The sequence below is a fragment of the Camelina sativa genome, chromosome 8 (assembly GCF_030686135.1).
Source record: "Camelina sativa cultivar CO46 ecotype springtype chromosome 8, ASM3068613v1".
Classification (NCBI taxonomy): domain Eukaryota; kingdom Viridiplantae; phylum Streptophyta; class Magnoliopsida; order Brassicales; family Brassicaceae; genus Camelina; species Camelina sativa.
The window spans coordinates 19,366,018-19,438,106 of NC_141887.1; the positions used below are offsets into that span (position 1 = coordinate 19,366,018).

Below are 72,089 nucleotides of genomic sequence, written 5' to 3' on the forward strand. Positions count from 1 at the left end.
GAAATAAAACCGAAAAACCCGAAATTATCTCTAAATAACTGAAAAATCCGATTTTTTCATGTTTTTAATCAAATTTCGGTTAATTTCGGTTTTGAAATTTTAAAACCGAATTAACCTGAGAAACCGAAATAACCGAACCGAAATATATTTCGGTTCAATTCGGTAAGATTTACAAAACTCAAAAAAACCGAAAAACCGAAATAACCGAACCGAATTCACCAAAATAACCGAAGTCCCAGGCCTACCAGAAATACTTAGTGAGGCAATCCTTCTTTGGGAGAGACAAGCCAAGAACTCAGCCCTGTTGAGAGAAGCTTTCTAACTCCTTTGTTTTTCTTTTTTTAATTTCTTATATGATATCTATTTTATTCATGATTTTTGTTTCGTTAATCATGTCTGAGTAAATATCTTGTTAGATTCAGGGTTTTCACAGGGTTTTTATGATTTATTAGGATTCTTATTCTTTGGTGATCTTCATCTTTCGTTGTTATTCATATTAATTCTTGATTGATCACCTAGAATTAATAGCCTAGAAAAATAAATTGATATGAGAATATAATTGATTTTCCTGATAAAACCTTGATGAACAAAATTACTTCTTGCAAAGAGATTTGATTTAGTAATATTGTGAACAATCTAAACTTGTTTTCAAAGCTGGTTTTTAACTTGACTTTTACAAAGAGAGTTTGATTTTCAGGTTTTAAAACTTAGATAATATTTACAGTGAAAACTGATTTATTTTACAATTGTGTTTAGAGTTTTAGATCTGATTTAAATTGATTGAATCCTAATTTATTAATTGATTTAATATTTCATAAATTTCTGAGAATTCCCCTAGACCTAGCGTTTTTAATTCCTGAATTTACAACATTTTTCAATTCTGTTTTTGCATTATTTTTAAATTAATATTTGATTTAGCATAATTAAAAGATTAATAAGTCTATTGTATGATCTAGAGTCTCTGTGGATTCGACCCCTAAAGTATTACAACTGCAAGGCTGTTAGTACTATTAGAGTATTACAATTTGAGCATATCACTCATCATCGTCTTCTCCTTCAAAAATAAAAAGGTGGGGTTGTTTGCACTTATGTCCTGGTATGAATTTTTCGTTGCAGCTAAAACACAATCCCTGACTCCTTTTCTTTTTGATTTCGTCCTAACTCATCTTTCTTGGTCCTCGTGGTGTTACTTCAGTTGTATGCGACTCAGTGTCTTTGACCTGGTTTACCTGTCAAAACCGGCTTGTAGAAGGCGACGTCATGCTTCAGAAAGGTGAGTTACTACCAATCTTTCTCTTCTGACGTTGCATCTACTCATCCTTCAGCCGAGCAAGATTGCACACTTACTTCAGCATTTTTGGCCGAAATATCCTCACACTGTCAGCAATGGCAGGATTTATAACTCCCACATATGTTCCAATGAGAGCTTTTTCAGTCCACCCTTCAACCTTGTTTTGAAGTTGTTCAAACTCCCTCTGGTACTCATGTAACATGACTGTTTGTTGAATCTTTGATAGTGCCTCGTCAAAATCATTGCCATCAGTTTGCCAACCTTACCCACAATTCTTCCTCGAATACTGCCCATGTTATGTGTATCCCACCTTGTCTTAATGATTTAGCTGTCGCTTGCCACCATTCATTAGCTTCAACCTCGAAGTGGTAAGCCATGTACTGCACCTTCTGATCTCCTGTGGTATTGTTTTATTCGAAGTACTGCTTGGCTTTACTGATACTAGGATTTTTGAATGTCTATCCTAGCAGGTTCAATTAACCTATGTAGTTGTAGTACTACATAAGTTATCAATCCAAATGGAATGATGCTAGTCACTCAAGATGCAATCAAAATATCACAAGTAAGGCTAATTCTAAGAGAGTGTTTATTTCTAACAATCCTAGAATGATCAAAATGCAAAACGGAAATAAACTAGAGAACTAGAAACGCACATGCATGACAAGAAGCGAACATGAATAAGTAAAAGAAAAAACAAGTCTAAGCATGAATTGGCCAACAAGAACAGAAACGGTATCAGGAAGACAATAACAATCAAAAAGATAGAAGTCCTAAGGATGGGATTAATTGATGTCGGCGGAGTCCCCTAGTCTACAGAGTGTTTAACATGCCACAAACAAACTATCCCTAGACAATGAACATCACAACTTAGCTAATCCAATCTCTTGACATAAGCTACTCAGACTCAAACACTTCCAAACCTAGCTCTCCCTAGAGAAACATGATCAAGCAGGCATGACAAACAAGTTCATTCACGTCAACAAACACCCTAGAAAACTAATCTCTTAGGCTAGGAATGTAAGTCTCTGGCAATAGTTGGTCAGACATTTCATCAAACATCTTTTGGGTGTGGAAATGTCTAAGACCAAGTTCCAATTGATCCGAGAGACACTAGTATTTCTAACTCTAGTCCAGAAGGGAATCATATGAATCTAAGCTTAAACACCCTATATAATAAGATTCTCTACCTAATCTATCCCATCCTCAAGAAACACTACTCAGATCCAGAAATCATCATCACCAAGAATAAAAACCCAGAAAACATTAAATCAAGCATAATCAGACAGATAAAAACGACATGAACAACTTTGTAGAAAAAATCAAATGCAAAAACTAAATAAATTCAAAGATATCTGGATTACAAAATCAGAAAACGTTTTAGGTGGCTACAGATAAACCTTAAGGTAAAAAATGATATGTCTTGGGTAAAAACTTAAAAGAGTATTTATAGCAAAGCATGAAAAGCCCTAAAACATAAAACGAGAATAGAGAGGCGGTTCTGGAATCTTCTAAAAACGTGCGAGACGGGTCATTCTAGTCACATGTCTGGCATGGTCAGTCGAGTGGGGATGACATCCATTCCAGGCGTGGTGGGTCTAATGGGAATGTCGTCCCTCCCCAAAGCATCGGTCGAGTCGCATGTCTGGAGTCGCATGTCTGAAGTCGCATGATGTGCATCTTGGAGTTACATGTCTGGAGTCGCATGACGTGAATCCTGAAGTTGCATGACGCGAGTCCTGGAGTCGTGGGTCTGGAGTCGCATGTCTGGAGTCGCATGACGCGAGTCCTAGAGCATCAGTTGAGTCCAACGATTTGATTCCTTTGTTGAGCGCTTGAGTCGGGTGCACGTCTCAGGCTCTATTCGGTTCCAACAGTCTAGACATCTTCTAAACACTTAAAATACTCCAATATGCAATATGTATGCAAAGATGGTGCAAGAACTACCTAAACATGCAAAGTGTATAAAAGAGACTAGATAATGATGCAAAACAATGAGTTATCCTAGCTAATTGCATGATAAATACATGCTAAGGAGAGACAAAATATAGACATATCAACTCCTCCAAACTTATTCTTTGCTTGCCCTTAAGCAAACAATCAATAACAAAGTATGGAATAGAGGTGTGAAGATGGGGTCTAATAACCTAAAACATGCTGAGTAGAGTAGTTAGAATCAAGGTCCTGGTTTTTAGTTCTATGATACATTGTGAAGGAATTTTATTTAAAAACTTTAGAAAAGTTCATCACAACCTGAAACAATTCCAATCTTTAATCTACACATGCAATCCTATCAATCATTTCCTTTAACATTCATTAACAGAGAACCGTGAATCAAGAAATGCAATGTTATCAAACTCATTTGGCTAGGGTAAAAGGTTAGAGACAAAGATGGTCTCCTACTCAAGTGGTTTTATCAATACATAACAAGGTTCTCTCATAAAAATGAGTTAAGATTAAGAGAAGGCTAAAGGTTGAAACCAACTGATGCATACAAGAGCAGTACCCCATCTACCCAAAGGTCCCCAAGGAAACTCAGCCCTAACATTCTAACCAAGAAGTTGGTCCTATCTCTACCCTTCATCAATATCTCCTTTCAAACCCATTCTCTTATTCTTTGCACTTAGTCTTAGGAGGAGGTCACTTATTATCATTCTAGCGGATTGAAAAATCTTTTTATCACTATGGTTCTCTTTCTTTTCATCTTAGGACTCTAGACATCTTAAGCGTTTTGCTTTCTCTTCTTTGTCAAATCCTTTCATTTTATGCCCAGAACCAATAACTCTTTTTACTTTGCTCAAACCAAATCCTTTACTAGACTTGTAAACTTTGAAAACACATTTTCCTCCTAAAGACTTTTCAGCCTTTTATTTCTCTTTTGCTCTTCACTTTTCTGCACAAATCCAATCCCAATACCCAAAATCGAGTTCTCACCTAGTCTTACTAGTCCGGAAAATGCGAACTAAAACTATACAGGATCCTACTCTTGTCGGCTAGAACCTAACACTTTTTAACAAGCTCAACTCGGAAAAGGCCTGACACTCAAAAATGCAATTGGCTTGAAAGAACGTTTGATTAAGGGTACGGGAAACTGTTCCAAAGATGGGATTCAGATACTTGGATTGACAAGGGTGGTAAAAAGGATAAAGACAATCCAAGTATTTATATGGTATCTATGAGTTCGACTTCAATGCTTAACAAAATAATTGCAAGTCAGGATTAGGTTCACATAGATAGGGAATGATGTCAATTCAAAACATGCTTCAATCAAGACTAGAATGCAATTTTGAGAATTTAAAACTAGGCTCAGTCTTACATTTCAAGTTCAATCAATATGCATCAAAGAACTAATAACAATGGCCTTGATCCTATCCTATTGAATTCAGCATGCTAACAAGGTTACAATCATCATCAACCCCTATGCTAAATGCAACAGCCCTATATGAATAAAACTAGACTCAATCCTAATATGCAAGTGCAAACTACATGAACACTCTATTTTTGTGGAAATTTTCGAAAAAAAAAATTTCTGTCAATTTTTTTTGGCTTTTCTATGAAAATAGATGAATGGCGACTCAAACATGATATGATGCAAAAATTTGAAATAAGAATCATAAAAAATAACATCAGATACATCATCTAAAACCCTCTCCCAAACTTAAATTACACAGTCTCTTGTGTAAGAAAAATTTGCAGAAGGATTTGAGAATCACAATAAAAACAATGCATGAATGAAGTGGTATATACAAAGGAAAGGTAGGAGTACCTCAGTAGTAGAAGAAGGAGTCGGTGCTCGCCAAAGGAGAAGCGTGCTACCGACTTTGTCCCTCACCTTGTTTTGGATCCGCAGGAGTGACCTCAGCTGCTTGGTTGACTTGCTGCTTAACCGATGCGTGTTCTGATAAATGTTTAGCTGCTCGTCGCACAGCATGTAGTCGACTTTGGACTCACCATGGTCCGATACTAACACAACAACCTCTATAGGCTGATAATCACCTTGATGCTCAATCTGCTGCTCAACCGCGTGCATGTCCTGATAATCACCCTGAGCTTCATTTTGCTGCTCAACCTCTTGCTCACCTTGAGCTGCAGACTGATGAATTGAGGAGGCTCTATCCCTGGAACTTCGCAAACCTCTTCTCCTTCTCTCCCTAGACTCATGAGTGTCTTGAAGGAGCGGGTGAAGGCTGACGCTCTCTTGACACGTAGGAGGATTGACGTGCTGGAGAAGGGACCGAAGAGAGTGTTCTGTGGCGTGTTGGCTCAAGGCTCGCGGAGGCGCGCCCCTGCATTGGTCTGGTGTCCTCGTAAAATAGACATAGGAAGTTTGTGAAACTGCTGAACGCATTATCCCTTGCCTTGCCCCATCTCTGAAGTTTGTTTAGGCGTTCATGAGCTGCCTTGACCCCCTTGGCCATTCACGGTTCTGAGTACTCCTCGAAGTGAAATTGCGATGGGCGGTACTCATCTGTGTCTTCCTCCATCGGGTCGGTTCTTGCTTCTGCAACTTCTACATTTTTTCCTCAACCTCAGAATCGTACAGAGTATCTTTGGGAGGAATGGACTCGACACAAGGGAAGAGTAATCTCGAGGGACAATCCTCAGGATGCACAAACTTGTAGACCAGTCGTGTATTCCTCAAACCCCAATCCAGAGTGTTAAGCTGTCGCAAGTTGTTCACGTCTATCCAGCGTTGTGGGTATGATTCTGGATATCTTACGTACGAAGACTAGTGTTATTAATGAACTTGATATCTTACTCTATGTAATTATTGCTCACATCTTGTCAATATTGTTGTATCTTTCTATTGATTGATAGCATGCATAAAGCTGAATTCTCAATAAAGTTGAAATCCCTTTGACATGCAAAATAGTAATTGCACATTTCCTCTAGGAAATTTAGGCTCCGAATGGTGACCGCGTATTTGGTTTTGCAGAAAAAATAATTTAGTACTGCGATACGGTTCAACTGCGGTTCATGGAAGAAAATAGGCTGTGAATGGAAACCCCTTTATTGTGGCTTTTATTTTTTTGGAAATACGCTCCGCTTATTTAAGTCACCATTCATGACCTTAGTGGCGTACGAAGGCTAGTTTTATTAATGAATTTGATATCTTATTCTTTATAATTATTCCTCACCTCTTGTCAATATTGTTGTATCTTTCTATTGATTGATAGCATGCATAAAGCTAAATTCTCAATAAAGCTGAAATCCCTTAGACATGCAAAACAGTTATTGTACATTTTCTCTTAAAAATTTAGGCTCCGAATGGTGACCGCTTATTTGGTTGTGTGGGGCTAATAATTTAGTAGTGCGGTACAGTTCAATGGCGATTCATGGAAGAAATTATATTTGCAAAACAAGTGCGGTTAATACAAAATAATCGGTACGGAATGATAGTTGATTGGTGAAAAAAGTAATTGCGATTCACAATAAAATTACACATATATTTCAATTATATAATAATGATTTCATGTCATTTATTATCTATTTTTGTTAATAAAAAATATTTCAAAAATAATATTTATTTAAATTAAAAGTTCAAGTTTTTATGTACATTTTTTTATGCATAACAAAAAACACTATTTCTTAATATTTTTTTGCTATTTATGACATATATAAATTTATTATTATTTATTTTGTTATTTATAGTTATAATTATTTATTGTATAATTACAAATTTTTTATAAATCAATTAATCATGAAAGCGGATTTTAAGATGTCCGGCACCATTTATGGAGTTATCTACAACATAGTGCATTTTTCATTTTATCAGACATGAAAAAAAAAGTAAACTTGATTGGTGTAGTTATTGTGGATTTCTTTTTTTGGAAATACGCCTCGCTTATTTAGGTCACCATTCATGGCCTTAGTGACGTACGAAGGCTAGTGTTATTAATGAATTTGATATCTTACTCTCTATATTTATTGCTCACATCTCATCAATATTGTTGTATATTTGTATTGATTGGTAGCATGCATAAAGCTGAATTCTTAATAAAGCTGAAATCCCTCTGATATACAAAATAGTTATTACACATTTCCTTTAGGAAATTTAGGCTCCGAATGGTGACCGCGAATTTTCTTGTGCGGGACAAATAATTTAGTAGTGCGGTACGGTTCAACTGCGGTTCATGAAAGAAAATATATTTGCGGAATAAGTGCGGTTAATACAAAATAAGCGGTACGGAATGATATTTGATTGGTGAAAAAAGTAATTGCGTTTCACAATAAAAATACACATATATTTCTATAGTATAATAATGATTTCATAAAAATAAATTAGTAGCTATATAAATAATTAATAAAATTTTAATTTATCATCTAATTTTGTTAATGAAAAAATATTTCATAAAAATATTTATTTAAATTTAAAGTTCAAGTTCAAGTTTTTATATACATATTTTTTATGCATAACTAAAAACACTATTTATTTATTAAATTTTTTTGCTTTATGACATATATGAATTTATTATTATTTATTTTGTTATTTCTAGTTATGATTATTTATTATATAATTATAAATTTTTTATTAAAATATTAATCATGAAAGCAGATTTTAAGGTGTCATGCACCGTTTATGGAGTTATCTACAACATAGTGCGTTTTTCATATTATTAGACATTAAAAAAAAATAAACTTGATTGGTGTAGTTATTGTGGTTTTCTCTTTTTGGAAATACGCCCCGTTTATTTAGGTTACCATTCATGGCCTTAGTGACGTACAAAGACTAGTGTTATTAATGAACTTGATATCTTACTCTCTATAATTATTGCTCACATCTTGTCAATATTGTTGTATATTTTTATTGATTGGTAGCATGCATAAAGCTGAATTCTCAATAAAGTTGAAATCCCTTTTACATGCAAAATAGTTATTGCACATTTCCTTTAGGAAATTTAAGGCTCCGAATGGTGACCGTGTATTTGGTTGTGTGGGACAAATAATTTAGTAGTACGGTATGGTTCAACTGCGGTTCATGGAAGAAAATATATTTGCGGAATAAGTGCGGTTAATACAAAATAAGCGGTACGGAATGATATTTGATTGGTGAAAAAAGTAATTGCGGTTCACAATAAAATTACACATATAATTCTATAGTATAATAATAATTTCATGAATAAATTAGTAACTATATAAATAATTAATATAATTGTAATTTCTTATCTATTTTTGCTAATGAAAAAATATTTCACAAACATATTTATTTAAATTTAAAGTTCAAGTTTTGATGTACATATTTTTATGCATAACTAAAAACACTATTTATTTATTAATATTTTTTTGCTTTATGACATATATGAATTTATTTTTATTTATTTGTTATTTCTAGTTATGATTATTTATTGTATAATTTATAAATTTTTTATTAATCAATCATGAAAGCGGATTTTAAGGTGTCCTGCACCATTTATGGAGTTATCTACAACATAGTGCGTTTTCCATTTTATCAGACATGAAACAAAAAAAAATTGATTGGTGTAGTTATTATGGATTTCTTTTTTTGGAAATATGTCCCGCTTATTTAGTCACTTTTCATGGTCTTAATGGCGTACGAAGGAGTGTTATTAATGAACTTGATATCTTATTCTCTATAATCATTGCTCACATCTTGTCAATATTATTGTATATTTTTATTGATGAGTAGCATGCATAAAGCTGAATTTTCAATAAAGCTGAAATCCTTTTGTCCCGCTTATTTAGGTCACCATTCATGGCCTTAGTGGAAACTACCACATTCTATATAAAACTTTTCTAAAATACCACATTTGAAATATCTTTTTTAACCTACCACAAATCAACTTTTGTCAGATAATAGAAAGACAAAACTGTCCCGGTAGAGAGATAAACTTTCTTGTTTTTAATTTGACGTGGGACCTAGAATGACATGAATTAAAAAAATATAAAAATAAATAAAACCGTTGGACCATCGCCGAAAAACTGCCAGAAAACCGTCGAAGTACCCTGGAAACCGCCAGAATACCGCTGGAAATCGCCAGAAATCGCCGGAACTCCGTCAAAAACCTCCGGAAAACCACCGGAGCACCGCCGAAACACTGCCGGACCACCACCACCGCCATCCACCCCTATCCACCACTACCCTTAAACCATAAAACCCAAAATTGTAATTTACCCTACCCTTGATCCTAATTTTTTCTAATTTTTTCAAATAGATGGTTATATTATTTGTTAGTTTTTTTTTAGTTATTCACCCTTTAATTTATCGGAATCAGCTTTTTTTTTTGCAAACTCTGAATCAGCATATAAACTATTTAATATTATAAATAAAAATTGTAATAAAGTAAGGACACCAAAATTATTAATTATGTTATAAAATATAATTGTGATTAATCCATCACAAGACACATGTCATGACACTTGTTCATGTAATATTACACAACACACCACTTGTCTTTTGTAGTTCACCACTTCATTACCAAATGTGTGACTCATGTCTTTTGGAGTTCACTATAAATAAGCGATTTGCGATCCGTCATAAGTTTGAGGTAACATTTAAGTTATGTTAAATTTGTTTAAATTTGATTTAATTTAATTAGTTTATATGCATATTACTATATGTATTATTTATAGAGTAAAAAAAAAACTATACATTCATTCTTGATCTAATGGTAGGCTATGCCTCCTTGATCATTTAGATCTACATTCTTGATCTAATGGTAGGCTCTGCCTCCTTGATCATATGTTCAGATCTATATATTTTAAATCATATGGAAGGCTTTGCCTACTAAAATGATTGTTTTAATTTATGAATATATTTTATAGCTTATAATTTTGTTTTATAGTTTATATTTATTGCTAAAACAAGATTTTACAAAATTATTTCATAAAATTTTATATTTAACAAATTGTCTTATTATTTATATAGTAATCATGTCAAACTTGGCAAAGCTTGAATTCGCCGCCCTTGATGTCTCTGGAAAAAATTATATGACATGGGCATTAGATGTAAAATTCTATCTAAAAGGGAATGGGCTTCTCAAAACCCTTGATCCGTCAGAAACGGGATTAGAAGAGGAAAAAGCAAGAACCATGATGTTCTTGCGTCACCATCTCCACGATGGTTTAAAAAATGAATACATCACGAGAGAAAATCCTGCAGATCTCTGGATCGCGCTCAAGGATAGTTTTGATCACCAAAAGTATGTTATCTTACCAAAAGCCAAACATGAATGGCTAAACCTGAGGTTTCAGGATTACAAAAGTGTAAGTGAGTACAATTCCGCTTTGTTTGAAATCACTTCAAGGATGGCTCTCTGCGGAGAAGAAGTTTCCGATTATGATATGATCGAGAAAACATTCCAAACTTTCCATCCTTCAAATGTACTCCTGCAACAACAATATCGAGAAAGAGGGTATACTTGATATTCTGAATTGATGCAAGTTCTGCATGTTGTTGAACAAAATAATGAGCTCGTGATGATAAATCTTCAAACCCGTCCAACTGGATCAGCTCCACTTTCAGAAGTGAATGTTGCTACATCCAGCTATAATAATTGGCAAGGACGAGGACGTGGAAGCGGACGCGGTCGAGGCCATGGTAATGGTCGTGGAGAAGGTCGTGGACAAGGAAAAGGAAGAGGTTTCTCTCCTAATGACTTCAATGCAAGAAAAACCAACAAGCATCTTCAAATCAATAATGTTGGTCGCGTTATAAAGAAACAAGGTGAAAGTACTTGTTATAGATGCGGCATGAAAGGACATTGGTATCAGACCTGTCGTATTCCAAATCATTTGGCTGATCTGTACCAAGCATCCCAAAAGGCAAAAGAAAGGGATGTTGAGACCAACCTCATCTATGATGAAGCTGGACCTTCTTTCCATGGCCTAAACGATGAACCCCATCTTGATATAGCAGATTTTCTCGTTGGTAATGAAAACAGAAAATCATGCGAATATGGCCGATATGCCATGATATGCTTTGTCATAGTTTGATATGTACTTAATGTTTATAAAATATCTTTTTGGATAACAGTTTTATTATAATATATAATAAGCTTTTTTGTAAGACTTTCTGTTATTTTATTAATGTTTATTTTATAAATATTTTATTTCAGAAAATGTTAAATTTTGAGATTGAGGATGGAGATATGTGTCTAGCAGACAGTGCTACGATGCACTCAATACTTAAAGAGAAAAAATATTTCTCCTCTCTCAAAATAAAAGTGAGGCTTGATAACGCTGGTGAATTCACTTCACAAGCTTTCAATGACTATTGTATGTCAATAGGAATCGATGTGGAGCATCTGGTTCCTCATGTTCATACACAAAATGGCATGGCTGAATCTTTGATTAAACAACTACAACTTATTGCCAGACCGTTAATATTGAGAACTAAGCTCCCAATTTCTATATGGGGTCATGCTATATTGCATGCTGCGGCATTGGTCCAAATATGACCAAGCGCATATAATAACTATTCCCCTTTACAATTAGCATCTGGCCAAGAGCCAAACATATCCTATCTCCGTATTTTTGGATGTGCGGTTTATGTTCCTATAGCCCCACCGCAAAGAACAAAAATGGGACCACAAAGGAGATTGGGTATATATGTCGGTTATGCATCACCGAGTATAATTCGATATCTTGAACCGCAAACTGGTGATATGTTTACGGCACGTTTTGCCGATTGCCATTTTAATGAAGATGAATTTCCAGCATTAGGGGGAGGAATTAAACAAGTACCAAAAGATATTTCATGGTATACACCATCTTTGATATATCTTGATCCCCCTACAAATCAAGGTGAACTGGAAGTTCAGAAAATTGTACATTTACAAAGTTTGGCAAATCAATTACCAGATGCGTTCATAGATACAAAAAGGGTGAGAAAGTTATATATTCCTGCTGCAAATGCACCATCAAGAGTTGAAATTCCTAGAGAGGAACTTGATGGAAGCAAAGCTAATGAACCTAAGGTTCAATTGAAACGGAGGAGGCCAATGGGCTCTAAAGATTAAAATCCCCAGAAAAAAAAAGAAAATGGGAGATGAAAAGGTTCAAGAAGAACCAAATAAAGAGAAAAGTCATCAGGATTATATAGAAAAATATGAGGTTTCTATTCATTATGCCAAAATGGAATGGTATGGTATAGAGATGAAATCAATGATGATAATGGAATATTCAGTTTTTCTGTATCTAAAGAGATCGATCATGAAAAAGACGATTCAAATCCAAGGTCCGTATCATAATGCCAACATAGGCCTGATTGGGAGAAATGGAAAAAGGTATGCAACTTGAGTTGCTCTCCCTCAATAAAAGAAATGTCTTTGGACCTCTTGTCACTGCATCTAAATATGTAAAACCTTTTGGTTGCAAGTGGGTATTTGTGCGAAAAAGAAATGAGAAAGATGAAATCACAAGATATAAAGCGCGACTTGTTGCACAAGGTTTTTCTCAAAGACCTGGAGTTGATTATGAAGAAACATATTCTCCAGTCATGGATGCAATTACATTCAGGTACTTAATGAGCCTAACGGCTTCTAAGAATTTAGAAATGTACCTTATGGATGTAGTGACAGCATATTTAAATGGATCATTGGATAATGATATATACATGAAAATCCCATAAGGATTTAAGATTCTTGAGGCATTAGACTCTAAGCCTAATGAAATTTGTGCGATCAAATTACAGCGATCACTTTACGGATTAAAACAATCTGGGCGCATATGGTATAATCGCTTAAGCGAATACCTGTTGAAGAAATGGCATGTTAATAATGAAATATGCCTATGCGTTTTTATAAAGAAATCTCACAATTTTCTGGTAACAAAACATCTCAAATGATGCAAATAGGATTTTCAAAGTTTTGAAATCGATTCGACCAAAATTTTCTGGTAACAAAACATCTCTTTATTTAAAATTGTATATGATATATTGAAAACCTTAACATGTTCTAAATAATTTATCACGTTATCAATTGTGAATGTCTCTAACATTCTTCTTAACTCGTTATTGTAATTTTTATCATGTTAACATGTAAAGTAAACTTGATTATATGCCGCATATATTTAATAGTTAACTATATAAATTTACAACCGAAATCACTAAATGCCTCACAGTTATTTTGGTATATATGACATAAATAAATAAGTAAACACAATAAATATAAATTATCACCTAAATCATAAACTTATCGCGCTATCAAATGATTTAACATGATATATTTATAAGCTTAATTACATATATATTGTTATCGTGTTAATCCAATAAACAATTATCTAACAAATTCATAATATGTTTTACTAATGCATTTGGTGAAAAATTTCTTCAAAATTTAATACAAAATTTTTGGATATCAATATGTAATCTTATCTTGATATCATATTTGTAACGCCCCGACCGCCACCTCTCAGTAGGCCCTATGTCCAATCCCAGTCCATGGGCCCACCTTCCTTAATGGGCATTACGTCCTCTCACTAGGCCCATGGGCCCATCTATATCCGACGGTCGGTTTGCTACGTCCGGAAAGCTTTAAAGACTCGTTACCGTTCAAACAAGTCACCACATGATATTTTCCTGTGTTTTGTCCTCACTCGCACAGTTCTGACAGTCACTTCCCGGTAGGTCACCCATTTTAAGACTACTCCAGTATAAGCTTGCTTAACTCTGGAGTTCTCTCAGTACCTTTGAGTGAAAAGATAAGTGCACTTTGGTGACATAGTGTAACGCTCCAACCGCCACCTCACAGTGGGTCTCATGTCCAATCTCAGTCCATGGGACCACTTTCCTTAATGGGCCTCACGTCCTCTCACTAGGGTCTTGAGCCCATCCATATCAGATGGTCGGTTTGCTACGTCCGGGAGGCTTTAAAGACTTGTTACCATCCCTACAAATCACCACATGATCTTTTCCTGTGTTTTGTCCTCACTCCCACAGTTCCGATAGTCACTTCCCGGAAGGTCACCCATCCTGAGACTAGTCCAGCTCAAGCACCCTTAACTTTGGAGTTCTCTCTGGCCCCTTGACCAAAAAGATAAGTGCACTTTGGTGATATAGGTGGTCAAATCAATTCTTTTAAACCTCTTTGCAAGTCTCTGAAACCGGGAGTGTCACACATAGGTGGTTAAATCAATTTTTTAAACCTCTCTGCAAGCCGGGGTGTCACAATTCAACCCCACTAACAAATCTCAACATCCACGTTGCGCACCAAGACTGTCACCCCCGATGGTGTGAGTCCACTCGACTCCACACTCGTCTGGGTTCGGCTCTGATACCACTTGTAACGCCCCGACCACCACCTCTCAGTATGCTCCATGTCTAATCCCAGTCCATGGGCCCACCTTTTTTAATGGGCCCCATGTCCTCTCACTAGGTCCGTGAGCCCATCTATATCCGACAGTCGGTTTGATACGTCCGGGAGGCTTTAAAGACTTGATACCGTCCCTACAAGTCACTACATGATCTTTCCTTGTGTTTTGTCCTCACTCGCACAGTTCCGACAGTCACTTCCCAAAAGGTCACCCATCCTAAGACTACTGCAGCATAAGCACGCTTAACTGTGGAGTTCTCTCAGGACCTTTGACCGAAAAGATAAGTGCACTTTGGTGACATAGGTGGCCAAATCAATTCTTTTAAACCTCTCCGCAAGCCGGGATGTCACAATAACCAACCATGGAGAGAACCTCGGCTCCGCCCTCCTCCATATAGAGACAACATTGCGTCGAAAAAGAAGATGCGGTATTATGTTGTAATCATTTTTTTGGGTCAACATATTAATCTTACATATTCCAAACTGAAAAAGGAGAAAGTAGGAGAAAATTTTGGTTTAAAAAATTAAGAAATAACTATCTTTCCATTAAAAACGTTTTACCAATAGAACAAAGTTGAAAGCAATATTTTTGAATAAATTATTTTGTTAGATGAAAAATATGAGACGATCTATGTTTATATAGAAGTGAGTATTTATAAAATTTAGAATAATTAACTGTATATTTTCTTTAATTCCATTTCTATTTTTTTGTAGAATTAATAACTCAAAATTAAAAATAAATGTTATAATTCCGAATTTATTGAAATATATATATATATATATATATATATATATATATATTTATAATCTCCTTATAATTATTTTTAAAAAATAATAATTTATGTAAATTTTGTAATTTTTTGATAATTCTCCTTTTACATTTTTGTAAATTTTTAATCTCAAACTCCTTCTATTAAATATTAATTTTTACACATGTCAAAATCTCATATTGATATAAAATTGACACATGTCAAAATCTTATTAATGGCTAATTCTCAAAACCCAACTTTATATAATAAGATGATTAAACAAATAAACCTAGTGATTTTATGACTAATTTAGGTTATTCAACATAAATATATATTTTATATAAATATATCACTCTAAAAAAAAAAGATGTATCACAAGTAAACCAATTATCATGGTAAACTCATCCGGAATAAATCTCAATTCTTACTTTTGCTCAATTTTCACTATGATCATAGTTATGATACCTTTGATACATTCAGAAGCTCTTCAAATTCTACAAGCTAAAGATTCATTTCGAAGTCACCTTACGAGAATCACGATTCAAAATGATAATGACTATCTTCTTGGAATCCATTGTAAATTTAGAGATGAGGATATAGGCTTTCACATACTTGGTACAGGTGAATTATTAGCTTGGAAATTTCACGTTAACTATTATTTATCGACGCTTTATTTTTGTGGTTTTAGCCAAAGACAAATAAATAAAGGTGTGTTCACAATTTACAAAGCATCTAGAGATTTTTATAGATGTGCAAACTGTAAGCAGAGAAAGATGGTTTTCATGGATATCATGATATTCTTAAAAAGGGTTCTATAATTTTTAATTGATTAAAATAATATAAAATTGAATTGTTTAAAAAAAAAATGTAACTCATTTGATTAAAATATAAATATAATTAAATATAACCTATCAATATTAATTGTTTTTTCTTTGATAGAAGTTTTGTGAAAACAGTTTCTAACTCCACCAACAATTAGAACTTTGAACCGCAACTTCTAATAACATTAATTAACTGGAAGAAAATAAAAGGGCCAGAAGGATGCATAAAAAGAAATTTATTCCGTGGAAGCGATAACAGATGTCCACACAAAACCCAACTCATTCAATTATCACAATATTCACAATCACAATCATTCATGTAGCATAACAACAACACGTACATCCTAACACTAAACATATTCATTACTGCGTATACAAAAACTCAAGGAATTTACACACATATTTTGTACTTAACTTTTCAGCTTTTTGTAACTAATTTTTCTTATCATATAAAATGCTTCTTTAAAGAGTGAATCAGGAAAGATTACAGCTTAAATAGTATCACCATAAACCAAAACAATAGTAAATCAAGATAGTAAATAACTGAGAGTACATAACCGATATTACATATTTTGATACTCTCCTTCAAGATGGAGAGTACAAATTATGTAATCCCATCTTGGACAATAGATAAGTGAACTTCGGTTTTGGAAGTGGTCTGGTGAGCAGGTCAGCTAACTGATTTTGTGTACCAATCTTGAGAGCTTTCATAAAACCAGAAGCGACTCGTTCACAAACCACATGACAGTCCCGATCAATGTGCTTCGTCCGTTCGTGGAAAACAGAGTTCTGGGCAATGTGTAAGGCAGCTTGATTGTCGCAGTATATGACAATAGTATCAACCAGCGAAACCTGCAAAGCTTCAAGTAAAGAATTGATCCAGAGCAACTCATAAGTAGTATTTGCCATGCTTCGATATTCTGCTTCAGCTGAGCTTCGACTAACAACATCTTGCTTCTTCGATTTCCAGGAGATAAGAGAGTCACCAAGAAAGATGCAGAATCTAGAAATGGACCTACTTGTCTCAGGACAGTTTCCCCAGTCAGCATCAACAAATGCACGAAGGTTGAGAGTGGATGTAGCAGAATACAACAGTCCTTGACCTGGATCATTCTTCAAGTAGCCAAGTATACGGTAAGCGGCATCTAGATGAGGCTTGTGTGGAGCATTGACATACTGACTTAGTTTGTTAACTGCAAAACAAATATCTGGCCAAGTGACTGTCAAATACACCAATTTTCCAATTAACCTCCTGTAATAAGACGGTTCAGGAAGCAGCTCTCCTGTTTCATCACTCAACTTCAGATTCAGTTCCATAGGTGTTGAGAAGGGTTTGCAACCAAGATAACCAAACTCTTCAAGTAACTCCAAAGCATACTTACGTTGACAAATAGAAATGCCTTCTTGTGAGCGAGCTACTTCGAGACCCAAGAAATAACGCATCTGGCCTAAGTCTTTTAGCTTGAATTCCTGAGCAAGAAAAGATTTGAGAGCCAGCACTGCTGAATCTTTGTTACTCACTAACAAGATATTATCCACTTAAACAAGAAGAGCAAGAAAACCATATGAGTTTGATTTTACAAACAATGTTGGATCAAAGGGTGACTGAGTGAAACCATGTTGTAGGAGAACACCCGAGAATTTGTGAAACCATTGGCGAGAAGCCTGTTTTAAACCGTGTAAAGACTTGACAAGCCGACAAACAGGTTTCTCTGGCAAAGTCTCCCCCTGTCGTGGAGTGTATCCCTGTGGCAAGGTCATATAAATTCCTTCCTCCAAATCACCATGGAGAAAAGTATTTGTGACATCCATCTGATTAATGCTCCAATTGTGAATGGCAGCTAAAGCCAATATTAAGCTGACAGTAGTAAGCTTAGCCACAGGACTAAAAGTATCAATATAGTCAACACCTTCTTGTTGTGTATAACCCTTGGCAACCAACCTAGCTTTATAGCGTTCAATGGAGCCATCAGATTTATACTTTATTTTATAAACCCATTTACAACCAATGGCATGTTTGCCATCAGGTAAAGAACGAATCACCCAAGTTGATGTACTCACAAGAGCATCCAACTCCATGTTCATTGCATCAAGCCAATGTTGCAACAACACTGCCTCTTTGAAGGTATTTGGTTCTTTTTCAGCAATTATGGCAAAGCAGAACAGACGATACTCAGGAGAGAGTTTATCGTAGGACAAAGAAGCAGAGAGAGGATGAGCAGTACCATGAGAATAAGAAGAAAAAGAAGGAAAAGAATGTTTTGTGGTAATGTTAGAACAATGGTACTGTGAAAGATAACTAGGAGCATGTGTTTCTCTTCGTGGCCTAAGAGTGTTTTCCATACCATTCCGAGCTTGATTAGAGTTTAAAGTGTTTAATGGAGTAGAGGATCATGATGGTGTGTGGACTGGAACAGTGTTTGACTCAGTGACAGGATTAACTTCAGGCCTAGTAACAGAGAAATCATCATATATATATTAATGCGTTTGATTTTCATGGAATGAATGCAGCACATCATCAAAGAAAGTAAGTCCTGGTGTTGTTGTTTTATCAATAAAGGGAAAATTTGTTTCATGGAAATTAACATTATGAGTAACGGAAACAACATTTGATTCAAGATCCAAGACTTTATATCCTTTAAAACCAGGTTCATAGCCAATAAACGCACATGCTCTAGCTCTATCAGTAAACTTATTCCTATCATGTGAATGTGTAGATTCATAACACAAACAACCAAACACTTTTAGAAAAGAATAATCAGGAAGTTTCTTATACAAGATTTCAAAGGGTATTTGATCATGCAAAACAGGTGTAGGTGTTCTATTTATCAAGAAAGCAGCTGTAGAAACACATTCTGGCTAGTAGGCAAGAGGAATGTTAGATTGAAAATAAAGTGATCTTGCAACATTTAGAAGATGCTGATGTTTTCTTTCAACAACAGAATTCTCTTGAGGAGTATATGCGCATGAATGATAATGAAAGATGCCAAGTTTTGAAAGTAAATCAGTGAATTGAAGTTCAGGAGCATCGTCATATCGAATGCTCTTAACTTGTACTCCAAACTGAGTATTAACTAGGTTTAGAAAGGATGGAAATATTTTTGTAACATCACTTTTAAGTTGAAGAAAATAGACCCAAGTGAACCGAGAGCAATCATCAACAATGGTAAGAAAATAACGAAATCCTTTTGCTGATGTAACATGGAAAGGACCCCAAATATCAATGTGAATCAGAGAGAAAGGTTCCTCAGAATTTTTTTTATTATTTGAATCAAAAGACAACCGTTTTTGTTTTGACAATATGACAAACTTTACAATGAAATTCTGAAAGTTTCTGAGGAATATTTAAATTTGAAGACAAAGTTTGAACTCTTGAAATAGATGGATGACCAATACGCTGATGCCAAAGCTTAGGATAAACAGCAATGAAAGCTACATGATGATTTGTATCAGGAAGGCGCTGATGGTGTAAGAGATAAAGATCATTGTATTGATCCCCTTCACCAATCATCCATTCCTGAGTATGATCCTGAATGAAACAAGAATCATGATAAAAATGCACAGATAATTTTTTGTTTGTTTTCGTTAATGAACTAACACTAATGAGATTTAAATGGAAAGAAGGAACAAAGAAAACAGGATGAAGAATAAGACTACACTAAGTTTTACTATTCCAGAATTGTGAATGGGTATTGTGATATTGTTTGGGAGAGTAATATTAGTGTGATCAACTCGGTAGACATTAGAGAACATCCTAAGGTCACAACAGATATGACAACTAGCTCCAGTATCAAGAATCCAGATAGTACTTGGTAAAGTAAGGCCTGTTTCGAAAGCAGAAATATAGTGAGAAGGTAAAAGTGATTTACCTTGAGCTGAAATAGAACCGTGATGCTGTGAGACATGCGTTGAACGTATGACTTGATACGGAGAACCTTGAAGGTGTCTATTCAATTGAGTAACCAGCTGAGTTATCTGTTCCCCACCATGAGATCTACTGACAGGAGTAAAGGTTCTTCCAGATTGCACCATGTTAACAGAATGATTTATCATTGTAAGTTCCATTATTAAAGCTAGTAGAATGTTGTCCAGCAGGAGTAGAGTTTCCACACGAAGATTGTCCAGAGGATTGGTAAGAAATGCCATTATAAAAGATAGCATGATTTTGTGGAATCTGAACTTATGGACCTTGTTCTGTAGGTTGAGGATAAATCATTTGTTCGGAGGGCTGAGAATACACCATATAAACTCCATTATGTGGTGTGAGATTTCCTTTAGACTTGTCTGCACTGTAGCTAGAGTTTGGAGGTACTTTGTATCCAGGAGGGTATCCATGGAGCTTGTAACAGCATGCTATTGTGTGACCAAGCAACCCACAGTGAGTGCAGAGAGGACGAGGTCTTCCTTGTTGAAATCCTCTCTGTTTCTGATAATTGACGGAAGCTTGATACACAGGGGACTCTGGTACAGGCAGTGGAGAAGTCAAACACCTCTGTTTCTCATCTTGAGAAATGAAGTTAAAGATTTTGGTGAATTCTGGAAGTAGATCCATCATGAGTATTTGACGGCGAGCTTGAGTAAATGACTCATTCAAACGCATCAAGAACCTGACAATGTTACGCCTCTCATATAACTGAATCCATCGATCGTTACATCCACAAGTGCATCCGCCACATCTACAGGTAGGTAACTCTTCAAAATTCTTCAATTCTTCCCATAGAGTGGTAATTTTAGTATAATAAGCACTGAGATCTAAAGATCCTTGATGTAAGCGATCGAGTTGATCTTGAACACTATAGATCTTAGACAAATTGCTTTGCTTAAATCTCCCTTCTAGATTCAACCACAAGAGATGTGCATCATCAAAATAAACTGTTCCAGATCCTATTTCCTTCGAGACTGAGTTCGTAATCCAGTTACATACCATGTCGTTGCAGCGAGTCCAAGATCCAGAATCTGAGCTTGTTGAATTTGGTTTAACGATTGTTCCATCAACGAATCCAAGCTTGTTTTTCGCATTAAGAGCTTTTATGATCGAGCGACGCCAAGTGTGGTAGTTGGATTCTCCAGTAAGCTTGTCGAGGACCAGGTTCACACCGGACGTGAAGAAATAACGGATTCTCGTAAGGATCAGAGCTCCCAGCAGCTGGATTAGTCATCGCGAAGGCGGATCTAAGATTTTGAACGGAGGAAGAGCACGATCGGAATGAAACGCGATCGGAAAAAAAAAAAGAGAAGTTGAGCTATCAAATTGAAGAGAATGAAACAAAGATTCAGAAAAAGAAAAAGAACAAGAGGATCAAATGAAAAATTGATCTTGCGAAAGAAGATGAATGAAGCGAGCTCGAAGAAAAGCTCTGATACCATTTCAGCTTTCTATAACTAACTTTTCTTATCTTATAAAATGCTTCATTAAAGATTTAATCAGGAAATATTACAGCTTAAATAGTATCACCCTAAACCAAAACAATAGTAAACTAAGATAGTAAATAACCGAAAGTATATAACCGACATTACATATTCTGATATAACTCAAACCATCTGGCTTATTATTTTCTAGCTTCTTACTTTTTTATATATAAAATGAGTTAAATGAGACGGATATGCGGCCAAGTTGCCAACCCTAACTCAAACCATCAACAGTCATATGAAAAACTAAGTACATTCCTAATATTGATATTTACAATTTGCATACTATTAAACTACTAATTTTAAATAATTAAAATTTTCACATAAAAAATAATAATTTTACACAGTGCAAACAAAAACTATTTATTTAGTCATTTAATCCGTTACTTTATTACAAAAAGAAAACACTACAAACTGAAATTATATAATAATAAAAAATTTAAAATCTGTAAAATTGCATTAACGTCAGCAAGTGTCTATATGTGAAGTGGGGGGGGGGGGGTGTTGGTGGTGGTGTGTCTTTCCAACTATCTTGCTTTTGTGGCAGACGTAATTTATATTCGTAACCTTGAGAAGAGTTTGGTGGCTCTGGAGATATCCATGGAAGTACTTAAGGCAAAGCGAGAAGATGTGTTAAGAAGGGTGCAGGGAGGAAGGAAAAGGCTTAACGAAGTCAAGGTATGGCTTACGAGTGTTCAGACCTCCAAGAAAACATACCATTGACAAGTATTGTAGGTGAATTCGTTAGGTGTAGGCCAAAACTAGTTGTTTTGGATCTGTCTAAGAATTTGCGTCTTGATTTATAAAGAACATTGATTGCAAGACTACCTGCTTGTCGCCAAAGGTTGAAAAAACTAATGCATCTGTATCTAGCGAGGGTACAACAAGTCTTTGGAGTATGATGGGATATCAAACTACTAATTTTAAATAACTAAAATTTTCACATGAAAAAAAAAGAAAGATTACACATAGAACAAACAAGAAGTAGTCAAGAACAATTTCTTTAATCATTTAATCCGTTACTTTATTTCAAAAAGAAAACACTATTAAGTGAAATTATATAATAAGAAAAAATTGAAAATCTGTAAAATTGCATTAACGTCAGCAAGCATCTATCTGTAACGTCAGCAAGCATCTATTTGTGAAGTGCAAGACTACCTGCTTGTCGCCAAAGGTTGAAAAAACTAATGCATTTGTATTTAGCGAGGGTACAACAAGTCTTCGGAGTATCGATGGGATATCAAATTTATCGCGCTTAAGAACATTAACGTTACAATATTGCAATAAAGATCTTGAAGGAATTGCTTCACTTGAACGCTTAGACGAAGTTAACCATTGAAATCAAGTCAAGATCGGTTTTGGAGAAACTGTTTTTTCTCTGGCATGTTGTGGAAGTGTATTCAAAAGGTAGTTTATCAAAGACATTTGGGACGAATCTATCGATGTATTGACTTTTACGACTAATCTCCGTAGCCCCAGTGGTCCATACTTCCCAAACTTCACAAAAGACAAAGCACGAAAATTGAAAACATTATAGACATTAAGTGCACATTGTTGGCCTAACCGACAAAAGCATACATAAAGAACAAGTCCTTACATACTAAATTAAAGCCGAGACACAGTACTCATGGCTTTGACATGGTGAAAAGAAGCATGAGTGAATCCTAAAGAAATTGAGAAGCCATAGTAGTAGTAACAAATGCGTTAAGTAGAGGACAGGTTGAGGTTATTACTTGAATCTTGCATTTGGCCGGTTAGACCTTCTCTAGGAACGTTTCGTAGTGTACTATGAGTTTATTTTAGGTTCGGCATTGTCTCAAGAAAGTACACGACTTGCTCCATCATTCTGTCCATGTCTCAAAGATCTTTGAAGGCAAGACGACCCTCATCCAGAGTAACGCGTAAATCAAGATCGTTAACCCCCACGTCGCAGCACGTTTAATAACCATTCAGTGACATCATCGCAACGAACAACGCCATGGTCACACATAAGAGAGAACTTGTTAACAGTGGAATCCAAAAACTCTATTCACGAAACCTAAAACCCCAACGAATCATCTGAAACCTTTCTTTCTCTGTAGTCATACGTCGTCGTACAAGTTGTCTGGTTTTTTTTTTTTTTTTCATGTGACAAAAAAACAATTTTTTTTTATTATTTACAAAAAAGGAATGTTATTTTCAAAGTAATAATAATTCAGAAAAACATAATTAAAAAAGAAAAAAGTTAAATATTTAGAATGTATATGTTAATTCAAGGAATTTACTTAATTATATTATTATGCATTTTACTAAAATTCATTATATGTGAAAAAAAGAAGTTCTTGAACGACAAAACAATGCATTTTGGGATGTTTTCTATATTTTTATTTTATTTTCTTAAACATCAAAAGCTAGTTTTCCTATCCATTGATAGCCTTTGATGTTTAAAAAAATAAAATATTATAGAAAATTTTCATTTTTTTTTTTAATTTTCGACAAAGCTATAGAAGTTTACATTTATGATAAATTGGTGTACATTACAAACAAACATTTATGGTAACAAGAATTTTTTAGTTATTGCTATTTTTGTCTTTGCTTTTGTGATATAAATATGTGTACGCACGCCAAAATAAACACACAAACACTCAAAGAGAGATAGACAAAAGACACAAAGGACATCATCACCATGTCAGAGAGACAGATTGTTAAGAAGATTTATGCAAATTTTGAGAACGACGGTGGTGCTGCTGCTGTTATTAGACAAGGCATTACCAAGTGAGTTTGCTTTTTTTATTGTTCATCAATTGTCTAACGTATAATGGCTTCTTCACCTTCAAGTTTCATTTAATTTTCTTGTTGCATGGTTAATTCAGGACAAACCATGAGTTATTGGACCCGTTCGTCTCGCTTTCTGAACTTTCCTGTAACATTCTTTTTACTTCCCCAATGTGTGAATTAAATTTTTGATTTTTTATGTTTACTTATTGTTTGTTCTGATTTGCTCTGTTTCTTGATTCAGTTTCACCTCCTGGTGGATTCAGAGATCATCCTCACAGAGGTCAAATTCACGCCTATTTTTTTCAGTTTTTTCTACGTACATCTGCTTAATTCCTCTAGTCTCTAATTTTTCTGATGTAATTGGATCAACTGTGTACACAGGTTTTGAAAGTGTGACATACATGTTGCAGGTGAGAACATATATCTTCAGCCATGATTTAAGCCAATAATAAAAAGCCTTTTTTACTTTTGCTTACTTGGATATCGATTTAACTTGTACAATATAGGGAGGCCTCATTCACCAAGACTGTAATGGTCATAGAGGTACAATCCAAGAAGGAGATGTTCAGGTGAAACAACAATAAACATAATTAAAAATACTCTTACTACTAAGCTTTCTTGTTGCATCCTTTTGATTTTGGTTATTATATTGCAGTGGACGACAGCAGGAAGAGGAATCATTCATTCTGAAATGCCTCAAGAAGAAGTTAACAGTCTCATTCAACTCTGGATCAACCTCCCTTACAGTCAAAAGATGTACAAAGAAAATTCTTCATGACAAAAGATTCTAGTTATATTCATCTTTTTCAATGTTTTAAGATCTGTTTTGTTTGGTTTATGACAGGATCTGGCCAAAAAACCGAGAAATACCGAATTCATATATTCCGAGAGCATGGGACAATGGAGTAGAGGTCAAAATCATAGCCGGAGAGTCGATGGGAGTCAAGTCTCCTTTCTACACAGAAACACCAATCATGTTCCTTGACGTTACGCTCGACCCAGGAGCTCAAACCCTCCAGACCATTCCAGAGTCATGGACTGCTTTCGCCTACCTTCTAGAAGGCGATGAAGGCGTGTTTAGCTCCTCGGACTCTTCCACAGTAGAAGCACACAATGTTGTGGTATTTGGAAGAGGGGATCAAGTTAGCGTGAAGAATACATCAAGCTCTAGGCCGTTGAGGTTCTTGTTGATTGCAGGGGAACCCATCGGCGAGCCTGTGGTTCAGCACGGGCCATTTGTGATGAACTCGCAGGCTGACATTGATATGACAATTGACGACTATCGCAATGCCAAGAATGGCTTTGAGATGGCTAAGTCTTGGAGGTCACAGTGAAGAGTTTGAAGCAATAACCAGAGACATGCACTTATATTTATTAGGTTTTTTTATCTTATCGCACACCGTTTTAATTATACATTCTATTTCTATATCTTACCATTGTCACGTAATAACAAAACACATGCTACGTTTTTAATAAATTGATTAACTATAGTTCAACTTCTTTCAGATTCACAATACATGTTTTATGATTTGAAGCTTAATTTTCTTTTTCGTCTTAGTGAACCAATATTTTTACTAGGATTAAAGAATAACTTTTCACAAAAGACAATGTCAAAAACCTTATTCCATATAAAAGGTTTTCCTATTTCTCAAGTTGTGTAGGCTTACGATTACAATATTTAATCTAATACCAAAGTATGGAAATAACCCAAATATACAACATTTATATGTTAATTACACAAATGAGCTCTGGCTCATAATACCCTCCCCCCCTCCCTCCCGCACAAGCTGGAGTATGAAGATCACGAATACCCAGTTTGAGAAAAAACTCATCGAACTCATTGCGACCAAGAACCTTCGTAAGAATATCAGCCAACTGAACCTTAGTCGAAACATGCTGAGGAGCAATAACACCTTTAACAATCTCATCTCGAATAAAATGACAGTCTGACTCAATATGTTTCGTCCTTTCATGAAAAACAGGATTTTTACTCATGTGAATAGCAGCCTCATTCTCGCAATGAAGTGGCACCGGAGCAGAACAATCAACACCCATGGAGAAAAGAACCTTCCGCAACCACAAAATCTCACACACAGTCTCTGACATGGCACGGTACTCTGCTTCAGCCAAAGAACGAGAGACGACATCCTGTTTCCGTGTCTTCCAAGAAATCGGAGATCCTCCCAATTGAATAAACCAGGCAGTTAGTGATCGCCGTTGCAATGGACAATTGTTATAATCAGCATCACACAAAGCCGAGAGACGAAGAACAGTACCAGCTCAGAGTAAAATACCCTGACTCGGATTACCCTTGAGGTAACATACAACACGAGAAGCTGCCTACCAATGTTCCACCTTCGGAGCAATCATGAACTGAGACAAAATATGGATTGCATAGGAGAGATCCAGTCGAGTAACAGCCAGATAAATGAGACGACCAACTAAACGTCGATAGCGAAAAGGATCAGGCAACAACTCACCATCTACTGTAGCCAAATGATGATTTTGTTCTATCGGATGAGACACCGGTTTGGCGCCAAGTAAACCCGTGTCGGACATAATATCAAGCGTGTACTTGCGTTGAGAGAGATACATACCTGTCGAATTTCGAGCAACTTCAATACCCAAAAAATACTTAGAGATACCAAGACCCTTCATATGAAAACAAGAACTTAAGTATTATTTAAAATCAGTGATGACCATAGATGAGCTCCCGGTAACAATAAGATCATCAACATAGACAAGGAAATGAATTCGACGATCATCGGCAGCAAATGTGAACAAAGAGTAGTCCTTTAATCTTTGAGTGAAACCATAGTCCTTAAGAGCAGTAGAAAGCTTTGAAAACCAGCAACGAGGCGCCTGTTTTAGACCGTAAAGAGAATTGTGTAAACGGCAGACTTGAGTTTTATCAGGTGTACGGAAACCCGAAGGAGGACGAATGAACACTTCTTCTTCCAAATCACCATGAAGAAAAGCATTATGGACATCCATTTGATGCACTTCTCAATCTTGAGAAACCGCAACTTCCAAAAAGGACCGCAACGTCGTCATCTTACAAACAGGTGCAAAAGTCTCCTTATAATCCAGACCCTCAGTCTGATTATTACCGATGATATATCATGGTTTTTAGGTGGTTTTAGCCATGATATAAGTCTTATTTATAGACTCTTTTTGGTATTTTTAGAGTCTTTTGAGTCTTTATAGGATTTAGCATGGATGGGAGCAAAATAGGAGGATTTGGAGCAAATTCAAGCATTGAGGCTAAGCTGTGAAGTTGGGAGACAAGTTCAGAGACTTGCATCGGTCGATGGAAGTGATGGTGTCGATTGATGCATCATCCAGCAGAAGAATCGGAAGTTTTCCCACAAGTTTTGAAGATTTACAAAGTTGCCCCAAAGTCTTCCATATTTGCATCATTAGTCTCTGAACGTTTTTAGGAATATAAATAGGATTTTTGGATCATTGTTTAGACCTAAGTTATTTTCAAATTTTATTTTCTGCTATCTTTTGAGAGAGAGACCTAGAGAGCTTTTTGGGAGAGACAAGAACTCAGCCCTGTTGAGAGAAGCTTTTCTAAACTCCTTTGTTCTTCTCTTTTGAATTTAATGATATCTATTTTATCCATGGTTTTTGTTTCATTAATCATGTCTGAGTAGATCTCTTGTTAGGTTCAGGGTTTTTCATAGGGTTTTTATGATTTATTAGATCTATTATTTTTAGGATTCTTTATCTTTCTAGATCTTCATCTTAGGTTGTTCTTCATATTAATTCTTGATTGATCACCTAGAGTTAATACCTAGGAAAATAAATTGATATGAGAATATAATTGATTTTCCTGATAACCTTTTGACGAGCAAAATTACTTTCTGCAAAGAGATTTGATTTAGTGATTTTGTGAACAATCTAAACTTGTTTTTAAAGCTGATTTATTACCTAGAATTTTGCAAAGAGATTTGGATTTTATGATTTTAAATTTAGATAATATTTGCAGTTAGAACTGATTTATTTTACAAAAGAGTTTAGAGTTCTAGATCTGATCTTAATTGCTTGAATCCTAATTTATTGATTGATTTAATATTTCATAAATTCCTGACAAAATCCCTAGGCCTAGCTTTTTAATTCCCTGAGTTTACAACACTTTTTAAATTTTGTTTTTGCATTGTTTTTAAATTAATATTTTGATTTAGCATAATTAAAAGATTATTAAATCTATTGTGTGATCTAGAGTCCTTGTGGATATGATCCCTAAATACTACAATGATCTCTTAATTTGAGAGAGTAGCTCTAGGGTAAATTTGAGCATATCAACCGAGAACAACAAGTCGAGCCTTGTAACGCTCAAGCGTTCCATCAGATCGGTATTTCAAAGTAAACACCCATTTGCAACCAAGAGCTTTCTTCCCTGGAGGCAAAGTTTCAACCGTCCATGTACCTTGGTCTTCAAGAGCAATGATTTCAACACGAACTGCTTCACGCCAATTTTCATCTTCGAAAGCCGCAACATATGTGCGAGGAATAACACCAGCAGTTATCGCAGCAAGAAACGCACGATGATGGACCGAGAACTGAGAACAATCAACATAAGAGTCAAGCGGATACCAACTAGATTCAAATAAAACATCATCATGCTCCAAATGAGTCGTGTTAGTCACATAACAATCAAGACGTTTAGACTTAAACTTTGGACGACATCCTCTTCCCATAGGAACAGCATCCTCATCATCATCAACAGAAGAGATAATACACTCATAAGTCTCAGCAGAGACATCGGGAGATACAGGGGATGTCGGAGAAAGAGAAACCTCACTCTCCGGTAAAGACGGCGTAGGACTCACAGGAGGAGATGCCGGAGAAGAGACATCCGGTATAATAGGATCAGTTGTGATCCCCGAGACCTCAACCCGAGGACTATCAGCCAACGCAGTAGGCAGAGTCGGAACCAAAACCCGCGCAAAAAAAATCATCCTCGTCGTCCGGTATATGAGGACGAGGAGTCAATGTAGTCAATGGGATAGGAGACTCCAAAGGAACCTCAGCAAAAGGATATTCATTCTCAAGAAACACAACATCACGAGATGTAGAAATCGCACCATTCTCAAGATCATATATCTTCCAACCCTTCTTCCCGTAAGGGTAACCAAGAAAAACAGAACGATTGCTCCGAGAAGCAAACTTATCGCCGCCATGACGTTGATTATGAGCATAGCATAACCAACCAAACACGCGTAAATGATTCATAAGCGGTGGTCTGTTGTAGAGTATCTCGAAAGGAGTCTTACCTTGTAAAACCACCGTAGGCGTTCTATTAATTAAATAACCTGCCGTAAGAACACAATAGCTCCAAAACTCCACCGGAAGGTGAGCCTGAAACCGCAAAGCCCGTGCAACATTAAGGATGTGTCGATGCTTCCGTTCGACTCTCCCGTTCTGTTGTGGTGTACCAACACAAGAAGTCTCGTGAATTATGCCTCTCTCGCGGAAAAAACCACCGAGACTCAGAAACTCGGATCCATTATCACTTCTAATAGTTTTTACTTGCTTGGCGAACTGCCGTTCAACCATAGAAATGTAGTCACGCAAAGTAGAAGCAGTATGAGACTTGTTTGGCAACAAATAAAGCCACACAGCACGAGAATAATCATCAACAATGGTGAGAAAAAATCGAGAGCCACAGATTGTCGTTGTCCGATACGAACCCCATAAATCACAATGAACTAGATCAAAAACCGCAGAATTTTTATTATTGCTAATGGAAAAGAGTCTCGTGTTTGCTTGGAACGAATACAAACGTCACATGTTTTGGAATCAAAAACATTACTACAACTACTAGAATCGGAAAACTGCATCAGCTCCATGGTCGTGGACGAGGGGTGTCCCAAACGACGGTGCCATACATCCTTAGGTTGCTGATCCAAAGCTCGTGTCACCGCTGTAAAAGCCATCCCTCGGTAAAAATACAGACCATTGTCTTGTTCACCCGCTCCAATCACCGTCTGTGTGATGCGGTCCTGAACAACACAAATCTTATCAGATATCTGAAAGATACAGCTCCTATCTCTAGTTATGTGAGAAACCGATATAAGATGACATTGCAACCCATCAACAAAAAAACACATTCAGTAACCGAAGATGAGACCCAAGAGAAATCTTCCCTTTCTTAGTCGAAATAGTGAACCGACCATCCGGCAATTTGATGAACATAGGTGCCATACCACAAACATCCAAGAGAAAATCAAGACTACCCGTCATGTGATTCGATGCACCGGTGTCAATGATCCAAGATTCAATGAAAAACTTACCCGAAAGGTGATCATTAGTACTAGCATTCCTTGTATTCAGCATATCCTTTAGCTTTATCCACTCTTGATCACTCAAACCACTAAACCCCACACGATCTGCCTCCATGATCGATGTAGAGCCCACAAACGCCGGTGACGAAGTCGTGACATGATGGACTTGTGGCGTCTCAACACGCTTTGGAGGAATAGTTGCCACCCGACGATCGACAGTGGAAGTGCCAGGACCACCTGGCAGAATGTTGGGCAGTTTAGAACGTGGCCGATCGCCCCACCACCATGGATAACCGATCTTGCGAAAACAATGATCAGCTAAATGGCCTTTCCGTCCACAGCTCGTACATAACGCAGACGGATCACGCAATTGTGATGACGTAGCCATACGAGCAGCACTTTGAACAGCGAAACTAGCTCCTTCATTTCGTGCTTCCAACAATCGACGAGCGCACTTAGATTCCTCATCTTGCGAGACAACCTGATATGCCTCATCAACAGATGGAAGTGGGTCACAGGAAAGAAGAGAAGACTTGACAGTCCCAAACAGACTTTCATCAAGCCCCATCAAAAATTGATGCAGCTTATCTTCTTCCCGTTCTTTCGCAATTTCTTAAACCGTCTTGGCACGTTGAAGATCCGCAAGACTCGTCCATAGCTTGGTCAGCTTTCCATAATATGCCCCAACAGCCGATCCTTTTTGCTGACAATTTGCCAACTCAGTTTTAATACGTTGTACACTCTGTCCATTCTTCACAGAAAACCGCTTTCATGATGAGACAAAGAGCTGCTCAAATCCGGTGCTACCGTGAGTCTGATCCAAGAGACCACCATTGCATTATTTGCCCACCAGTCTTCAAGATCATCAGAATCATCATTAGGTTGAGGGATAGTACCATCCACAAAACCAAATTTCTTTCTTGCCCGTAAAGCAAGTCGAAGATTCATTGCCCACTCATCATAGTTAGGGCCACGAAGTTGTGGTTGTGAAATCACAGACCCGGGATTACCTCCAGCAGAGAGATCATACGGATCGATCCGACGCCGTGCCGACTCAACCCGTGCCTTGGATCTGAAAGACAGAGAAGAACTCATCTTAGAAACAGAGTCTTCCTCTGACATGATTTAAGATATGTATACCGACAGAATGATCAAGTATACTAAGGTCAAGGAAAAGAGAAAACAAAAACGAAGATTTAAGCTTTAACAAGTATGGGTATAGAGGATCGAAGAACCTAAAATTTTAGGTTTAGCTCTGATACCATGTCAAAAACCTTATTCGGTATAAAAGGTTTTCTTATTTCTCAAGTTGTGTAGACAATGCCTTATATACGATTACAATATTTAACCTAATACCAAAGTATGGAAATAACCCAAATATACAACATTTATATGTTAATTACACAAATGAGCCCTGGCTCATAATAGACAAAGCAAAGCTTATACAGAAAATTAACTGAAAAAAAAAGACATTAAAAAGACATTAAGCTCGCATATAATTCTATAGTATAATAATAATTTCATGAATAAATTAGTAACTATATAAATAATTAATATAATTGTAATTTCTTATCTATTTTTGTTAATGAAAAAGTATTTCACAAGAATATTTATTTAAATTTAAAGTTCAAGTTTTGATGTACATATTTTTATGCATAACTAAAAACACTATTTATTTATTAATATTTTTTTGCTTTATGACATATATGAACTTATTTTTATTTATTTGTTATTTCTAGTCATGATTATTTATTGTATAATTTATAAATTTTTTATTAATCAATCATGAAAGCGGATTTTAAGGTGTCCTGCATCATTTATGGAGTTATCTACAACATAGTGCGTTTTCCATTTTATCAGGCATGAAAAAAAATAAACTTGATTGGTGTAGTTATTATGGATTTCTTTTTTTGGAAATATGTCCAGCTTATTTAGGTCACCATTCATGGTTTAAATGGCGTACGAAGGAGTGTTATTAATGAACTTGATATCTTACTCTCTATAATCATTGCTCACATCTTGTCAATATTATTGTATATTTTTATTTATTGGTAGCATGCATAAAGCTGAATTCCCACTAAAGCTGAAATCCTTTTGTCCCGCTTATTTAGGTCACCATTCATGGCCTTAGAGGAAACTACCACATTCTATATAAAACTTTTCTAAAATACCACATTTGAAATATCTTTTTTAACCTACCACAAATCAACTTTTGTCAGATAATAGAAAGACGAAACTGTCCCGGTAGAGAGATAAACTTTCTTGTTTTTGATTTGACATGGGACCTAGAATGACATGAATTAAAAAAATATAAAAATAAATAAAAGAAAAAATTGACGATGGAGATATTTATCTGTTTTTTTTTTGGACCAAAGGACAAATCATTATTGTCCGTGAGATTTGTTAAAATAACATAAGACGGTGGACAAAATTTGGTTCTGTGGACAATGTGTGCTTCATAGACAAGTTGAGGAGTACAAACTTGTCCATTAGCTTAAAGTACTTCAGTACATAGATAAATAAAGGACTACTTGTCCATCTTTTGTGCGAGTTTAAAACTGGTCCACCGAGTTACTACAAAAGTTGTCTACAAATTTTTTTGTGAATCATCTAGTGCATGAAAAAATTAATAGAGGAAAAATAGAAGTTTTGGGCAAGTGTAAAACTTGTCTATCGAGTAAATAAAGTATTGTCTTTGTAAATAACTTGTCGATGACAAGATTAATAGTGGACAACCTGGTGCATTTAATTGGTCCATCAGCTGAATCCCCTAATTCAAATCGTCTATCAAATGAACATAGTTATGATTGGTCTACTATAAAGAGACAAATTTCATATTAGAACAAGTCTAAAAAGAGACCTCAACACAAGGTAAGCTGGAATCGCCATCAAGGTGATCCAATATAGTCAAATTCCAATCCAAGAGCAAGAAAATTTTTAATCCTTGCTTGTGCTCCAAACAAATCGGTCTTGCAAGGAGGAGAGGAAGACTCGCCGGCGACGAATGGTTAGATCTGGTAATGAATGTAAGACTGACGACAAAACTAAAGGCAAAGACCAAGAGATAAATATGAGGAGGCGATCTGGCGGTTCCGGTTGGTCCGGCAAAAGAGCTCCAACGATGACGGTGGCAAGAAGAGCTCCGGTTGTCCTTTGGTTCTGTGGGTGTAAATTTTTTGGAAAGAAAAATTAAAACATATGACAGGAAAAGAGGTTTTTTTGTGTTTCGATTTTGTGAATTTGGAGAGATATGAAGACCATTAATGGAAGAAGGAAGAGATAAGTGTTAGTTCGTTCACTTTATTTTGGAATTGGTCTGACACAAAAGTTGAAAAAGCAAAACAAAAAACAAAATCGAAATTCTTTTTTTTTTTAATAAAAAATAATAATAATAAGGGTTGTTTTAGTCTTTCACTATTATGCTTGTGGTATTACTGGAAATGAGTTAGTAAATGTGGTAGAATCGTTGAGTTTGGTTTTGGAATACGGTATAATTGTTGAAAAAACTCTTTCCTCTATGTCTATTCCCTCAACCATTTAAATATTAATATTTACCTATGTCCAATAATCTAGTTAGTTGGTTCTCTCTATATATCTGCAAATATAAATTGGTCACATAATAAGTACTACTAGTCTACCACTCTCTGAGATTTTGGTGGGATCGCTGTGACTAGACTACCGGTTCAAACTCAATTGGTTCACAGTAATTGTTTTTTCCATCCATTACACTACTAAACTCAACCATATTTAATCATTACAAAGCACATATATATATTTTTCTAAAAACATTTGGCTGAAAAAGCAGTGAACGTTAAAATGGGTGAATTTATTTTTTTTCTTCATGATTTATGCTTGTATTTAATTTAGGGAAATTGGCAATAGTAACTAAGAAAAAAAACCCAAAATTTAATAACTAACTACTCAACCATATACCTAATATATTTTCTATACAATATACAATATATACCATATTAACCCTACTATATCCACCCTTACCACCACCAACCACACTCCTCTCTACTTCCTAACAACCACCTCTACCACCATCACACCACCTCCAACCACTGGACCATCGCCGAAAAACTGCCAGAAAACCATCGAAGTACCCCGGAAACCGCTGGAAATCGCCAGAAAACACCGGAACTCCGTCAAAAACCACCGGAAAACCACCGGAGCACCGCCGAAACACTGCCGGACCACCAACACCGCCATCCACCCCTATCCACCACTACCCTTAAACCATAAAACCTAAAATTGTAATTTACCTTACCCTTGATCCTAATTTTTTCTAATTTTTTCAAATAGATGGTTATATTATTTGTTAGTTTTTCTTTTTGGTTATTCAGCAAATTCACCCTTTAATTTATCGGAATCAGCTTTTTTTTTTTGCAAACTCTGAATCAGCATATAAACTATTTAATATTATAAATTAAAATTGTAATAAAGTAAGGACACCAAAATTATTAATTATGTTATAAAATATAATTGTGATTAATCCATCACAAGACACATGTCATGACACTTGTTCATGTAATATTACACAACACACCACTTGTCTTTTGTAGTTCACCACTTCATTACCAACTGTATAAGTGTGTGACTCATGTCTTTTGGAGTTCACTATAAATAAGGTGTTGTAAGAAGAGTGAGATAATAGAAATTGTTTTTTAATCAAAAAAAGTCTCTCTCACTCTCGTGGCTTCTCCTCCCTCTCTCACTTTATTATTTCTTGATCTCTTTACAAAGTATTACAAACACATTAACTGTTTTGTAGTTATAGTTTACTTCACGTTATCAGCACGAACGACTCTCGATCTGGTTACAAGTTTGAGCATAAGCGATTTGCGATCCGTCATAAGTTTGAGGTAACATTTAAGTTATGTTAAATTTGTTTAAATTTAATTTAATTTAATTAGTTTATATGCATATTACTATATGTATTATTTATAGAGTAAAAAAAAAACTATACATTCATTCTTGATCTAATGGTAGGCTATGCCTCCTTGATCATTTTGATCTACATTCTTGATTTAATGGTAGGTTCTGCCTCCTTGATCATATGTTCAGATCTATATATTTTAAATCATATGGAAGGCTATGCCTACTAAAATGATTGTTTTAATTTATGAATATATTTTATAGCTTATAATTTTGTTTTATAGTTTATATTTATTGCTAAAACAAGATTTTACAAAATTATTTCATAAAATTTTACATTTAACAAATTGTCTTATTATTTATATAGTAATCATGTCAAACTTGGCAAATCTTGAATTCGCCGCCCTTGATGTCTCTGGAAAAAATTATATGACATGGGCATTAGATGTAAAATTCTATCTAAAAGGGAATGGGCTTCTCAAAACCCTTGATCCGTCAGAAACGGGTTTAGAAGAGGAAAAAGCAAGAACCACGATGTTCTTGCGTCACCATCTCCATGATGGTTTAAAAAATGAATACATCACGAGAGAAAATCCTGCAGATCTCTGGATCGCGCTCAAGGATAGGTTTGATCACCAAAAGTATGTGATCTTACCAAAAGCCAAACATGAATGGCTAAACCTGAGGTTTCAGGATTACAAAAGTGTAAGTGAGTACAATTCCGCTTTGTTCGGGATCACTTCAAGGATGGCTCTCTGCGGAGAAGAAGTTTCTGATTATGATATGATCGAGAAAACATTCCAAACTTTCCATCCTTCAAATGTACTCTGCAGCAACAATATCGAGAAAGTGGGTATACTTGATATTCTGAATTGATGCAAGTTCTGCATGTTGTTGAACAAAATAATGAGCTCGTGATGATAAATCTTCAAACCCGTCCAACTGGATCAGCTCCACTTTCAGAAGTGAATGTTGCTACATCCAGCTATAATAATTGGCAAGGACGAGGACGTGGAAGCGGACGTGGTCGAGGCCGTGGTCATGGTCGTGGAGAAGGTCGTGGACAAGGAAAAGGAAGAGGTTTCTCTCCTAATGACTTCAACGCAAGAAAAACCAATAAGCATCTTCAAATCAATAATGTTGGTCGCCTTATAAAGAAACAAGGTGAAAGTACTTGTTATAGATGCGGCATGAAAGGACATTGGTATCAGACCTGTCGTATTCCAAAACATTTGGCCGATCTGTACCAAGCATCCCAAAAGGCAAAAGAAAGGGATGTTGAGACCAACCTCATCTATGATGAAGCTGGACCTTCTTTCCATGGCCTAAACGATGAACCCCATCTTGATATAGCAGATTTTCTCGCTGGTAATGAAAACAGAAAATCATGCGAATATGGCCGATATGCCATGATATGCTTTGTCATAGTTTGATATGTACTTAATGTTTATAAAATATCTTTTTGGATAACAGTTTTATTATAATATATAATAAGCTTTTTTGTAAGACTTTCTGTTATTTTATTAATGTTTATTTTATAAATATTTTATTTCAGAAAATGTTAAATTTTGAGATTGAGGATGGAGATATGTGTCTAGCAGACAGTGCTACGACGCACTCAATACTTAAAGAGAAAAAATATTTCTCCTCTCTCAAAATAAAAGACTTCGCTAGAAGCGTGAGCACTATATGTGGTAATGCAAAGATTAGTATAGGCTCTAGAAAAGCCAATTTTTCAATGCCAAGGGGAACAAATTTTAAAATTGATGCATTATATTGCCCTAAGTCTCATAGAAACTTGATTAGTTTCCGAGATATCCGAAGAAATGGGTATCATATAGAGACTCTGAATAAGAATGACATTGAATACCTTTGCATAACATCTAAAGAGAAACATATATTGGAAGAATTGCCAATGTTATCTTGTGGATTGTATTGCACAAGAATAACTAATTTTGCATCTTATGTTACAGTAAACTCTAAGTTTACTAGTACATTTAAGATATAGCATGAAAGACTTGGACATCTTGATTCAATCATGATGCGAAAAATTGTGCAAAATTCTAATGGCCATCCATTAAAGAACCAAAAGATTTTTAGATCTGATGAGTTTTCATGTGATGCATGTTCTCAAGGAAAACTCATAATTCAGCCATCGCCAGCCAAAGTTGGGAATGAATCACCAATGTTCTTAGAGAGAATACATGGTGATATATGTGGATCTATCCACCCTTCATGCGGACCGTTTCATTATTTTATGGTACTGATTGACGCATCTAGTAGATGGTCAAATGTGTGTCTATTGACAACACGAAACACGACCTTCGCAAAATTCATTGCCCAAATAATCAGGTTGAAAGTTCAATTCCCTGATTATGCCATAAAGAAAGTCAGGCTTGATAACGCTGGTGAATTCACTTCACAAGCTTTCAATGACTATTGTATGTCAATAGGAATCGATGTGGAGCATCTGGTTCCTCATGTTCATACACAAAATGGCATGGCTGAATCTTTGATTAAACGGCTACAACTTATTGCCAGACCGTTAATATTGAGAACTAAGCTCCCAATTTCTATATGGGGTCATGCTATATTGCATGCTGCGGCATTGGTCAAAATACGACCAAGCGCATATAATAACTATTCCCCTTTACAATTAGCATCTGGCCAAGAGCCAAACATATCCTATCTCCGTATTTTTGGATGTGCGGTTTATGTTCCTATAGCCCCACCGCAAAGAACAAAAATGGGACCACAAAGGAGATTGGGTATATATGTCGGTTATGCATCACCGAGTATAATTCGATATCTTGAACCGCAAACTGGTGATATGTTTACGGCACGTTTTGCCGATTGCCATTTTAATGAAGATGAATTTCCAGCATTAGGGGGAAGAATTAAACAAGTACCAAAATATATTACATGGTATACACCATCTTTGATATATCTTGATCCCCCTACAAATCAAGGTGAACTGGAAGTTCAGAAAATTGTACATTTACAAAGTTTGGCAAATCAATTACCAGATGCGTTCATAGATACAAAAAGGGTGACAAATTCATATATCTCTGCTGCAAATGCACCATCAAGAGTTGAAATTCCTAGAGAGGAACTTGATGGAAGCAAAGCTAATGAATCTAAGGTTCAATTGAAACGGGGGAGGCCAATGGGCTCTAAAGATAAAAATCCCCAGAAAAAAAAAAGAAAATGGGAGATGAAAAGTTACAAGAAGAACCAAATAAAGAGAAAAGTCCTCAGGATGATATAGAAAATTATGAGGTTTCTATTAATTATGCCAAAATGGAATGGTATGGTATAGAGATGAAATCGATGATGATAATGGAATATTCTCTTTTTCTGTATCTAAAGAGATCGATCATGAAAAAGACGATCCAGATCCAAGTCCGTATCATAATGCCAACATAGGCCTGTGTGGGAGAAATGGAAAAAGGTATGCAACTTGAGTTGCTCTCCCTCAATAAAAGAAATGTCTTTGGACCTCTTGTCACTGCATCTAAAGATGTAAAACCTTTTGGTTGCAAGTGGGTATTTGTGCGAAAAAGAAATGAGAAAGATGAAATCACAAGATATAAAGCCCGACTTGTTGCACAAGGTTTTTCTCAAAGACCTGGAGTTGATTATGAAGAAACATATTCTCCAGTCATGGATGCAATTACATTCAGGTACTTAATGAGCCTAACGGCTTCTAAGAATTTAGAAATGTACCTTATGGATGTAGTGACAGCATATTTAAATGGATCATTGGATAATGATATATACATGAAAATCCCATAAGGATTTAAGATTCTTGAGGCATTAGACTCTAAGCCTAATGAAATTTGTGCAATCAAATTACAGCGATCACTTTACGGATTAAAACAATCTAGGCGCATATGGTATAATCGCTTAAGCGAATACCTGTTGAAGAAATGGCATGTTAATAATGAAATATGCCTATGCGTTTTTATAAAGAAATCTCCATCGGGATTTGTGATCATTGCTGTATATGTTGATGATCTGAACATAATTGGAACTCAAAAGGAGATTTATGATGCAAGAATTCATATGAAAGAAGAGTTTGAAATGAAAGATCTTGGAAAGACAAAATTCTGTCTCGGGCTTCAAATAGAGCATTTGCAAGATAGAATATTTGTGCATCAATCAAATTATACGAAAAAGATTTTAAAGCGCTTTAATATGGACAAAGCGACTCCTTTGAGTACTCCAATGGTCAATAGATCTCTGAATGTCGATCGTGATCCATTCAGACCTTGTGAAAATAACGAGAAAATACTTGGTCCCGAAGTACCTTATATGAGTGCTATCGGTGGACTCATGTATCTTGCAAATTGCACTAGACCGGATATTGTATTTGCTACGAATCTACTTGCAAGATACAACTCATCTCCTACTCGCAGGCATTGAAATGGGATAAAACATATTCTCCGTTATCTTCAAGGTACGATTGACTCGGGATTATTCTATCCTAGAAACTCTTTGGTTGGTCTAGTTGGTTTTGCAGATGCAGGATATTTATCAGATCCACATAAATCCTGATCCCAAACTGGATATGTTTTCACAATTGGAGGAACTGCAATCTCATGGCGCTCACAGAAACAGACTTTGGTCGCCACTTCCTCAAATCATGCAGAAATAATTGCTCTTCATGAAGCATCGAGGGAATATGTATGGCTCAGATCAATGACTAACCACATGCAAGAATCGAGTGGAATAGTCACCAGTAAAGAGCCAACAATATTATTTGAAGACAATGCTGCTTGTGTCGCCCAAATCAAAGAAGGTTACATAAAACATATACCTCCAAGATTTTTCTCCTACACACATGAACTAGAGCAAAAGAAGGAAGTTGATATCCAACATATCCGTTCAAGTGACAATGCGGCAGATCTATTTACAAAGGCGCTTCCGACTACCACATTCAGAAAGCATATTCACTGTATTGGAATGCGTCATCTACGAGATCTATGAAGAAAGATTATACATATCTTTTCGAGGGGAAGATTACGTTACTATACTCTTTTTCCTTTGTCATGGTTTTTATCCCAATGGGTTTTTCCGTGACAAGGTTTTTAATGAGGTAGTACGTAACTTGTCAATGGTGATGGATAATCAAGGGGGAGTGTTATAAAATATAATTGTGATTAATCCATCACAAGACACATGTCATGACACTTGTTCATGTAATATTACACAACACACCACTTGTCTTTTGTAGTTCACCACTTATCATTACCAAATGTATAAGTGTGTGACTCATGTCTTTTGGAGTTCACTATAAATAAGGTGTTGTAAGAAGAGTGAGATAATAAAAGTTGTTTTTGATCAAAGAAAGTCTCTCTCACTCTCGTGGTTTCTCCTCCCTCTCTCACTTTATTATTTCTTGTTCTCTTTACAAAGTATTACAAACACATTAAGAGTTTTGTAGTTATAGTGCACAACAAATTATACCTTTTTGTCAGTAATAGCCTTTTTGATTATTTTTTTTATAAATAAAAAAACATTTACCAACCCGTACCTACGTATTATGTTATAATCTTACTAACCCCAAACATATTCAACCGTTACAACGGTATATTTTAAAACAATGAAAAATAGAAATTTGTTTTGGCTAAAAACTATAAATATTTTGCTGTAAAAATTAAAATAAAATTTTAAAAAAAATCTCTAAGAGTTCAAATGGATTAATTTCTCTATAGTGTATATATTTGTCTTCATGGTGTGTGTGTAGATAGATATACACATATACTCAGTTTCTGTCTCCACACATACATATAGCCTTTTGTGAGCTAGTGAGATGAGTAGGTTTGTAAATTGAGATTTTAATAAATTTTAGTTGTAGTTACTTTGTCAGATTCATTGAATAAATATTCAATCAATATAGTAAACCAACCCATATTAATAAATAATAAATACAGCAAAATTAATAAACTTGGTCCAAACACTTTGACCCAACTCATTTTCTGAATATAATAACAAATACACAAATTTTAGTAATCAAAAAATTTAAAAATTTAAAATTGCAATAAAGACAACCATAACCGATCATTACAAAACAAAACAAAAAATCAGAAAGAACATTTTATAACCATAAAAATGGGTAAATTCCTACTATATATTTTCCCTTGTGCTGCATGCATACACGTAATAGATCCGGTTATGTTTCCATAGTATACAAACGTAGCCTTTTATGGCGGGAGATAGCTAGGTTAATTGTGTCAATTGGAATTTAATAAACTTGGCATATTTATTTACTCCATTGGAATGAGCTGATAAAACATAGAGATGTTTATATAGTTGATACTAAATACACCAAATGTATTAATTAACCAATTTATTTACTCCATCGAAACAAAAAGTAGTTGATACTAAATACACCAAATGTATTAATTAACCAATTTTGTCATTGGTCCAAATATTTTGATATCCCAAATAAAGTTGTAGTCTCTCATCCATATTGTTGTGCTATGATGGTAGATTTTGTTTCTATCGTTAAGCCGATAACAAATATCAAAATATTATTGTAGTTGCGAGGATACAATTATGTATAATAATACTTCCGTTAGAGAGTGTCTGATTTCAAAGACATTACTTTATCCACGTCTATGTTATCGCTTTGTCAAGGTCAAACTAATTATGGTCAAATTAACAATGTCTACATCATCAGTTCCTATCAAGCGTGCCATGACGTACAGTGAACCATGATATTCCCAAGTTGGCTGCAAGCCTGCAACCATGGTAGGCGGGAAAATAACCGTACGCATGGCGTCAGATTCTGAAATTACTCGTTTTTTGTTCATGTACAAGGTAGTTAAAAAATTTAATCATGTTTAAGAATATTTGAATTCTCCAGGCTTTCTTTAGGAACAATACACAAAAAAAATCTGAAGCGATCGACAACTCACATGGAAGTCGTTGGAATTTTTTTAACATAATAATATGTTTTGACTAATCAATAATCCGTTATTTGTATATACGTTCTGATCATTGGAGATACGAACATTCGACGATCCTATATGGAGATGCGAGATCACAAGAATAAGAGAAACGCGTACATTTATAAACGAACTTATAATAACTAATCCTGATTGAAAACGCACATGTTATGTTTTATTTTTTAAGGCAAAAGTTACATTAATTTCAGCTAATCCAAATTTTATTAATTGACAATATGTCTTCAGTTGATTGTGGTTATATTAACATATTAACCGATGGTAACTGTTGGAATAATGAATTGTGGTTATATGAAAGAAAAGAATAACAATAATGTATGCAATTAAAAATAGGGTAATAGCAATCTGTAGCCCTAGAAGACTCGATAATTAACTGACACAAACAAACATTGTTTTGTCAGTATTTGTGTAAATGATTTTACGTTATTGTCTCTCACCTTTTTTTTCACAAGTTGTTTAACTTTCATCTTTTCTCTCTCCTTGCCTCTTTCTCCGACGAAGAGTTTGCTTTTTTTGCCCCAAGAAATTGACATCAACAAATATTTCACAGCAAAACAAAACTAAGTTAGAATATAACTGATTTTCAATGATCGCTGAAAAACAAAATTGTAGAACTTCTTTAATCGTGATATTGTTCTCGGAGCTGGTGGAATCGTGAGAAGATGACGGAAGATGGCAATGGCTAGATAAAAGATGATGATGATATATAACCCACAGTGGTGATGATGTGAGAGGAAGAAATAAGGCATAAGTGATACCGGCGGTGATAATATAAACCGGGATGATTGTGAGTGAGTCTGGCATAGGCGGTGGCGGCGAAATCGCAGAGGCTATGGTGGCGACGAGACTACGGTTAGCTTCCACAGTTGAGCGAAAGATACCTACTAGATCTAGTGCATCCACAGCTTTATCTACAATTTTCTGGTAACAAAACATCTCAAATGATGCTAATAGGATTTTCAAAGTTTTGAAATCGATTCGACCAAAATTTTCTGGTAACAAAACATCTCTTTATTTAAAGTTGTATATGATATATTGAAAACCTTAGCATGTTCTAAATAATTTATCACGTTATCAATTGTGAATGTCTCTAACATTCTTCTTAACTCGTTATTGTAATTTTTATCATGTTAACATGTAAAGTAAACTTGATTATATGCCACATATATTTAATAGTTAACTATATAAATTTACAACCGAAATCACTAAATGCCTCACAGTTATTTTGGTATATATGACATAAATAAATAAGTAAACACAATAAATATAAATTATCACCTAAATCATAAACTTATCGCGCTATCAAATGATTTAACATGATATATTTATAAGCTTAATTACATATATATTGTTATCGTGTTAATCCAATAAACAATTATCTAACAAATTCATAATATGTTTTTACTAATGCATTTGGTGAAAAATTTCGTCAAAATTTAATACAAAATTTTTGGATATCAATATGTAATCTTATCTTGATATCATATTTGTAACGCCCCGACCGCCACCTCTCAGTAGGCCCTATATCCAATCCCAGTCCATGGGCCCACCTTCCTTAATGGGCATTACGTCCTCTCACTAGGCCCATGGGCCCATCTATATCCGACGATCGGTTTGCTACGTCCGAAAGGCTTTAAAGACTCGTTACCGTCCAAACAAGTCACCACATGATATTTTCCTGTGTTTTGTCCTCACTCGCACAGTTCTGACAGTCACTTCCCGGTAGGTCACCCATTTTAAGACTACTCCTGTATAAGCTTGCTTAACTCTGGAGTTCTCTCAGTACCTTTGAGTGAAAAGATAAGTGCACTTTGGTGACATAGTGTAACGCTCCAACCGCCACCTCACAGTGGGTCTCATGTCCAATCCCAGTCCATGGGACCACTTTCCTTAATGGGCCTCACGTCCTCTCACTAGGGTCTTGAGCCCATCCATATCAGACGGTCGGTTTGCTACGTCCGGGAGGCTTTAAAGACTTGTTACCATCCCTACAAATCACCACATGATCTTTTCCTGTGTTTTGTCCTCACTCCCACAGTTCCGATAGTCACTTCCCGGAAGGTCACCCATCCTCAGACTACTCCAGCTCAAGCACGCTTAACTCTGGAGTTCTCTCAGGCCCCTTGACCATAAAGATAAGTGCACTTTGGTGATATAGGTGGTCAAATCAATTCTTTTAAACCTCTTTGCAAGTCTCTGAAACCGGGAGTGTCACACATAGGTGGTTAAATCAATTTTTTTAAACCTCTTTGCAAGTCGGGGTGTCACAATTCAACCCCACTAACAAATCGCAACAACCTCGTTGCGCACCAAGACCGTCACCCCCGATGGTGTGAGTCCACTCGACTCCACACTCGTTTGGGTTCGGCTCTGATACCACTTGTAACGTCCCGACCACCACCTCTCAGTAGGCCCCATGTCCAATCCCAGTCCATGGGCCCACCTTCCTTAATGGGCCCCATGTCCTCTCACTAGGTCCGTGAGCCCATCTATATCCGACAGTCGGTTTGATACGTCCGGGAGGCTTTAAAGACTTGATACCGTCCCTACAAGTCACTACATGATCTTTCCATGTGTTTTGTCCTCACTCGCACAGTTCCGACAGACACTTCCCAAAAGGTCACCCATCCTAAGACTACTCCAGCACAAGCACGCTTAACTGTGGAGTTCTCTCAGGACTTTTGACCGAAAAGATAAGTGCACTTTGGTGACATAGGTGACCAAATCAATTCTTTTAAACCTCTCCGCAAGCCGGGATGTCACAATAACCAACCATGGAGAGAACCTCGGCTCCGCCCTCCTCCATATAGAGACAACATTGCGTCGAAAAAGAAGATGTGGTATTCTGTTTTAATCATTTTTTTGGGTCAACATATTAATCTTACATATTCCAAACTGAAAAAGGAGAAAGTAGGAGAAAATTTTGGTTTAAAAAATTAAGAAAAAATTATTTTTCCATTAAATACGTTTTACCAATAGAACAAAGTTGAAACCAATATTTTTGAATAATTTTTTTTGTTAGGTGAAAAATATGAGACGATCTATGTTTATATAGAAGTGAGTATTTATAAAATTTAGAATAATTAACTGTATATTTTCTTTAATTCCATTTCTATTTTTTTGTAGAATTAATAACTCAAAATTAAAAATAAATGTTATAATTCCGAATTTAATGAAATATATATATATATTTATAATCTCCTTATAATTATTTTTAAAAAATAATAATTTATGTAAATTTTGTAATTTTTTGATAATTCTCCTTTTACATTTTTGTAAATTTTTAATCTCAAACCCCTTCTATTAAATATTAATTTTTACACATGTCAAAATCTCATATTGATATAAACTTGACACATGTCAAAATCTTATTAATGGCTAATTCTCAAAACCCAACTTTATATAATAAGATGATTAAACAAATAAACCTAGTGATTTTATGACTAATTTAGGTTATTCAACATAAATCTATATTTTATATAAATATATCACTCTAAAAAAAAAAAAAGATGTATCACAAGTAAACCAATTGTCATGGTAAACTCATCCGGAATAAATCTCAATTCTTACTTTTGCTCAATTTTCACTATGATCATAGTTATGATACCTTTGATACATTCAGAAGCTCTTCAAATTCTACAAGCTAAAGATTCATTTCGAGGTTACCTTACGAGAATCACGATTCAAAATGATAATGACTATCTTCTTGGAATCCATTGTAAATTTAGAGATGAGGATATAGGCTTTCACATACTTGGTACAGGTGAATTATTAGCTTGGAAATTTCACATTAACTATTATTTATCGATGCTTTATTTTTGTGGTTTTAGCCAAGGACAAATAAATGAAGGTGTGTTCACAATTTACAGAGCATTTAGAGATTTTTTAGATGTGCAAACTGTAAGCAGATGTCCACACAAAACCCAACTTATTCAATTATCACAATATTCACAATCACAATCATTCATGTAGCATAACAACAACACTAAACATATTCATTACTGCGTATACAAAAACTCAAGGAATTTACACACATATTTAGTACTTAACTTTTCAGCTTTCTCTAACTAACTTTTCTTATCTTATAAAATGCTTCTTTAAAGAGTTAATCAGGAAAGATTACAGCTTAAATAGTATCACCCTAAACCAAAACAATAGTAAATCAAGATAGTAAATAACCGAGAGTACATAACCGATATTACATATTCTGATACTCTCCTTCAAGATGGAGAGTACAAATTATGTAATCCCATCTTGGACAATAGATAAGTGAACTTCGGTTTTGGAAGTGGTTTGGTGAGCAGGTCAGCTAGCTGATGTTGTGTACCAATCTTGAGAGCTTTCATAAAACCAGAAGCGACTCGTTCACGAACCACATGACAGTCCCGATCAATGTGCTTCGTCCGTTCGTGGAAAACAGAGTTCTGGGCAATGTGTAAGGCAGCTTGATTGTCGCAGTACATGACAATAGTATCAACCAGCGAAACCTGCAAATCTTCAAGTAAAGAATTGATCCAGAGCAACTCACAAGTAGTATTTGCCATGCTTTGATATTCTGCTTCAGCTGAGCTTCGACTAACAACATATTGATTCTTCGATTTCCAGGAGATAAGAGAGTCACCAAGAAAGATGCAGAATCCAGAAATGGACCTACTTGTCTCAGGACAGTTTCCCCATTCAGCATCAACAAATGCACGAAGGTTGAGAGTGGATGTAGCAGAATACAGCAGTCCTTGACCTGGATCATTCTTCAAATAGCCAAGTATACGGTAAGAGACATCTAGATGAGACTTGTGTGGAGCATTGACATACTGACTTAGTTTGTTAACTGCAAAACAAATATCTGGCCTAGTGACTGTCAAATACACCAATTTGCCAATTAACCTCCTGTAATAAGACGGTTCAGGAAGCAGCTCTCCTGTTTCGTCACTCAACTTCAGATTCAGTTCTATAGGTGTTGAGAAGGGTTTGCAACCAAGATAACCAAACTCTTCAAGTAACTCCAAAGCATACTTACGTTGACAAATAGAAATGCCTTCTTGTGAGCGAGCTACTTCGAGACCCAAGAAATAACGCATCTGGCCTAAGTCTTTTAGCTTGAATTCCTGAGCAAGAAAAGATTTGACAGCCAGCACTGTTGAATCTTTGTTTCTCACTAACAAGAAATCATCCACTTAAACAAGAAGAGCAAGAAAACCATCTGAGTTTGATTTTACAAACAATGTTGGATCAAAGGGCGACTGAGTGAAACCATGTTGTAGGAGAACACCAGAGAATTTGTGAAACCATTGGCGAGAAGCCTGTTTTAAACCGTATAAAGACTTGACAAGCCGACAAACAGGTTTCTCTGGCAAAGTCTCCCCCTGTCATGGAGTGTATCCCTGTGGCAAGGTCATATAAATTTCTTCCTCCAAATCACCATGGAGAAAAGTATTTGTGACATCCATCTGATTAATGCTCCAATTGTGAATGGCAGCTAAAGCCAATATTAATCTGACAGTAGTGAGCTTAGCCACAGGACTAAAAGTATCAATATAGTCAACACCTTCTTGTTGTGTATAACCCTTGGCAACCAACCTAGCTTTATAGCGTTCAATGGAGCCATCAGATTTATACTTTATTTTATAAACCCATTTACAACCAATGGCATGTTTGCCATCAGGTAAAGAACGAATCACCCAAGTTGATGTACTCACAAGAGCATCCAACTCCATGTTCATTGCATCAAGCCAATGTTGCAACAGCACTGCCTCTTTGAAGGTATTTGGTTCTTTTTCAGCAATTATGGCAAAGCAGAACAGATGATACTCAGGAGAGAGTTTATCGTAGGACAAAGAAGCAGAGAGAGGATGAGCAGTAGCATGAGAAGAAGAAGAAGAAGAAGGAAAAGAATGTTTTGTGGTAATGTTAGAACAATGGTACTGTGAAAGATAACTAGGAGCATGTGTTTCTCTTCGTGGCCTAAGAGTGTTTTCCATACCATTCCGAGCTTGATCAGAGTTTAAAGTGTTTAATGGAGTAGAGGATCATGATGGTGTGTCGACTGGAACAGTGTTTGACTCAGTGACAGGATTAACTTCAGGCCTAGTAACAGAGAAATCATCATATATATATTAATGCGTTTGATTTTCATGAAATGAATGCAGCACATCATCAAAGAAACTAAGTCCTGGTGTTGTTGTTTTATCAATAAAGGGAAAAATTGTTTCATGGAAATTAACATTATGAGTAACGGAAACAACATTTGATTCAAGATCCAAGACTTTATATCCTTTAAAACCAGGTTCATAGCCAATAAACGCACATGCTCTAGCTCTTTCAGTAAACTTATTCTTATCATGTGAATGTGTAGATTCATAACACAAACAACCAAACACTTTTCGAAAAGAATAATCAGGAAGTTTCTTATACAAGATTTCAAAGGGTATTTGATCATGCAAAACAGGTGTAGGTGTTCTATTTATCAAGAAAGCAGCTGTAGAAACACATTCTAGCTAGTAGGCAAGAGGAATGTTAGATTGAAAATAAAGTGATCTTGCAACATTTAGAAGATGCTGATGTTTTCTTTCAACAACAGAATTCTCTTGAGGAGTATATGCGCATGAATGATAATGAAAGATGCCAAGTTTTGAAAGTAAATCAGTGAATTGAAGTTCAGGAGCATTGTCAGATCGAATGCTCTTAACTTGTACTCCAAACTGAGTATTAACTAGGTTTAGAAAGGATGGAAATATATTTGTAACATCACTTTTAAGTTGAAGAAAATAGATCCAAGTGAACCGAGAGCAATCATCAACAATGGTAAGAAAATAACGAAATCCTTTTGCTGATGTAACATGGAAAGGACCCCAAATATCAATGTGAATCAGAGAGAAAGGTTCCTCAGAAATTTTTTTATTATTTGAATCAAAAGACAACCGTTTTTGTTTTGACAATATGACAAACTTTACAATGAAATTCTGAAAGTTTCTGACGAATATTTAAATTTGAAGACAAAGTTTGAACTCTTGAAATAGATGGATGACCAATACGCTGATGCCAAAGCTCAGGATAAACAGCACTGAAAGCTACATGATGATTTGTATCAGGAAGGCGTTGATGGTGTAAGAGATAAAGATCATTGTATTGATCCCCTTCACCAATCATCCATTCCTGAGTATGATCCTGAATGAAACAAGAATCATGATAAAAATGCACAGATAAATTTTTGTTTGTTTTCGTTAATGAACTAACACTAATGAGATTTAAATGGAAAGAAGGAACAAAGAAAACAGGATGAAGAATAAGACTATCACTAAGTTTTACTATTCCAGCAGTGTGAATGGGTATTGTGATATTGTTTGGGAGAGTAATATTAGTGTGATCAACTTGGTAGACATTAGAGAACATCCTAAGGTCACAACAAATATGACAACTAGCTCCAGTATCGAGAATCCAGATAGTACTTGGTAAAGTAAGGCATGTTTCGAAAGCAGAAATATAGTGAGAAGGTAAAAGTGATTTACCTTGAGCTGAAATAGAATCGTGATGCTGTGAGACATGCGTTGAACGTATGACTTGATACGGAGAACCTTGAAGTTGTCTATTCAATTGAGTAACCAGCTGAGTTATCTGTTCCCCACCATGAGATCTACTGACAGGAGTAAAGGTTCTTCCAGATTGCACCATGTTAACAGAATGATTTATCATTGGAGAAGTTCCATTATTAAAGCTAGTAGAATGTTGTCCAACAGGAGTAGAGTTTCCACACGAAGATTGTCTAGAGGATTGGTAAGAAATGCCATTATAAAAGATAGCATGATTTTGTGGAATCTGAACTTGTGGACCTTGTTCTGTAGGTTGAGGATAAATCATTTGTTCGGAGGGCTGAGAATACACCATATGAACTCCATTATGTGGTGTGAGATTCCCTTTAGACTTGTCTGCACTGTAGCTAGAGTTTGGAGGTACTTTGTATCCAGGAGGGTATCCATGGAGCTTGTAACAGCGTGCTATTGTGTGACCAAGCAACCCACAGTGAGTGCAGAGAGGACGAGGTCTTCCTTGTTGAAATCCTCTCTGTTTCTGATAATTGACGGAAGCTTGATACACAGGGGACTCTGGTACAGGCAGTGGAGAAGTCAAACACCTCTGTTGCTCATCTTGAGAAATGAAGTTAAAGATTTTGGTGAATTCTGGAAGTGGATCCATCATGAGTATTTGACGGCGAGCTTGAGTAAATGACTCATTCAAACGCATCAAGAACCTGACAATGTTACGCCTCTCATATAACTGAATCCATCGATCGTTACATCCACAAGTGCATCCGCCACATCTACAGGTAGGTAACTCTTCAAAATTCTTCAATTCTTCCCATAGAGTGGTAGTTTTAGTATAATAAGAACTGAGATCTAAAGATCCTTGATGTAAGCGATCGAGTTGATCTTGAACACTATAGATCTTAGACAAATTGCTTTGCTTAAATCTCCCTTCTAGATTCAACCACAAGAGATGTGCATCATCAAAATAAACTGTTCCAGATCCTATTTCCTTCGAGACTGAGTTCGAAATCCAGTTACATACCATGTCGTTGCAGCGAGTCCAAGATCCAGAATCTGAGCTTGTTGAATTTGGTTTAACGATTGTTCCATCAACGAATCCAAGCTTGTTTTTCGCATTAAGAGCTTTTATGATCGAGCGACGCCAAGTGTGGTAGTTGGATTCTCCAGTAAGCTTGTCGAGGACCAGGTTCACGCCGGACGTGAAGAAATAACGTATTCTCGTAAGGATCAGAGCTCCCAGCAGCTGGATTAGTCATCGCTAAGGCGGATCTAAGATTTTGAACGGAGGAAGAGCACGATCGGAATGAAACGCGATCGGAAAAAAAAAAGAGAAGTTGAGCTATCAAATTGAAGAGAATGAAACAAAGATTCAGAAAAAGAAAAAGAACAAGAGGATCAAATGAAAAATTGAGCTTGCGAAAGAAGATGAATGAAGCGAGCTCGAAGAAAAGCTCTGATACCATTTCAGCTTTCTGTAACTAACTTTTCTTAGCTTATATAATGCTTCATTAAAGATTTAATCAGGAAATATTACAGCTTAAATAGTATCACCCTAAACCAAAACAATAGTAAACTAAGATAGTAAATAACTGAAAGTATATAACCGACATTACATATTCTGATATAACTCAAACCATCTGGGCTTATTATTTTCTAGCTTCTTACTTTTTTATATATAAAATGAGTTAAATGAGACGGATATGCGGCCCAGTTGCCAACCCTAACTCAAACCATCAACACTCATATGAAAAACTAAGTACATTCATAATATTGATATTTACAATTTGCATACTATTAAACTACTAATTTTAAATAATTAAAATTTTCACATAAAAAATAATAATTTTAGTCATTTAATCTGTTACTTTATTACAAAAAGAAAACACTACAAACTGAAATTATATAATAATAAAAAATTGAAAATCTGTAAAATTGCATTAACGTCAGCAAGCGTCTATATGTGAAGTAGGGGGGGGGGGGTGTTGGTGGTGGTGTGTCTTTCCAACTATCTTGCTTTTGTGGCAGACGTAATTTATATTCGTAACCTTGAGAAGAGTTTGGTAGCTCTGGAGAAATCCATGGAAGTACTTAAGGCAAAGCGAGAAGATGTGTTAAGAAGGGTGCAGGGAGGAAGGAAAAGGCTTAACGAAGTCAAGGTATGGCTTACGAGTGTTCAGACCTCCAAGAAAACATACCATTGACAAGTATTGCAGGTGAATTCGTTAGGTGTAGGCCAAAACTAGTTGTTTTGGATCTGTCTAAGAATTTGCGTCTTGATTTATAAAGAACATTGATTGCAAGACTACCTGCTTGTCGCCAAAGGTTGAATAAACTAATGCATCTGTATCTAGCGAGGGTACAACAAGTCTTTGGAGTATGATGGGATATCAAATTTGTCGCGCTTAAGAACAATAACGTTACGATATTGCAATAAAGATCTTGTTTCATTTGACGGAAGCTTGAAGGAATCGCTTCTCTTGAAAGTTCTAACCATTAAAATCTAGTCAAGATCGGTTTTGGAGAAACTTTTTTTTTCTGTGGCATGTTGTGGAGATGTATTCAAAAGATAGTCTAGAGCATCTAGAGATTTTTTTAGATGTGCAAACTGTACATGGTAAGCAGAAAAAGATGGTTCTATAATTTTTTATTGGTTAAAGTATTATGAAATTGAATTATTTTTAAAAAAATGTAACTCATTTGATTAAAATATAAATATAATTAAGTATAACCTATGAATAATTGTTTTTTTCTTTAAGTGAAGTTTTGTGAATAGAGTTTCTAACTCCACCAACAATTAGAACTTTAAACTGCATGCAACTTCTAATAACATTAATTAACTTGAAAAAAATAAAAGGGCCAAAGGATATGCATCATGCATAAAAAAAGAAATTTCTTCTGTGGAAGAGATTACAGATGTCCACACAAAAACACAACTCATTCAATTATCACAATCACAATCACAATATTCACAAATGACAAATTCACAATCATTCATGTAGCATAACAACAACACGTACGTGCACATCCTAACACTAAACATATTCATTACTGCGTATATAACAACTCAAGGAATTACACACATACTTAGTACTTGCCTCCGCCAGTTTACATCTGAGCTTATTATTTTCTAGCATCTTACTTTCTTATATGTCTATAGATTCTTGTTTCCCACATTTATATTGCTGTGAAATTTAATAATTTTTGATTCATCCCTAATTATTATTCAAGTATATCACTCACTTGTTAACTTAATAAAAATATCTTTAATTAAAAGCTCAACGACTATGTGATGGAAATTAATTAGAGTTAACACTTAACATTAGCTTGGTTAAAAAAAAACATTAGTTTGGTTATATAATTTTTGCATGGGGTTGGTCTATAAAACGTAAAATATTTTTGATATAAAACGAGTTAAATGAGATGGATATACGGCCAAGTTGCCAACCCTAAACCCAAACCATCAACACATATGAAAAACTAAGTAACTACATTAAATTTTCATAATATGGACAAAAAATGTAATATTGATATTTACAATTTGCATAACTATCAAACTACTACTTTTAAATAACTAAAATTTTCACATGAAAAAAAAAGAAAGTTTACACATAGAACAAACAAGAAGTAATCAAGAACTATTTCTTTAATCATTTAATCCGTTACTTTATTTCAAAAAGAAAACACTACTAAGTGAAATTATATAATAAGAAAAAATTGAAAATCTGTACAATTGCATTAACGTCAGCAAGCGTCTATTTGTGAAGTGCAGGATGGGGGGTGGGGGGGGGGGGGGTGTGTGTCTTTCCAACTATCTTGCGATCAAGTGTTGAACCGTGCCGTTAGCTGCTTTTGTGGCAGAGGTAATTTATATTCGTAACCTTGAGAAGAATTTGGTGGCTCTGGAGTAATCCATGGAAGACTTAGATGTGTTAAAGAAGGGTGCAGGGAGGAAGGCACAGGTCTACAAAGGCTTAACGAAGTCCAGGTATGGCTTACGAGTGTTCAGACCTCCAAGAAAACATACCATTGACAAGTATTGCAGGTGAATTCGTTAGGTGTAGGCCAAAACTAGTTGTTTTGGATCTGTCTAAGAATTTGCGTATTGATTTATAAAGAACATTGATTGCGAGACTACCTGCTTGTCGCCAAAGGTTGAAAAAACTAATACATTTGTATTTAGCGAGGGTACAACAAGTCTTCGGAGTATCGATGGGATATCAAATTTATCGCGCTTAAGAACATTAACGTTACGATATTGCAATAAAGATCTTGAAGGAATTGCTTCACTTGAACGCTTAGACGAAGTTAACCATTGAAATCAAGTCAAGATCGGTTTTGGAGAAACTGTTTTTTCTCTGGCATGTTGTGGAAGTGTATTCAAAAGGTAGTTTATCAAAGACATTTGGGACGAATCTATCGATGTATTGACTTTTACGACTAATCTCCGTAGCCCCAGTGGTCCATACTTCCCAAACTTCACAAAAGACAAAGCACGAAAATTGAAAACATTATAGACATTAAGTGCACATTGTTGGCCTAACCGACAAAAGCATACATAAAGAACAAGTCCTTACATACTAAATTAAAGCCGAGACACAGTACTCATGGCTTTGACATGGTGAAAAGAAGCATGAGTGAATCCTAAAGAAATTGAGAAGCCATAGTAGTAGTAACAAATGCGTTAAGTAGAGGACAGGTTGAGGTTATTACTTGAATCTTGCATTTGGCCGGTTAGACCTTCTCTAGGAACGTTTCGTAGTGTACTATGAGTTTATTTTAGGTTCGGCATTGTCTCAAGAAAGTACACGACTTGCTCCATCATTCTGTCCATGTCTCAAAGATCTTTGAAGGCAAGACGACCCTCATCCAGAGTAACGCGTAAATCAAGATCGTTAACCCCCACGTCGCAGCACGTTTAATAACCATTCAGTGACATCATCGCAACGAACAACGCCATGGTCACACATAAGAGAGAACTTGTTAACAGTGGAATCCAAAAACTCTATTCACGAAACCTAAAACCCCAACGAATCATCTGAAACCTTTCTTTCTCTGTAGTCATACGTCGTCGTACAAGTTGTCTGGTTTTTTTTTTTTTTTTCATGTGACAAAAAAACAATTTTTTTTTATTATTTACAAAAAAGGAATGTTATTTTCAAAGTAATAATAATTCAGAAAAACATAATTAAAAAAGAAAAAAGTTAAATATTTAGAATGTATATGTTAATTCAAGGAATTTACTTAATTATATTATTATGCATTTTACTAAAATTCATTATATGTGAAAAAAAGAAGTTCTTGAACGACAAAACAATGCATTTTGGGATGTTTTCTATATTTTTATTTTATTTTCTTAAACATCAAAAGCTAGTTTTCCTATCCATTGATAGCCTTTGATGTTTAAAAAAATAAAATATTATAGAAAATTTTCATTTTTTTTTTTAATTTTCGACAAAGCTATAGAAGTTTACATTTATGATAAATTGGTGTACATTACAAACAAACATTTATGGTAACAAGAATTTTTTAGTTATTGCTATTTTTGTCTTTGCTTTTGTGATATAAATATGTGTACGCACGCCAAAATAAACACACAAACACTCAAAGAGAGATAGACAAAAGACACAAAGGACATCATCACCATGTCAGAGAGACAGATTGTTAAGAAGATTTATGCAAATTTTGAGAACGACGGTGGTGCTGCTGCTGTTATTAGACAAGGCATTACCAAGTGAGTTTGCTTTTTTTATTGTTCATCAATTGTCTAACGTATAATGGCTTCTTCACCTTCAAGTTTCATTTAATTTTCTTGTTGCATGGTTAATTCAGGACAAACCATGAGTTATTGGACCCGTTCGTCTCGCTTTCTGAACTTTCCTGTAACATTCTTTTTACTTCCCCAATGTGTGAATTAAATTTTTGATTTTTTATGTTTACTTATTGTTTGTTCTGATTTGCTCTGTTTCTTGATTCAGTTTCACCTCCTGGTGGATTCAGAGATCATCCTCACAGAGGTCAAATTCACGCCTATTTTTTTCAGTTTTTTCTACGTACATCTGCTTAATTCCTCTAGTCTCTAATTTTTCTGATGTAATTGGATCAACTGTGTACACAGGTTTTGAAAGTGTGACATACATGTTGCAGGTGAGAACATATATCTTCAGCCATGATTTAAGCCAATAATAAAAAGCCTTTTTTACTTTTGCTTACTTGGATATCGATTTAACTTGTACAATATAGGGAGGCCTCATTCACCAAGACTGTAATGGTCATAGAGGTACAATCCAAGAAGGAGATGTTCAGGTGAAACAACAATAAACATAATTAAAAATACTCTTACTACTAAGCTTTCTTGTTGCATCCTTTTGATTTTGGTTATTATATTGCAGTGGACGACAGCAGGAAGAGGAATCATTCATTCTGAAATGCCTCAAGAAGAAGTTAACAGTCTCATTCAACTCTGGATCAACCTCCCTTACAGTCAAAAGATGTACAAAGAAAATTCTTCATGACAAAAGATTCTAGTTATATTCATCTTTTTCAATGTTTTAAGATCTGTTTTGTTTGGTTTATGACAGGATCTGGCCAAAAAACCGAGAAATACCGAATTCATATATTCCGAGAGCATGGGACAATGGAGTAGAGGTCAAAATCATAGCCGGAGAGTCGATGGGAGTCAAGTCTCCTTTCTACACAGAAACACCAATCATGTTCCTTGACGTTACGCTCGACCCAGGAGCTCAAACCCTCCAGACCATTCCAGAGTCATGGACTGCTTTCGCCTACCTTCTAGAAGGCGATGAAGGCGTGTTTAGCTCCTCGGACTCTTCCACAGTAGAAGCACACAATGTTGTGGTATTTGGAAGAGGGGATCAAGTTAGCGTGAAGAATACATCAAGCTCTAGGCCGTTGAGGTTCTTGTTGATTGCAGGGGAACCCATCGGCGAGCCTGTGGTTCAGCACGGGCCATTTGTGATGAACTCGCAGGCTGACATTGATATGACAATTGACGACTATCGCAATGCCAAGAATGGCTTTGAGATGGCTAAGTCTTGGAGGTCACAGTGAAGAGTTTGAAGCAATAACCAGAGACATGCACTTATATTTATTAGGTTTTTTTATCTTATCGCACACCGTTTTAATTATACATTCTATTTCTATATCTTACCATTGTCACGTAATAACAAAACACATGCTACGTTTTTAATAAATTGATTAACTATAGTTCAACTTCTTTCAGATTCACAATACATGTTTTATGATTTGAAGCTTAATTTTCTTTTTCGTCTTAGTGAACCAATATTTTTACTAGGATTAAAGAATAACTTTTCACAAAAGACAATGTCAAAAACCTTATTCCATATAAAAGGTTTTCCTATTTCTCAAGTTGTGTAGGCTTACGATTACAATATTTAATCTAATACCAAAGTATGGAAATAACCCAAATATACAACATTTATATGTTAATTACACAAATGAGCTCTGGCTCATAATACCCTCCCCCCCTCCCTCCCGCACAAGCTGGAGTATGAAGATCACGAATACCCAGTTTGAGAAAAAACTCATCGAACTCATTGCGACCAAGAACCTTCGTAAGAATATCAGCCAACTGAACCTTAGTCGAAACATGCTGAGGAGCAATAACACCTTTAACAATCTCATCTCGAATAAAATGACAGTCTGACTCAATATGTTTCGTCCTTTCATGAAAAACAGGATTTTTACTCATGTGAATAGCAGCCTCATTCTCGCAATGAAGTGGCACCGGAGCAGAACAATCAACACCCATGGAGAAAAGAACCTTCCGCAACCACAAAATCTCACACACAGTCTCTGACATGGCACGGTACTCTGCTTCAGCCAAAGAACGAGAGACGACATCCTGTTTCCGTGTCTTCCAAGAAATCGGAGATCCTCCCAATTGAATAAACCAGGCAGTTAGTGATCGCCGTTGCAATGGACAATTGTTATAATCAGCATCACACAAAGCCGAGAGACGAAGAACAGTACCAGCTCAGAGTAAAATACCCTGACTCGGATTACCCTTGAGGTAACATACAACACGAGAAGCTGCCTACCAATGTTCCACCTTCGGAGCAATCATGAACTGAGACAAAATATGGATTGCATAGGAGAGATCCAGTCGAGTAACAGCCAGATAAATGAGACGACCAACTAAACGTCGATAGCGAAAAGGATCAGGCAACAACTCACCATCTACTGTAGCCAAATGATGATTTTGTTCTATCGGATGAGACACCGGTTTGGCGCCAAGTAAACCCGTGTCGGACATAATATCAAGCGTGTACTTGCGTTGAGAGAGATACATACCTGTCGAATTTCGAGCAACTTCAATACCCAAAAAATACTTAGAGATACCAAGACCCTTCATATGAAAACAAGAACTTAAGTATTATTTAAAATCAGTGATGACCATAGATGAGCTCCCGGTAACAATAAGATCATCAACATAGACAAGGAAATGAATTCGACGATCATCGGCAGCAAATGTGAACAAAGAGTAGTCCTTTAATCTTTGAGTGAAACCATAGTCCTTAAGAGCAGTAGAAAGCTTTGAAAACCAGCAACGAGGCGCCTGTTTTAGACCGTAAAGAGAATTGTGTAAACGGCAGACTTGAGTTTTATCAGGTGTACGGAAACCCGAAGGAGGACGAATGAACACTTCTTCTTCCAAATCACCATGAAGAAAAGCATTATGGACATCCATTTGATGCACTTCTCAATCTTGAGAAACCGCAACTTCCAAAAAGGACCGCAACGTCGTCATCTTACAAACAGGTGCAAAAGTCTCCTTATAATCCAGACCCTCAGTCTGATTATTACCGATGATATATCATGGTTTTTAGGTGGTTTTAGCCATGATATAAGTCTTATTTATAGACTCTTTTTGGTATTTTTAGAGTCTTTTGAGTCTTTATAGGATTTAGCATGGATGGGAGCAAAATAGGAGGATTTGGAGCAAATTCAAGCATTGAGGCTAAGCTGTGAAGTTGGGAGACAAGTTCAGAGACTTGCATCGGTCGATGGAAGTGATGGTGTCGATTGATGCATCATCCAGCAGAAGAATCGGAAGTTTTCCCACAAGTTTTGAAGATTTACAAAGTTGCCCCAAAGTCTTCCATATTTGCATCATTAGTCTCTGAACGTTTTTAGGAATATAAATAGGATTTTTGGATCATTGTTTAGACCTAAGTTATTTTCAAATTTTATTTTCTGCTATCTTTTGAGAGAGAGACCTAGAGAGCTTTTTGGGAGAGACAAGAACTCAGCCCTGTTGAGAGAAGCTTTTCTAAACTCCTTTGTTCTTCTCTTTTGAATTTAATGATATCTATTTTATCCATGGTTTTTGTTTCATTAATCATGTCTGAGTAGATCTCTTGTTAGGTTCAGGGTTTTTCATAGGGTTTTTATGATTTATTAGATCTATTATTTTTAGGATTCTTTATCTTTCTAGATCTTCATCTTAGGTTGTTCTTCATATTAATTCTTGATTGATCACCTAGAGTTAATACCTAGGAAAATAAATTGATATGAGAATATAATTGATTTTCCTGATAACCTTTTGACGAGCAAAATTACTTTCTGCAAAGAGATTTGATTTAGTGATTTTGTGAACAATCTAAACTTGTTTTTAAAGCTGATTTATTACCTAGAATTTTGCAAAGAGATTTGGATTTTATGATTTTAAATTTAGATAATATTTGCAGTTAGAACTGATTTATTTTACAAAAGAGTTTAGAGTTCTAGATCTGATCTTAATTGCTTGAATCCTAATTTATTGATTGATTTAATATTTCATAAATTCCTGACAAAATCCCTAGGCCTAGCTTTTTAATTCCCTGAGTTTACAACACTTTTTAAATTTTGTTTCTGCATTGTTTTTAAATTAATATTTTGATTTAGCATAATTAAAAGATTATTAAATCTATTGTGTGATCTAGAGTCCTTGTGGATATGATCCCTAAATACTACAATGATCTCTTAATTTGAGAGAGTAGCTCTAGGGTAAATTTGAGCATATCAACCGAGAACAACAAGTCGAGCCTTGTAACGCTCAAGCGTTCCATCAGATCGGTATTTCAAAGTAAACACCCATTTGCAACCAAGAGCTTTCTTCCCTGGAGGCAAAGTTTCAACCGTCCATGTACCTTGGTCTTCAAGAGCAATGATTTCAACACGAACTGCTTCACGCCAATTTTCATCTTCGAAAGCCGCAACATATGTGCGAGGAATAACACCAGCAGTTATCGCAGCAAGAAACGCACGATGATGGACCGAGAACTGAGAACAATCAACATAAGAGTCAAGCGGATACCAACTAGATTCAAATAAAACATCATCATGCTCCAAATGAGTCGTGTTAGTCACATAACAATCAAGACGTTTAGACTTAAACTTTGGACGACATCCTCTTCCCATAGGAACAGCATCCTCATCATCATCAACAGAAGAGATAATACACTCATAAGTCTCAGCAGAGACATCGGGAGATACAGGGGATGTCGGAGAAAGAGAAACCTCACTCTCCGGTAAAGACGGCGTAGGACTCACAGGAGGAGATGCCGGAGAAGAGACATCCGGTATAATAGGATCAGTTGTGATCCCCGAGACCTCAACCCGAGGACTATCAGCCAACGCAGTAGGCAGAGTCGGAACCAAAACCCGCGCAAAAAAAATCATCCTCGTCGTCCGGTATATGAGGACGAGGAGTCAATGTAGTCAATGGGATAGGAGACTCCAAAGGAACCTCAGCAAAAGGATATTCATTCTCAAGAAACACAACATCACGAGATGTAGAAATCGCACCATTCTCAAGATCATATATCTTCCAACCCTTCTTCCCGTAAGGGTAACCAAGAAAAACAGAACGATTGCTCCGAGAAGCAAACTTATCGCCGCCATGACGTTGATTATGAGCATAGCATAACCAACCAAACACGCGTAAATGATTCATAAGCGGTGGTCTGTTGTAGAGTATCTCGAAAGGAGTCTTACCTTGTAAAACCACCGTAGGCGTTCTATTAATTAAATAACCTGCCGTAAGAACACAATAGCTCCAAAACTCCACCGGAAGGTGAGCCTGAAACCGCAAAGCCCGTGCAACATTAAGGATGTGTCGATGCTTCCGTTCGACTCTCCCGTTCTGTTGTGGTGTACCAACACAAGAAGTCTCGTGAATTATGCCTCTCTCGCGGAAAAAACCACCGAGACTCAGAAACTCGGATCCATTATCACTTCTAATAGTTTTTACTTGCTTGGCGAACTGCCGTTCAACCATAGAAATGTAGTCACGCAAAGTAGAAGCAGTATGAGACTTGTTTGGCAACAAATAAAGCCACACAGCACGAGAATAATCATCAACAATGGTGAGAAAAAATCGAGAGCCACAGATTGTCGTTGTCCGATACGAACCCCATAAATCACAATGAACTAGATCAAAAACCGCAGAATTTTTATTATTGCTAATGGAAAAGAGTCTCGTGTTTGCTTGGAACGAATACAAACGTCACATGTTTTGGAATCAAAAACATTACTACAACTACTAGAATCGGAAAACTGCATCAGCTCCATGGTCGTGGACGAGGGGTGTCCCAAACGACGGTGCCATACATCCTTAGGTTGCTGATCCAAAGCTCGTGTCACCGCTGTAAAAGCCATCCCTCGGTAAAAATACAGACCATTGTCTTGTTCACCCGCTCCAATCACCGTCTGTGTGATGCGGTCCTGAACAACACAAATCTTATCAGATATCTGAAAGATACAGCTCCTATCTCTAGTTATGTGAGAAACCGATATAAGATGACATTGCAACCCATCAACAAAAAAACACATTCAGTAACCGAAGATGAGACCCAAGAGAAATCTTCCCTTTCTTAGTCGAAATAGTGAACCGACCATCCGGCAATTTGATGAACATAGGTGCCATACCACAAACATCCAAGAGAAAATCAAGACTACCCGTCATGTGATTCGATGCACCGGTGTCAATGATCCAAGATTCAATGAAAAACTTACCCGAAAGGTGATCATTAGTACTAGCATTCCTTGTATTCAGCATATCCTTTAGCTTTATCCACTCTTGATCACTCAAACCACTAAACCCCACACGATCTGCCTCCGTGATCGATGTAGAGCCCACAAACGCCGGTGACGAAGTCGTGACATGATGGACTTGTGGCGTCTCAACACGCTTTGGAGGAATAGTTGCCACCCGACGATCGACAGTGGAAGTGCCAGGACCACCTGGCAGAATGTTGGGCAGTTTAGAACGTGGCCGATCGCCCCACCACCATGGATAACCGATCTTGCGAAAACAATGATCAGCTAAATGGCCTTTCCGTCCACAGCTCGTACATAACGCAGACGGATCACGCAATTGTGATGACGTAGCCATACGAGCAGCACTTTGAACAGCGAAACTAGCTCCTTCATTTCGTGCTTCCAACAATCGACGAGCGCACTTAGATTCCTCATCTTGCGAGACAACCTGATATGCCTCATCAACTGATGGAAGTGGGTCACAGGAAAGAAGAGAAGACTTGACAGTCCCAAACAGACTTTCATCAAGCCCCATCAAAAATTGATGCAGCTTATCTTCTTCCCGTTCTTTCGCAATTTCTTAAACCGTCTTGGCACGTTGAAGATCCGCAAGACTCGTCCATAGCTTGGTCAGCTTTCCATAATATGCCTCAACAGCCGATCCTTTTTGCTGACAATTTGCCAACTCAGTTTTAATACGTTGTACACTCTGTCCATTCTTCACAGAAAACCGCTTTCATGATGAGACAAAGAGCTGCTCAAATCCGGTGCTACCGTGAGTCTGATCCAAGAGACCACCATTGCATTATTTGCCCACCAGTCTTCAAGATCATCAGAATCATCATTAGGTTGAGGGATAGTACCATCCACAAAACCAAATTTCTTTCTTGCCCGTAAAGCAAGTCGAAGATTCATTGCCCACTCATCATAGTTAGGGCCACGAAGTTGTGGTTGTGAAATCACAGACCCGGGATTACCTCCAGCAGAGAGATCATACGGATCGATCCGACGCCGTGCCGACTCAACCCGTGCCTTGGATCTGAAAGACAGAGAAGAACTCATCTTAGAAACAGAGTCTTCCTCTGACATGATTTAAGATATGTATACCGACAGAATGATCAAGTATACTAAGGTCAAGGAAAAGAGAAAACAAAAACGAAGATTTAAGCTTTAACAAGTATGGGTATAGAGGATCGAAGAACCTAAAATTTTAGGTTTAGCTCTGATACCATGTCAAAAACCTTATTCGGTATAAAAGGTTTTCTTATTTCTCAAGTTGTGTAGACAATGCCTTATATACGATTACAATATTTAACCTAATACCAAAGTATGGAAATAACCCAAATATACAACATTTATATGTTAATTACACAAATGAGCCCTGGCTCATAATAGACAAAGCAAAGCTTATACAGAAAATTAACTGAAAAAAAAAGACATTAAAAAGACATTAAGCTCGCATATAATTCTATAGTATAATAATAATTTCATGAATAAATTAGTAACTATATAAATAATTAATATAATTGTAATTTCTTATCTATTTTTGTTAATGAAAAAGTATTTCACAAGAATATTTATTTAAATTTAAAGTTCAAGTTTTGATGTACATATTTTTATGCATAACTAAAAACACTATTTATTTATTAATATTTTTTTGCTTTATGACATATATGAACTTATTTTTATTTATTTGTTATTTCTAGTCATGATTATTTATTGTATAATTTATAAATTTTTTATTAATCAATCATGAAAGCGGATTTTAAGGTGTCCTGCATCATTTATGGAGTTATCTACAACATAGTGCGTTTTCCATTTTATCAGGCATGAAAAAAAATAAACTTGATTGGTGTAGTTATTATGGATTTCTTTTTTTGGAAATATGTCCAGCTTATTTAGGTCACCATTCATGGTTTAAATGGCGTACGAAGGAGTGTTATTAATGAACTTGATATCTTACTCTCTATAATCATTGCTCACATCTTGTCAATATTATTGTATATTTTTATTTATTGGTAGCATGCATAAAGCTGAATTCCCACTAAAGCTGAAATCCTTTTGTCCCGCTTATTTAGGTCACCATTCATGGCCTTAGAGGAAACTACCACATTCTATATAAAACTTTTCTAAAATACCACATTTGAAATATCTTTTTTAACCTACCACAAATCAACTTTTGTCAGATAATAGAAAGACGAAACTGTCCCGGTAGAGAGATAAACTTTCTTGTTTTTGATTTGACATGGGACCTAGAATGACATGAATTAAAAAAATATAAAAATAAATAAAAGAAAAAATTGACGATGGAGATATTTATCTGTTTTTTTTTTGGACCAAAGGACAAATCATTATTGTCCGTGAGATTTGTTAAAATAACATAAGACGGTGGACAAAATTTGGTTCTGTGGACAATGTGTGCTTCATAGACAAGTTGAGGAGTACAAACTTGTCCATTAGCTTAAAGTACTTCAGTACATAGATAAATAAAGGACTACTTGTCCATCTTTTGTGCGAGTTTAAAACTGGTCCACCGAGTTACTACAAAAGTTGTCTACAAATTTTTTTGTGAATCATCTAGTGCATGAAAAAATTAATAGAGGAAAAATAGAAGTTTTGGGCAAGTGTAAAACTTGTCTATCGAGTAAATAAAGTATTGTCTTTGTAAATAACTTGTCGATGACAAGATTAATAGTGGACAACCTGGTGCATTTAATTGGTCCATCAGCTGAATCCCCTAATTCAAATCGTCTATCAAATGAACATAGTTATGATTGGTCTACTATAAAGAGACAAATTTCATATTAGAACAAGTCTAAAAAGAGACCTCAACACAAGGTAAGCTGGAATCGCCATCAAGGTGATCCAATATAGTCAAATTCCAATCCAAGAGCAAGAAAATTTTTAATCCTTGCTTGTGCTCCAAACAAATCGGTCTTGCAAGGAGGAGAGGAAGACTCGCCGGCGACGAATGGTTAGATCTGGTAATGAATGTAAGACTGACGACAAAACTAAAGGCAAAGACCAAGAGATAAATATGAGGAGGCGATCTGGCGGTTCCGGTTGGTCCGGCAAAAGAGCTCCAACGATGACGGTGGCAAGAAGAGCTCCGGTTGTCCTTTGGTTCTGTGGGTGTAAATTTTTTGGAAAGAAAAATTAAAACATATGACAGGAAAAGAGGTTTTTTTGTGTTTCGATTTTGTGAATTTGGAGAGATATGAAGACCATTAATGGAAGAAGGAAGAGATAAGTGTTAGTTCGTTCACTTTATTTTGGAATTGGTCTGACACAAAAGTTGAAAAAGCAAAACAAAAAACAAAATCGAAATTCTTTTTTTTTTTAATAAAAAATAATAATAATAAGGGTTGTTTTAGTCTTTCACTATTATGCTTGTGGTATTACTGGAAATGAGTTAGTAAATGTGGTAGAATCGTTGAGTTTGGTTTTGGAATACGGTATAATTGTTGAAAAAACTCTTTCCTCTATGTCTATTCCCTCAACCATTTAAATATTAATATTTACCTATGTCCAATAATCTAGTTAGTTGGTTCTCTCTATATATCTGCAAATATAAATTGGTCACATAATAAGTACTACTAGTCTACCACTCTCTGAGATTTTGGTGGGATCGATGTGACTAGACTACCGGTTCAAACTCAATTGGTTCACAGTAATTGTTTTTTCCATCCATTACACTACTAAACTCAACCATATTTAATCATTACAAAGCACATATATATATTTTTCTAAAAACATTTGGCTGAAAAAGCAGTGAACGTTAAAATGGGTGAATTTATTTTTTTTCTTCATGATTTATGCTTGTATTTAATTTAGGGAAATTGGCAATAGTAACTAAGAAAAAAAACCCAAAATTTAATAACTAACTACTCAACCATATACCTAATATATTTTCTATACAATATACAATATATACCATATTAACCCTACTATATCCACCCTTACCACCACCAACCACACTCCTCTCTACTTCCTAACAACCACCTCTACCACCATCACACCACCTCCAACCACTGGACCATCGCCGAAAAACTGCCAGAAAACCATCGAAGTACCCCGGAAACCGCTGGAAATCGCCAGAAAACACCGGAACTCCGTCAAAAACCACCGGAAAACCACCGGAGCACCGCCGAAACACTGCCGGACCACCAACACCGCCATCCACCCCTATCCGCCACTACCCTTAAACCATAAAACCTAAAATTGTAATTTACCTTACCCTTGATCCTAATTTTTTCTAATTTTTTCAAATAGATGGTTATATTATTTGTTAGTTTTTCTTTTTGGTTATTCAGCAAATTCACCCTTTAATTTATCGGAATCAGCTTTTTTTTTTTGCAAACTCTGAATCAGCATATAAACTATTTAATATTATAAATTAAAATTGTAATAAAGTAAGGACACCAAAATTATTAATTATGTTATAAAATATAATTGTGATTAATCCATCACAAGACACATGTCATGACACTTGTTCATGTAATATTACACAACACACCACTTGTCTTTTGTAGTTCACCACTTCATTACCAACTGTATAAGTGTGTGACTCATGTCTTTTGGAGTTCACTATAAATAAGGTGTTGTAAGAAGAGTGAGATAATAGAAATTGTTTTTTAATCAAAAAAAGTCTCTCTCACTCTCGTGGCTTCTCCTCCCTCTCTCACTTTATTATTTCTTGATCTCTTTACAAAGTATTACAAACACATTAACTGTTTTGTAGTTATAGTTTACTTCACGTTATCAGCACGAACGACTCTCGATCTGGTTACAAGTTTGAGCATAAGCGATTTGCGATCCGTCATAAGTTTGAGGTAACATTTAAGTTATGTTAAATTTGTTTAAATTTAATTTAATTTAATTAGTTTATATGCATATTACTATATGTATTATTTATAGAGTAAAAAAAAAACTATACATTCATTCTTGATCTAATGGTAGGCTATGCCTCCTTGATCATTTTGATCTACATTCTTGATTTAATGGTAGGTTCTGCCTCCTTGATCATATGTTCAGATCTATATATTTTAAATCATATGGAAGGCTATGCCTACTAAAATGATTGTTTTAATTTATGAATATATTTTATAGCTTATAATTTTGTTTTATAGTTTATATTTATTGCTAAAACAAGATTTTACAAAATTATTTCATAAAATTTTACATTTAACAAATTGTCTTATTATTTATATAGTAATCATGTCAAACTTGGCAAATCTTGAATTCGCCGCCCTTGATGTCTCTGGAAAAAATTATATGACATGGGCATTAGATGTAAAATTCTATCTAAAAGGGAATGGGCTTCTCAAAACCCTTGATCCGTCAGAAACGGGTTTAGAAGAGGAAAAAGCAAGAACCACGATGTTCTTGCGTCACCATCTCCATGATGGTTTAAAAAATGAATACATCACGAGAGAAAATCCTGCAGATCTCTGGATCGCGCTCAAGGATAGGTTTGATCACCAAAAGTATGTGATCTTACCAAAAGCCAAACATGAATGGCTAAACCTGAGGTTTCAGGATTACAAAAGTGTAAGTGAGTACAATTCCGCTTTGTTCGAGATCACTTCAAGGATGGCTCTCTGCGGAGAAGAAGTTTCTGATTATGATATGATCGAGAAAACATTCCAAACTTTCCATCCTTCAAATGTACTCTGCAGCAACAATATCGAGAAAGTGGGTATACTTGATATTCTGAATTGATGCAAGTTCTGCATGTTGTTGAACAAAATAATGAGCTCGTGATGATAAATCTTCAAACCCGTCCAACTGGATCAGCTCCACTTTCAGAAGTGAATGTTGCTACATCCAGCTATAATAATTGGCAAGGACGAGGACGTGGAAGCGGACGTGGTCGAGGCCGTGGTCATGGTCGTGGAGAAGGTCGTGGACAAGGAAAAGGAAGAGGTTTCTCTCCTAATGACTTCAACGCAAGAAAAACCAATAAGCATCTTCAAATCAATAATGTTGGTCGCCTTATAAAGAAACAAGGTGAAAGTACTTGTTATAGATGCGGCATGAAAGGACATTGGTATCAGACCTGTCGTATTCCAAAACATTTGGCCGATCTGTACCAAGCATCCCAAAAGGCAAAAGAAAGGGATGTTGAGACCAACCTCATCTATGATGAAGCTGGACCTTCTTTCCATGGCCTAAACGATGAACCCCATCTTGATATAGCAGATTTTCTCGCTGGTAATGAAAACAGAAAATCATGCGAATATGGCCGATATGCCATGATATGCTTTGTCATAGTTTGATATGTACTTAATGTTTATAAAATATCTTTTTGGATAACAGTTTTATTATAATATATAATAAGCTTTTTTGTAAGACTTTCTGTTATTTTATTAATGTTTATTTTATAAATATTTTATTTCAGAAAATGTTAAATTTTGAGATTGAGGATGGAGATATGTGTCTAGCAGACAGTGCTACGACGCACTCAATACTTAAAGAGAAAAAATATTTCTCCTCTCTCAAAATAAAAGACTTCGCTAGAAGCGTGAGCACTATATGTGGTAATGCAAAGATTAGTATAGGCTCTAGAAAAGCCAATTTTTCAATGCCAAGGGGAACAAATTTTAAAATTGATGCATTATATTGCCCTAAGTCTCATAGAAACTTGATTAGTTTCCGAGATATCCGAAGAAATGGGTATCATATAGAGACTCTGAATAAGAATGACATTGAATACCTTTGCATAACATCTGAAGAGAAACATATATTGGAAGAATTGCCAATGTTATCTTGTGGATTGTATTGCACAAGAATAACTAATTTTGCATCTTATGTTACAGTAAACTCTAAGTTTACTAGTACATTTAAGATATAGCATGAAAGACTTGGACATCTTGATTCAATCATGATGCGAAAAATTGTGCAAAATTCTAATGGCCATCCATTAAAGAACCAAAAGATTTTTAGATCTGATGAGTTTTCATGTGATGCATGTTCTCAAGGAAAACTCATAATTCAGCCATCGCCAGCCAAAGTTGGGAATGAATCACCAATGTTCTTAGAGAGAATACATGGTGATATATGTGGATCTATCCACCCTTCATGCGGACCGTTTCATTATTTTATGGTACTGATTGACGCATCTAGTAGATGGTCAAATGTGTGTCTATTGACAACACGAAACACGACCTTCGCAAAATTCATTGCCCAAATAATCAGGTTGAAAGTTCAATTCCCTGATTATGCCATAAAGAAAGTCAGGCTTGATAACGCTGGTGAATTCACTTCACAAGCTTTCAATGACTATTGTATGTCAATAGGAATCGATGTGGAGCATCTGGTTCCTCATGTTCATACACAAAATGGCATGGCTGAATCTTTGATTAAACGGCTACAACTTATTGCCAGACCGTTAATATTGAGAACTAAGCTCCCAATTTCTATATGGGGTCATGCTATATTGCATGCTGCGGCATTGGTCAAAATACGACCAAGCGCATATAATAACTATTCCCCTTTACAATTAGCATCTGGCCAAGAGCCAAACATATCCTATCTCCGTATTTTTGGATGTGCGGTTTATGTTCCTATAGCCCCACCGCAAAGAACAAAAATGGGACCACAAAGGAGATTGGGTATATATGTCGGTTATGCATCACCGAGTATAATTCGATATCTTGAACCGCAAACTGGTGATATGTTTACGGCACGTTTTGCCGATTGCCATTTTAATGAAGATGAATTTCCAGCATTAGGGGGAAGAATTAAACAAGTACCAAAATATATTACATGGTATACACCATCTTTGATATATCTTGATCCCCCTACAAATCAAGGTGAACTGGAAGTTCAGAAAATTGTACATTTACAAAGTTTGGCAAATCAATTACCAGATGCGTTCATAGATACAAAAAGGGTGACAAATTCATATATCTCTGCTGCAAATGCACCATCAAGAGTTGAAATTCCTAGAGAGGAACTTGATGGAAGCAAAGCTAATGAATCTAAGGTTCAATTGAAACGGGGGAGGCCAATGGGCTCTAAAGATAAAAATCCCCAGAAAAAAAAAAGAAAATGGGAGATGAAAAGTTACAAGAAGAACCAAATAAAGAGAAAAGTCCTCAGGATGATATAGAAAATTATGAGGTTTCTATTAATTATGCCAAAATGGAATGGTATGGTATAGAGATGAAATCGATGATGATAATGGAATATTCTCTTTTTCTGTATCTAAAGAGATCGATCATGAAAAAGACGATCCAGATCCAAGTCCGTATCATAATGCCAACATAGGCCTGATTGGGAGAAATGGAAAAAGGTATGCAACTTGAGTTGCTCTCCCTCAATAAAAGAAATGTCTTTGGACCTCTTGTCACTGCATCTAAAGATGTAAAACCTTTTGGTTGCAAGTGGGTATTTGTGCGAAAAAGAAATGAGAAAGATGAAATCACAAGATATAAAGCCCGACTTGTTGCACAAGGTTTTTCTCAAAGACCTGGAGTTGATTATGAAGAAACATATTCTCCAGTCATGGATGCAATTACATTCAGGTACTTAATGAGCCTAACGGCTTCTAAGAATTTAGAAATGTACCTTATGGATGTAGTGACAGCATATTTAAATGGATCATTGGATAATGATATATACATGAAAATCCCATAAGGATTTAAGATTCTTGAGGCATTAGACTCTAAGCCTAATGAAATTTGTGCAATCAAATTACAGCGATCACTTTACGGATTAAAACAATCTAGGCGCATATGGTATAATCGCTTAAGCGAATACCTGTTGAAGAAATGGCATGTTAATAATGAAATATGCCTATGCGTTTTTATAAAGAAATCTCCATCGGGATTTGTGATCATTGCTGTATATGTTGATGATCTGAACATAATTGGAACTCAAAAGGAGATTTATGATGCAAGAATTCATATGAAAGAAGAGTTTGAAATGAAAGATCTTGGAAAGACAAAATTCTGTCTCGGGCTTCAAATAGAGCATTTGCAAGATAGAATATTTGTGCATCAATCAAATTATACGAAAAAGATTTTAAAGCGCTTTAATATGGACAAAGCGACTCCTTTGAGTACTCCAATGGTCAATAGATCTCTGAATGTCGATCGTGATCCATTCAGACCTTGTGAAAATAACGAGAAAATACTTGGTCCCGAAGTACCTTATATGAGTGCTATCGGTGGACTCATGTATCTTGCAAATTGCACTAGACCGGATATTGTATTTGCTACGAATCTACTTGCAAGATACAACTCATCTCCTACTCGCAGGCATTGAAATGGGATAAAACATATTCTCCGTTATCTTCAAGGTACGATTGACTCGGGATTATTCTATCCTAGAAACTCTTTGGTTGGTCTAGTTGGTTTTGCAGATGCAGGATATTTATCAGATCCACATAAATCCTGATCCCAAACTGGATATGTTTTCACAATTGGAGGAACTGCAATCTCATGGCGCTCACAGAAACAGACTTTGGTCGCCACTTCCTCAAATCATGCAGAAATAATTGCTCTTCATGAAGCATCGAGGGAATATGTATGGCTCAGATCAATGACTAACCACATGCAAGAATCGAGTGGAATAGTCACCAGTAAAGAGCCAACAATATTATTTGAAGACAATGCTGCTTGTGTCGCCCAAATCAAAGAAGGTTACATAAAACATATACCTCCAAGATTTTTCTCCTACACACATGAACTAGAGCAAAAGAAGGAAGTTGATATCCAACATATCCGTTCAAGTGACAATGCGGCAGATCTATTTACAAAGGCGCTTCCGACTACCACATTCAGAAAGCATATTCACTGTATTGGAATGCGTCATCTACGAGATCTATGAAGAAAGATTATACATATCTTTTCGATGGGAAGATTACGTTACTATACTCTTTTTCCTTTGTCATGGTTTTTATCCCAATGGGTTTTTCCGTGACAAGGTTTTTAATGAGGTAGTACGTAACTTGTCAATGGTGATGGATAATCAAGGGGGAGTGTTATAAAATATAATTGTGATTAATCCATCACAAGACACATGTCATGACACTTGTTCATGTAAT

At 35.9% G+C, this 72,089-nt stretch overlaps 8 protein-coding genes and 3 pseudogenes across 8 annotated transcripts; 9 read left to right on the forward strand and 2 right to left on the reverse strand.

Annotated features, from left to right (window-relative positions):
* Positions 1-10,180: 10,180 nt before the first annotated feature.
* On the forward strand, positions 10,181-10,672 carry LOC147940173 (uncharacterized). Its single transcript, XM_087461182.1, has one exon. It carries the CDS (start codon positions 10,181-10,183, stop codon positions 10,670-10,672), a length of 492 nt encoding a protein of 163 aa, XP_087317308.1.
* A 5,013-nt stretch (positions 10,673-15,685) lies between these two features.
* LOC104709598 (S-protein homolog 24-like) lies at positions 15,686-16,229 on the forward strand. Its single transcript, XM_019229167.2, has one exon. It carries the CDS (start codon positions 15,701-15,703, stop codon positions 16,124-16,126), a length of 426 nt encoding a protein of 141 aa, XP_019084712.1. The 5' UTR covers positions 15,686-15,700; the 3' UTR covers positions 16,127-16,229.
* Positions 16,230-19,629: 3,400 nt separating this feature from the next.
* On the reverse strand, positions 19,630-21,288 carry LOC147940174 (uncharacterized; annotated as a pseudogene).
* Positions 21,289-24,152: 2,864 nt separating this feature from the next.
* LOC104774085 (putative pirin-like protein At3g59260) lies at positions 24,153-25,785 on the forward strand. The gene is made up of 7 exons (XM_010498748.3): positions 24,153-24,292; positions 24,391-24,440; positions 24,537-24,575; positions 24,677-24,705; positions 24,802-24,864; positions 24,951-25,051; positions 25,140-25,785. Exons 1-7 carry the CDS (start codon positions 24,204-24,206, stop codon positions 25,627-25,629), a joined length of 861 nt encoding a protein of 286 aa, XP_010497050.1. The 5' UTR covers positions 24,153-24,203; the 3' UTR covers positions 25,630-25,785.
* Positions 25,786-35,838: 10,053 nt separating this feature from the next.
* On the forward strand, positions 35,839-36,342 carry LOC147940175 (uncharacterized). Its single transcript, XM_087461183.1, has one exon. The coding sequence runs from the start codon at positions 35,839-35,841 to the stop codon at positions 36,340-36,342; it is 504 nt and encodes a 167-aa protein (XP_087317309.1).
* Positions 36,342-36,899, forward strand: LOC147940176 (uncharacterized). The gene has a single exon (XM_087461185.1). The coding sequence runs from the start codon at positions 36,342-36,344 to the stop codon at positions 36,897-36,899; it is 558 nt and encodes a 185-aa protein (XP_087317311.1).
* A 9,072-nt stretch (positions 36,900-45,971) lies between these two features.
* Positions 45,972-54,294, forward strand: LOC147940177 (S-protein homolog 24-like; annotated as a pseudogene).
* On the reverse strand, positions 49,573-51,234 carry LOC147940178 (uncharacterized; annotated as a pseudogene).
* Positions 54,295-55,569: 1,275 nt separating the features above from the next.
* Positions 55,570-57,202, forward strand: LOC147940179 (putative pirin-like protein At3g59260). Its single transcript, XM_087463185.1, has 7 exons — positions 55,570-55,709; positions 55,808-55,857; positions 55,954-55,992; positions 56,094-56,122; positions 56,219-56,281; positions 56,368-56,468; positions 56,557-57,202. The coding sequence occupies exons 1-7, from the start codon at positions 55,621-55,623 to the stop codon at positions 57,044-57,046; spliced, it is 861 nt and encodes a 286-aa protein (XP_087319311.1). The 5' UTR covers positions 55,570-55,620; the 3' UTR covers positions 57,047-57,202.
* A 10,053-nt stretch (positions 57,203-67,255) lies between these two features.
* LOC147940180 (uncharacterized) lies at positions 67,256-67,759 on the forward strand. Its single transcript, XM_087461186.1, has one exon. It carries the CDS (start codon positions 67,256-67,258, stop codon positions 67,757-67,759), a length of 504 nt encoding a protein of 167 aa, XP_087317312.1.
* LOC147940181 (uncharacterized) lies at positions 67,759-68,316 on the forward strand. The gene has a single exon (XM_087461187.1). The coding sequence runs from the start codon at positions 67,759-67,761 to the stop codon at positions 68,314-68,316; it is 558 nt and encodes a 185-aa protein (XP_087317313.1).
* The last annotated feature ends 3,773 nt before the right edge of the window (positions 68,317-72,089 follow it).

What these genes read in the sequence shown, in the direction of transcription:
- LOC147940173 (XM_087461182.1), top strand. Translation starts at nt 10,181, where the DNA reads ATGTCAAACTTGGCAAAGCTTGAATTCGCCGCCCTTGATGTCTCTGGA.
- LOC104709598 (XM_019229167.2), top strand. Translation starts at nt 15,701, where the DNA reads ATGGTAAACTCATCCGGAATAAATCTCAATTCTTACTTTTGCTCAATT.
- LOC104774085 (XM_010498748.3), top strand. Translation starts at nt 24,204, where the DNA reads ATGTCAGAGAGACAGATTGTTAAGAAGATTTATGCAAATTTTGAGAAC. An exon ending in CTCGCTTTCTGAACTTTCCT is followed by an intron (nt 24,441 to 24,536) that starts GTAACATTCTTT and finishes TTCTTGATTCAG; the next exon opens with TTTCACCTCCTGGTGGATTC. An exon ending in CTCCCTTACAGTCAAAAGAT is followed by an intron (nt 25,052 to 25,139) that starts GTACAAAGAAAA and finishes GGTTTATGACAG; the next exon opens with GATCTGGCCAAAAAACCGAG.
- LOC147940175 (XM_087461183.1), top strand. Translation starts at nt 35,839, where the DNA reads ATGTCAAACTTGGCAAATCTTGAATTCGCCGCCCTTGATGTCTCTGGA.
- LOC147940176 (XM_087461185.1), top strand. Translation starts at nt 36,342, where the DNA reads ATGCAAGTTCTGCATGTTGTTGAACAAAATAATGAGCTCGTGATGATA.
- LOC147940179 (XM_087463185.1), top strand. Translation starts at nt 55,621, where the DNA reads ATGTCAGAGAGACAGATTGTTAAGAAGATTTATGCAAATTTTGAGAAC. An exon ending in ATTAGACAAGGCATTACCAA is followed by an intron (nt 55,710 to 55,807) that starts GTGAGTTTGCTT and finishes TGGTTAATTCAG; the next exon opens with GACAAACCATGAGTTATTGG. An exon ending in GTGTGACATACATGTTGCAG is followed by an intron (nt 56,123 to 56,218) that starts GTGAGAACATAT and finishes TGTACAATATAG; the next exon opens with GGAGGCCTCATTCACCAAGA.
- LOC147940180 (XM_087461186.1), top strand. Translation starts at nt 67,256, where the DNA reads ATGTCAAACTTGGCAAATCTTGAATTCGCCGCCCTTGATGTCTCTGGA.
- LOC147940181 (XM_087461187.1), top strand. Translation starts at nt 67,759, where the DNA reads ATGCAAGTTCTGCATGTTGTTGAACAAAATAATGAGCTCGTGATGATA.